Consider the following 72,089-nt stretch of genomic DNA (forward strand, 5'->3'; position numbering starts at 1 on the left):
CTCTTACAGCCTACCGGGAACATCTCTTACAAAGGCCTGTGAAACGAAGTTTCTTTGCAGGTCTGATCTAGCTGAAGTAGAACTTCGGCTCTGGGTGTGCTACATTGCCCTAGAGCTGCAAGCCACAAAGTGCTGCCTTCTTTCCAAAGGGTGAGAAGTGCCCCAAAGCATCTTGCTTCCAGCACTTTGGGAAGCTAAGAAACAAGTCGCTCTGCACAGTGCTCTAAAAGCCTACCGGGAACATCTCTTACAAAGGCCTGTGAAACGAAGTTTCTTTGCAGGTCTGATCTAGCTGAAGTAGAACTTCGGCTCTGGGTGTGCTACATTGCCCTAGAGCTGCAAGCCACAAAGTGCTGCCTTCTTTCCAAAGCGTGAGAAGTGCTCCAAAGCATCTTGCTTCCAGCACTTTGGGAAGCTAAGAAACAAGTCGCTCTGCACAGTGCTCTAAAAGCCTACCGGGAACATCTCTTACAAAGGCCTGTGAAACGAAGTTTCTTTGCAGGTCTGATCTGGCTGCAGTAGAACTTCTGCTCTGGGTGTGCTACATTGCCCTAGAGCTGCAAGGCACAAAGTGCTGCCTTCTTTCCAAAGGGTGAGAAGGGCCCCAAAGCATCTTGCTTCCAGCTCTTTGGGAAGCTAGGACACAACTCGCTGTGCACAGTGCTCTAACAGCCTACCGGGAACATCTCTTACAAAGACCTGTGAAACGCAGTTTCTTTGCAGGCCTGATCTGGCTGAAGTAGAACTTCTGCTCTGGGTGTGCTACATTGCCCCAGAGCTGCAAGCCACAAAGTGCTGCCTTCTTTCCAAAGGGTGAGAAGGGCCACAAAGCATCTTGCTTCCAGCACTTTGGGAAGCTAAGAAACAACTCGCTCTGCACAGTGCTCTAACAGCCTACCGGGAACATCTCTTACAAGGGCCTGTGAAACGAAGTTTCTTTGCAGGCCTGACCTGGCAGAAGTAGAACAACTGCTCTGGGTGTGCTACATTGCCCTAGAGCTGCAAGGCACAAAGTGCTGCCTTCTTTCCTTAAGGGCAGATGGCCCCTAAAGCATCTTGCTTCCAGCTCCTTGGGAAGCTAAGAAACAACTCGCTCTGCACAGTGCTCTAACAGCCTACAGGGAACATCTCTTACAAAGGCCTGTGAAACGAAGTTTCTTTGCAGGTCTGATCTGGCTGCAGTAGAACTTCTGCTCTGGGTGTGCTACATTGCCCTAGAGCTGCAAGGCACAAAGTGCTGCCTTCTTTCCAAAGGGTGAGAAGGGCCCCAAAGCATTTTGCTTCCAGCTCTTTGGGAAGCTAGGACACAACTCGCTCTGCACAGTGCTCTAACAGCCTACCGGGAACATCTCTTACAAAGAACTGTGAAACGCAGTTTCTTTGCAGGCCTGATCTGGCTGAAGTAGAACTTCTGCTCTGGGTGTGCTACATTGCCCTAGAGCTGCAAGCCACAAAGTGCTGCCTTCTTTCCAAAGGGTGAGAAGGGCCCCAAAGCATCTTGCTTCCGGCTGTTTGGGAAGCTGAGAAACAACTCGCTCTGCACAGTGCTCTAACAGCCTACCGGGAACATCTCTTACAAGGGCCTGTGAAACGAAGTTTCTTTGCAGGCCTGAACTGGCAGAAGTAGAACATCTGCTCTGGGTGTGCTACGTTGCCCTAGAGCTGCAAGGCACAAAGTGCTGCCTTCTTTCCAAAGGGTGAGAAGGGCCCCAAAGCATCTTGCTTCCAGCTCTTTGGGAAGCTAGGACACAACTCGCTCTGCACAGTGCTCTAACAGCCTACCGGGAACATCTCTTACAAAGAACTGTGAAACGCAGTTTCTTTGCAGGCCTGATCTGGCTGAAGTAGAACTTCTGCTCTGGGTGTGCTACATTGCCCTAGAGCTGCAAGCCACAAAGTGCTGCCTTCTTTCCAAAGGGTGAGAAGGGCCCCAAAGCATCTTGCTTCCGGCTGTTTGGGAAGCTGAGAAACAACTCGCTCTGCACAGTGCTCTAACAGCCTACCGGGAACATCTCTTACAAGGGCCTGTGAAACGAAGTTTCTTTGCAGGCCTGACCTGGCAGAAGTAGAACATCTGCTCTGGGTGTGCTACGTTGCCCTAGAGCTGCAAGGCACAAAGTGCTGCCTTCTTTCCTTAAGGGCAGATGGCCCCTAAAGCATCTTGCTTCCAGCTCGTTGGGAAGCTAAGAAACAACTCACTCTGCACAGTGCTCTAACAGCCTACCCGGAACATCTCTTACAAAGGCCTGTGAAACGCAGTTTCTTTGCGGGCCTGATCTGGCTGAAGTAGAACTTCTGCTGTGGGTGTGCTACATTGCCCTAGAGCTGCAAGGTACAAAGGGCTGCCTTCTTTCCAAAGGGTGAGAAGGGCCCCAAAGCATCTTGCTTCCGGCTCTTTGGGAAGCTGAGAAACAACTCGCTCTCCACAGTGCTCTAACAGCCTACCGGGAACATCTCTTACAAATGCCTGTGAAACGCAGTTTCTTTGCGGGCCTGATCTGGCTGAAGTAGAACTTCTGCTCTGGGTGTGCTACATTGCCCTAGAGCTGCAAGGCACAAAGTGCTGCGTTCTTTCCATAGGGGCAGATGGGCCCCAAAGCATCTTTTTTTTTTTTGTTGTTTATTAATGTTATGATGGATTACAAGCTTGTGAAATTTCAGTTGTACATTTTTGTTAGTCATGTTGTGGGAACACCACTTCCCTCTCCGTGCCCTCCCCCCACCCCCCCTTTTCCCTGGTAACCACCGATCAGATCTCCTTCTCAATATACTAATTTCCACCTATGAGTGGAGTCATATAGAGTTCGTCTTTCTCTGACTGACTTATTTCGCTTAACATAATGCCCTCGAGGTCCATCCACATTGTTGTGAAGGGGCCAATGTCGTCTTTTTTTATCTCTGAGTAGTATTCCATTGTGTATATATACCACATCTTCTTTATCCAATCATCAGTTTCTGGGCATGTAGGCTGGTTCCACGTCTTGGCTATTGTAAATAATGCTGCGATGAACATAGGGGTGCAACGGACTCTTGAGATATCTGATATCAGGTTCTTAGGATAGATACCCAGTAATGGGATGGCTGGGTCATAGGGTATTTCTATTTTTAACTTTTTGAGAAATCTCCATACTGTTTTCCATAGTGGCTGTACCAGTTTGCATTCCCACCAACAGTGTATGAGGGTTCCTCTTTCTCCACAACCTCTGCAACATTTGTCGTTCTTGGTTTTGGATGTTTTTGCCAATCTAACGGGGGTAAGGTGATATCTTAGTGTAGTTTTGATTTGCATTTCCCTGATGATTAGCGATGATGAACATCTTTTCATGTGTCTATTGGCCATGTTCATATCTTCTTTTGAGAAATGTCTGTTCATGTCCTCTGCCCATTTTTTGATCGGGTTGTTTGTTTTTTTGTTGTTAAGCAGTGTGAGTTCTTTGTACCTATTCTCCTCAAACTGTTCCAGAAAATTGAGAAAGATGGAGAACTCCCTAACACATTCTATGAAGCCAACATCACTCTGATCCCCAAACCTGACAAGGACAACACAAAGAAGGAGAACTACAGGCCGATATCACTGATGAACATAGATGCAAAAATCCTCAACAAAATTTTGGCAAACCGATTACAGCAATACATCAAAAAGATTATACACCATGATCAAGTGAGATTTATACCAGGGACACAGGGATGGTTCAACACCCGCAAGTCAATCAACGTGATACACTACATCAACAAAATGAAAAACAAAAACCACATGATCATCTCAATAGACGCAGAGAAAGCATTCGACAAGATCCAACACCCATTTATGATAAAAACCCTCAGTAAAACGGGTATAGAAGGAAAGTACCTCAACATAATAAAGGCCATATATGATAGACCCACAGCCAACAGCATACTCAATGGACAAAAGCTGAAAGCCATCCCTCTGAGGACAGGAACAAGACAAGGGTGCCCACTTTCACCACTCCTATTCAACATAGTACTGGAGGTGCTGGCCAGAGCAATTCGGCAGGAAAAAAAAATGAAAGGAATCCAAATAGGTAACGAAGAAGTAAAACGCGCGTTGTTTGCAGACGACATGATCTTATACATAGAAAACCCCAAAGAATCCACAGAAAAACTATTAGAAATAATCAACAACTACAGCAAAGTAGCAGGGTATAAAATTAACGGGCCCCAAAGCATCTTGCTTCCAGCTCTCTGGGAAGCTAAGAAACAACTCGCTCTGCACAGTGCTCTAACAGCCTACCGGGAACATCTCTTACAAAGGCCTGTGCAACGCAGTTTCTTTGCATGCCAGATCTGGCTGAAGTAGAACTTCTGCTCGGGGTGTGCTACATTGCCCTAGAGCTGCAAGGCACAAAGTGCTGACTTCTTTCCAAAGGGTGAGAAGGGCCCCAAAGCATCTTGCTTCCAGCTCTTTGGGAAGCTAAGAAACAAGTCGCTCTGCACAGTGCTCTTACAGCCTACCGGGAACATCTCTTACAAGGGCCTGTGAAACGAAGTTTCTTTGCAGGCCTGACCTGGCAGAAGTAGAACATCTGCTCTGGGTGTGCTACATTGCCTTAGAAATGCAAGGCACAAAGTGCTGCCTTCTTTCCTTAAGGGCAGATGGCCCCTAAAGCATCTTGCTTCCAGCTCTTTGGGAATCTAAGAAACAACGCGCTCTGCACAGTGCTCTAACAGCCTACAGGGAACATCTCTTACAAAGGCCTGTGAAACACAGTTTCTTTGCGGGCCTGATCTGGCTGAAGTAGAACTTCTGCTCTGGGTGTGCTACATTGCCCTAGAGCTGCAAGGCACAAAGTGCTGCCTTCTTTCCAAAGGGTGAGAAGGGCCCCAAAGCATCTTGCTTCCAGCTCTCTGGGAAGCTAAGAAACAAGTCGCTCTGCACAGTGCTCTTACAGCCTACCGGGAACATCTCTTACAAAGGCCTGTGAAACGAAGTTTCTTTGCAGGCCTGACCTGGGAGAAGTAGAACATCTGCTCTGGGTGTGCTACATTGCCCTAGAGCTGCAAGGCACAAAGTGCTGCCTTCTTTCCTTAAGGGCAGATGGCCCCTAAAGCATCTTGCTTCCAGCTCATTGGGAAGCTAAGAAACAACTCGCTCTGCACAGTGCTCTAACAGCCTACCGGGAACATCTCTTACAAAGGCCTGTGAAACGCAGTTTCTTTGCAGGCCTGATCTGGCTGAAGTAGAACTTCTGCTCTGGGTGTGCTACATTGCCCTAGAGCTGCAAGGCACAAAGTGCTGCCTTCTTTCCAAAGGGTGAGAAGGGCCCCAAAGCATCTTGCTTCCAGATCTTTGGGAAGCTAGGACACAACTCGCTCTGCACAGTGCTCTAACAGCCTACCGGGAACATCTCTTACAAAGACCTGTGAAACGAAGTTTCTTTGCAGGCCTGACCTGGGAGAAGTAGAACATCTGCTCTGGGTGTGCTACGTTGCCCTAGAGCTGCAAGGCACAAAGTGCTGCCTTCTTTCCTTAAGGGCAGATGGCCCCTAAAGCATCTTGCTTCCAGCTCGTTGGGAAGCTAAGAAACAACTCGCTCTGCACAGTGCTCTAACAGCCTACCGGGAACATCTCTTACAAAGGCCTGTGAAACGCAGTTTCTTTGCGGGCCTGATCTGGCTGAAGTAGAACTTCTGCTCTGGGTGTGCTACATTGCCCTAGAGCTGCAAGGCACAAAGTGCTGCGTTCTTTCCATAGGGGCAGATGGGCCCCAAAGCATCTTTTTTTTTTTGTTTGTTTATTAATGTTATGATGGATTACAAGCTTGTGAAATTTCAGTTGTACATTTTTGTTAGTCATGTTGTGGGAACACCACTTCCCTCTCCGTGCCCTCCCCCCACCCCCCCTTTTCCCTGGTAACCACCGATCAGATCTCCTTCTCAATATACTAATTTCCACCTATGAGTGGAGTCATATAGAGTTCGTCTTTCTCTGACTGACTTATTTCGCTTAACATAATGCCCTCGAGGTCCATCCACATTGTTGTGAATGGGCCAATGTCGTCTTTTTTTATGGCTGAGTAGTATTCCATTGTGTATATATACCACATCTTCTTTATCCAATCATCAGTTTCTGGGCATGTAGGCTGGTTCCACGTCTTGGCTATTGTAAATAATGCTGCGATGAACATAGGGGTGCAACGGACTCTTGAGATATCTGATATCAGGTTCTTAGGATAGATACCCAGTAATGGGATGGCTGGGTCATAGGGTATTTCTATTTTTAACTTTTTGAGAAATCTCCATACTGTTTTCCATAGTGGCTGTACCAGTTTGCATTCCCACCAACAGTGTATGAGGGTTCCTCTTTCTCCACAACCTCTGCAACATTTGTCGTTCTTGGTTTTGGATGTTTTTGCCAATCTAACGGGGGTAAGGTGATATCTTAGTGTAGTTTTGATTTGCATTTCCCTGATGATTAGCGATGATGAACATCTTTTCATGTGTCTATTGGCCATGTTCATATCTTCTTTTGAGAAATGTCTGTTCATGTCCTCTGCCCATTTTTTGATCGGGTTGTTTGTTTTTTTGTTGTTAAGCAGTGTGAGTTCTTTGTACCTATTCTCCTCAAACTGTTCCAGAAAATTGAGAAAGATGGAGAACTCCCTAACACATTCTATGAAGCCAACATCACTCTGATCCCCAAACCTGACAAGGACAACACAAAGAAGGAGAACTACAGGCCGATATCACTGATGAACATAGATGCAAAAATCCTCAACAAAATTTTGGCAAACCGATTACAGCAATACATCAAAAAGATTATACACCATGATCAAGTGAGATTTATACCAGGGACACAGGGATGGTTCAACACCCGCAAGTCAATCAACGTGATACACTACATCAACAAAATGAAAAACAAAAACCACATGATCATCTCAATAGACGCAGAGAAAGCATTCGACAAGATCCAACACCCATTTATGATAAAAACCCTCAGTAAAACGGGTATAGAAGGAAAGTACCTCAACATAATAAAGGCCATATATGATAGACCCACAGCCAACAGCATACTCAATGGACAAAAGCTGAAAGCCATCCCTCTGAGGACAGGAACAAGACAAGGGTGCCCACTTTCACAACTCCTATTCAACATAGTACTGGAGGTGCTGGCCAGAGCAATTCGGCAGGAAAAAAAAATGAAAGGAATCCAAATAGGTAACGAAGAAGTAAAACGCGCGTTGTTTGCAGACGACATGATCTTATACATAGAAAACCCCAAAGAATCCACAGAAAAACTATTAGAAATAATCAACAACTACAGCAAAGTAGCAGGGTATAAAATTAACGGGCCCCAAAGCATCTTGCTTCCAGCTCTCTGGGAAGCTAAGAAACAACTCGCTCTGCACAGTGCTCTAACAGCCTACCGGGAACATCTCTTACAAAGGCCTGTGCAACGCAGTTTCTTTGCATGCCAGATCTGGCTGAAGTAGAACTTCTGCTCGGGGTGTGCTACATTGCCCTAGAGCTGCAAGGCACAAAGTGCTGCCTTCTTTCCAAAGGGTGAGAAGGGCCCCAAAGCATCTTGCTTCCAGCTCTTTGGGAAGCTAAGAAACAACTCGCTCTGCACAGTGCTCTTACAGCCTACCGGGAACATCTCTTACAAGGGCCTGTGAAACGAAGTTTCTTTGCAGGCCTGACCTGGCAGAAGTAGAACATCTGCTCTGGGTGTGCTACATTGCCTTAGAAATGCAAGGCACAAAGTGCTGCCTTCTTTCCTTAAGGGCAGATGGCCCCTAAAGCATCTTGCTTCCAGCTCTTTGGGAATCTAAGAAACAACGCGCTCTGCACAGTGCTCTAACAGCCTACAGGGAACATCTCTTACAAAGGCCTGTGAAACACAGTTTCTTTGCGGGCCTGATCTGGCTGAAGTAGAACTTCTGCTCTGGGTGTGCTACATTGCCCTAGAGCTGCAAGGCACAAAGTGCTGCCTTCTTTCCAAAGGGTGAGAAGGGCCCCAAAGCATCTTGCTTCCAGATCTTTGGGAAGCTAGGACACAACTCGCTCTGCACAGTGCTCTAACAGCCTACCGGGAACATCTGTTACAAAGACCTGTGAAACGAAGTTTCTTTGCAGGCCTGACCTGGGAGAAGTAGAACATCTGCTCTGGGTGTGCTACGTTGCCCTAGAACTGCAAGGAACAAAGTGCTGCCTTCTTTCCTTAAGGGCAGATGGCCCCTAAAGCATCTTGCTTCCAGCTCGTTGGGAAGCTGAGAAACAACTCGCTCTGCACAGTGCTCTAACAGCCTACAGGGAACATCTCTTACAAAGGCCTGTGAAACGCAGTTTCTTTGCAGGCCTGATCTCCCTGAAGTAGAACTTCTGCTCTGGGTGTGCTACATTGCCCTAGAGCTGCAAGGCACAAAGTGCTGCCTTCTTTCCAAAGGGTGAGAAGGGCCCCAAAGCATCTTGCTTCCAGCTCTCTGGGAAGCTAACAAACAAGTCGCTCTGCACAGTGCTCTTACAGCCTACCGGGAACATCTCTTACAAAGGCCTGTGAAACGAAGTTTCTTTGCAGGCCTGACCTGGGAGAAGTAGAACATCTGCTCTGGGTGTGCTACGTTGCCCTAGAGCTGCAAGGCACAAAGTGCTGCCTTCTTTCCTTAAGGGCAGATGGCCCCTAAAGCATCTTGCTTTCAGCTCTTTGGGAAGCTAAGAAACAACTCGCTCTGCACAGTGCTCTAACAGCCTACCGGGAACATCTCTTACAAAGGCCTGTGAAACGCAGTTTCTTTGCGGGCCAGATCTGGCTGAAGTACAACTTCTGCTCTGGGTGTGCTACATTGCCCTAGAGCTGCAAGGCACAAAGTGCTGCCTTCTTTCCAAAAGGTGAGAAGGGCCCCAAAGCATCTTGCTTCCAGCTCTTTGGGAAGCTAAGAAACAACTCGCTCTGCACAGTGCTCTAACAGCCTACCGGGAACATCTCTTACAAAGGCCTGTGCAACGCAGTTTCTTTGCATGCCAGATCTGGCTGAAGTAGAACTTCTGCTCGGGGTGTGCTACATTGCCCTAGAGCTGCAAGGCACAAAGTGCTGCCTTCTTTCCAAAGGGTGAGAAGGGCCCCAAAGCATCTTGCTTCCAGCTCTTTGGGAAGCTAAGAAACAAGTCGCTCTGCACAGTGCTCTTACAGCCTACCGGGAACATCTCTTACAAGGGCCTGTGAAACGAAGTTTCTTTGCAGGCCTGACCTGGCAGAAGTAGAACATCTGCTCTGGGTGTGCTACATTGCCTTAGAAATGCAAGGCACAAAGTGCTGCCTTCTTTCCTTAAGGGCAGATGGCCCCTAAAGCATCTTGCTTCCAGCTCGATGGGAAGCTAAGAAACAACTCGCTCTGCACAGTGCTCTAACAGCCTACCGGGAACATCTCTTACAAAGGCCTGTGAAACACAGTTTCTTTGCGGGCCTGATCTGGCTGAAGTAGAACTTCTGCTCTGGGTGTGCTACATTGCCCTAGAGCTGCAAGGCACAAAGTGCTGCCTTCTTTCCAAAGGGTGAGAAGGGCCCCAAAGCATCTTGCTTCCAGCTCTCTGGGAAGCTAAGAAACAAGTCGCTCTGCACAGTGCTCTTACAGCCTACCGGGAACATCTCTTACAAAGGCCTGTGAAACGAAGTTTCTTTGCAGGCCTGACCTGGGAGAAGTAGAACATCTGCTCTGGGTGTGCTACATTGCCCTAGAGCTGCAAGGCACAAAGTGCTGCCTTCTTTCCAAAGGGTGAGAAGGGCCCCAAAGCATCTTGCTTCCAGATCTTTGGGAAGCTAGGACACAACTCGCTCTGTACAGTGCTCTAACAGCCTACCGGGAACATCTCTTACAAAGACCTGTGAAACGAAGTTTCTTTGCAGGCCTGACCTGGGAGAAGTAGAACATCTGCTCTGGGTGTGCTACGTTGCCCTAGAGCTGCAAGGCACAAAGTGCTGCCTTCTTTCCTTAAGGGCAGATGGCCCCTAAAGCATCTTGCTTTCAGCTCTTTGGGAAGCTAAGAAACAACTCGCTCTGCACAGTGCTCTAACAGCCTACCGGGAACATCTCTTACAAAGGCCTGTGAAAAGCAGTTTCTTTGCGGGCCAGATCTTGCTGAAGTACAACTTCTGCTCTGGGTGTGCTACATTGCCCTAGAGCTGCAAGGCACAAAGTGCTGCCTTCTTTCCAAAAGGTGAGAAGGGCCCCAAAGCATCTTGCTTCCAGCTCTTTGGGAAGCTAAGAAACAACTCGCTCTGCACAGTGCTCTAACAGCCTACCGGGAACATCTCTTACAAAGGCCTGTGCAACGCAGTTTCTTTGCATGCCAGATCTGGCTGAAGTAGAACTTCTGCTCGGGGTGTGCTACATTGCCCTAGAGCTGCAAGGCACAAAGTGCTGCCTTCTTTCCAAAGGGTGAGAAGGGCCCCAAAGCATCTTGCTTCCAGCTCTTTGGGAAGCTAAGAAACAAGTCGCTCTGCACAGTGCTCTTACAGCCTACCGGGAACATCTCTTACAAGGGCCTGTGAAACGAAGTTTCTTTGCAGGCCTGACCTGGCAGAAGTAGAACATCTGCTCTGGGTGTGCTACATTGCCTTAGAAATGCAAGGCACAAAGTGCTGCCTTCTTTCCTTAAGGGCAGATGGCCCCTAAAGCATCTTGCTTCCAGCTCTTTGGGAATCTAAGAAACAACTCGCTCTGCACAGTGCTCTAACAGCCTACAGGGAACATCTCTTACAAAGGCCTGTGAAACACAGTTTCTTTGCGGGCCTGATCTGGCTGAAGTAGAACTTCTGCTCTGGGTGTGCTACATTGCCCTAGAGCTGCAAGGCTCAAAGTGCTGCCTTCTTTCCAAAGGGTGAGAAGGGCCCCAAAGCATCTTGCTTCCAGCTCTCTGGGAAGCTAAGAAACAATTCGCTCTGCACAGTGCTCTTACAGCCTACCGGGAACATCTCTTACAAAGGCCTGTGAAACGAAGTTTCTTTGCAGGCCTGACCTGGGAGAAGTAGAACATCTGCTCTGGGTGTGCTACATTGCCCTAGAGCTGCAAGGCACAAAGTGCTGCCTTCTTTCCTTAAGGGCAGATGGCCCCTAAAGCATCTTGCTTCCAGCTCATTGGGAAGCTAAGAAACAACTCGCTCTGCACAGTGCTCTAACAGCCTACCGGGAACATCTCTTACAAAGGCCTGTGAAACGCAGTTTCTTTGCAGGCCTGATCTGGCTGAAGTAGAACTTCTGCTCTGGGTGTGCTACATTGCCCTAGAGCTGCAAGGCACAAAGTGCTGCCTTCTTTCCAAAGGGTGAGAAGGGCCCCAAAGCATCTTGCTTCCAGATTTTTGGGAAGCTAGGACACAACTCGCTCTGCACAGTGCTCTAACAGCCTACCGGGAACATCTCTTACAAAGACCTGTGAAACGAAGTTTCTTTGCAGGCCTGACCTGGGAGAAGTAGAACATCTGCTCTGGGTGTGCTACGTTGCCCTAGAGCTGCAAGGCACAAAGTGCTGCCTTCTTTCCTTAAGGGCAGATGGCCCCTAAAGCATCTTGCTTCCAGCTCGTTGGGAAGCTAAGAAACAACTCGCTCTGCACAGTGCTCTAACAGCCTACCGGGAACATCTCTTACAAAGGCCTGTGAAACGCAGTTTCTTTGCGGGCCTGATCTGGCTGAAGTAGAACTTCTGCTCTGGGTGTGCTACATTGCCCTAGAGCTGCAAGGCACAAAGTGCTGCGTTCTTTCCATAGGGGCAGATGGGCCCCAAAGCATCTTTTTTTTTTGTTTGTTTATTAATGTTATGATGGATTACAAGCTTGTGAAATTTCAGTTGTACATTTTTGTTAGTCATGTTGTGGGAACACCACTTCCCTCTCCGTGCCCTCCCCCCACCCCCCCTTTTCCCTGGTAACCACCGATCAGATCTCCTTCTCAATATACTAATTTCCACCTATGAGTGGAGTCATATAGAGTTCGTCTTTCTCTGACTGACTTATTTCGCTTAACATAATGCCCTCGAGGTCCATCCACATTGTTGTGAATGGGCCAATGTCGTCTTTTTTTATGGCTGAGTAGTATTCCATTGTGTATATATACCACATCTTCTTTATCCAATCATCAGTTTCTGGGCATGTAGGCTGGTTCCACGTCTTGGCTATTGTAAATAATGCTGCGATGAACATAGGGGTGCAACGGACTCTTGAGATATCTGATATCAGGTTCTTAGGATAGATACCCAGTAATGGGATGGCTGGGTCATAGGGTATTTCTATTTTTAACTTTTTGAGAAATCTCCATACTGTTTTCCATAGTGGCTTTACCAGTTTGCATTCCCACCAACAGTGTATGAGGGTTCCTCTTTCTCCACAACCTCTGCAACATTTGTCGTTCTTGGTTTTGGATGTTTTTGCCAATCTAACGGGGGTAAGGTGATATCTTAGTGTAGTTTTGATTTGAATTTCCCTGATGATTAGCGATGATGAACATCTTTTCATGTGTCTATTGGCCATGTTCATATCTTCTTTTGAGAAATGTCTGTTCATGTCCTCTGCCCATTTTTTGATCGGGTTGTTTGTTTTTTTGTTGTTAAGCAGTGTGAGTTCTTTGTACCTATTCTCCTCAAACTGTTCCAGAAAATTGAGAAAGATGGAGAACTCCCTAACACATTCTATGAAGCCAACATCACTCTGATCCCCAAACCTGACAAGGACAACACAAAGAAGGAGAACTACAGGCCGATATCACTGATGAACATAGATGCAAAAATCCTCAACAAAATTTTGGCAAACCGATTACAGCAATACATCAAAAAGATTATACACCATGATCAAGTGAGATTTATACCAGGGACACAGGGATGGTTCAACACCCGCAAGTCAATCAACGTGATACACTACATCAACAAAATGAAAAACAAAAACCACATGATCATCTCAATAGACGCAGAGAAAGCATTCGACAAGATCCAACACCCATTTATGATAAAAACCCTCAGTAAAACGGGTATAGAAGGAAAGTACCTCAACATAATAAAGGCCATATATGATAGACCCACAGCCAACAGCATACTCAATGGACAAAAGCTGAAAGCCATCCCTCTGAGGACAGGAACAAGACAAGGGTGCCCACTTTCACCACTCCTATTCAACATAGTACTGGAGGTGCTGGCCAGAGCAATTCGGCAGGAAAAAAAAATGAAAGGAATCCAAATAGGTAACGAAGAAGTAAAACGCGCGTTGTTTGCAGACGACATGATCTTATACATAGAAAACCCCAAAGAATCCACAGAAAAACTATTAGAAATAATCAACAACTACAGCAAAGTAGCAGGGTATAAAATTAACGGGCCCCAAAGCATCTTGCTTCCAGCTCTCTGGGAAGCTAAGAAACAACTCGCTCTGCACAGTGCTCTAACAGCCTACCATGAACATCTCTTACAAAGGCCTGTGAAACGCAGTTTCTTTGCATGCCAGATCTGGCTGAAGTAGAACTTCTGCTCGGGGTGTGCTACATTGCCCTAGAGCTGCAAGGCACAAAGTGCTGCCTTCTTTCCAAAGGGTGAGAAGGGCCCCAAAGCATCTTGCTTCCAGCTCTTTGGGAAGCTAAGAAACAAGTCGCTCTGCACAGTGCTCTTACAGCCTACCGGGAACATCTCTTACAAGGGCCTGTGAAACGAAGTTTCTTTGCAGGCCTGACCTGGCAGAAGTAGAACATCTGCTCTGGGTGTGCTACATTGCCTTAGAAATGCAAGGCACAAAGTGCTGCCTTCTTTCCTTAAGGGCAGATGGCCCCTAAAGCATCTTGCTTCCAGCTCTTTGGGAATCTAAGAAACAACTCGCTCTGCACAGTGCTCTAACAGCCTACAGGGAACACCTCTTACAAAGGCCTGTGAAACACAGTTTCTTTGCGGGCCTGATCTGGCTGAAGTAGAACTTCTGCTCTGGGTGTGCTACATTGCCCTAGAGCTGCAAGGCACAAAGTGCTGCCTTCTTTCCAAAGGGTGAGAAGGGCCCCAAAGCATCTTGCTTCCAGCTCTCTGGGAAGCTAAGAAACAAGTCGCTCTGCACAGTGCTCTTACAGCCTACCGGGAACATCTCTTACAAAGGCCTGTGAAACGAAGTTTCTTTGCAGGCCTGACCTGGGAGAAGTAGAACATCTGCTCTGGGTGTGCTACATTGCCCTAGAGCTGCAAGGCACAAAGTGCTGCCTTCTTTCCTTAAGGGCAGATGGCCCCTAAAGCATCTTGCTTCCAGCTCATTGGGAAGCTAAGAAACAACTCGCTCTGCACAGTGCTCTAACAGCCTACCGGGAACATCTCTTACAAAGGCCTGTGAAACGCAGTTTCTTTGCAGGCCTGATCTGGCTGAAGTAGAACTTCTGCTCTGGGTGTGCTACATTGCCCTAGAGCTGCAAGGCACAAAGTGCTGCCTTCTTTCCAAAGGGTGAGAAGGGCCCCAAAGCATCTTGCTTCCAGATCTTTGGGAAGCTAGGACACAACTCGCTCTGCACAGTGCTCTAACAGCCTACCGGGAACATCTCTTACAAAGACCTGTGAAACGAAGTTTCTTTGCAGGCCTGACCTGGGAGAAGTAGAACATCTGCTCTGGGTGTGCTACGTTGCCCTAGAGCTGCAAGGCACAAAGTGCTGCCTTCTTTCCTTAAGGGCAGATGGCCCCTAAAGCATCTTGCTTCCAGCTCGTTGGGAAGCTAAGAAACAACTCGCTCTGCACAGTGCTCTAACAGCCTACCGGGAACATCTCTTACAAAGGCCTGTGAAACGCAGTTTCTTTGCGGGCCTGATCTGGCTGAAGTAGAACTTCTGCTCTGGGTGTGCTACATTGCCCTAGAGCTGCAAGGCACAAAGTGCTGCGTTCTTTCCATAGGGGCAGATGGGCCCCAAAGCATCTTTTTTTTTTTGTTTGTTTATTAATGTTATGATGGATTACAAGCTTGTGAAATTTCAGTTGTACATTTTTGTTAGTCATGTTGTGGGAACACCACTTCCCTCTCCGTGCCCTCCCCCCACCCCCCCTTTTCCCTGGTAACCACCGATCAGATCTCCTTCTCAATATACTAATTTCCACCTATGAGTGGAGTCATATAGAGTTCGTCTTTCTCTGACTGACTTATTTCGCTTAACATAATGCCCTCGAGGTCCATCCACATTGTTGTGAATGGGCCAATGTCGTCTTTTTTTATGGCTGAGTAGTATTCCATTGTGTATATATACCACATCTTCTTTATCCAATCATCAGTTTCTGGGCATGTAGGCTGGTTCCACGTCTTGGCTATTGTAAATAATGCTGCGATGAACATAGGGGTGCAACGGACTCTTGAGATATCTGATATCAGGTTCTTAGGATAGATACCCAGTAATGGGATGGCTGGGTCATAGGGTATTTCTATTTTTAACTTTTTGAGAAATCTCCATACTGTTTTCCATAGTGGCTGTACCAGTTTGCATTCCCACCAACAGTGTATGAGGGTTCCTCTTTCTCCACAACCTCTGCAACATTTGTCGTTCTTGGTTTTGGATGTTTTTGCCAATCTAACGGGGGTAAGGTGATATCTTAGTGTAGTTTTGATTTGCATTTCCCTGATGATTAGCGATGATGAACATCTTTTCATGTGTCTATTGGCCATGTTCATATCTTCTTTTGAGAAATGTCTGTTCATGTCCTCTGCCCATTTTTTGATCGGGTTGTTTGTTTTTTGTTGTTAAGCAGTGTGAGTTCTTTGTACCTATTCTCCTCAAACTGTTCCAGAAAATTGAGAAAGATGGAGAACTCCCTAACACATTCTATGAAGCCAACATCACTCTGATCCCCAAACCTGACAAGGACAACACAAAGAAGGAGAACTACAGGCCGATATCACTGATGAACATAGATGCAAAAATCCTCAACCAAATTTTGGCAAACCGATTACAGCAATACATCAAAAAGATTATACACCATGATCAAGTGAGATTTATACCAGGGACACAGGGATGGTTCAACACCCGCAAGTCAATCAACGTGATACACTACATCAACAAAATGAAAAACAAAAACCACATGATCATCTCAATAGACGCAGAGAAAGCATTCGACAAGATCCAACACCCATTTATGATAAAAACCCTCAGTAAAACGGGTATAGAAGGAAAGTACCTCAACATAATAAAGGCCATATATGATAGACCCACAGCCAACAGCATACTCAATGGACAAAAGCTGAAAGCCATCCCTCTGAGGACAGGAACAAGACAAGGGTGCCCACTTTCACCACTCCTATTCAACATAGTACTGGAGGTGCTGGCCAGAGCAATTCGGCAGGAAAAAAAAATGAAAGGAATCCAAATAGGTAACGAAGAAGTAAAACGCGCGTTGTTTGCAGACGACATGATCTTATACATAGAAAACCCCAAAGAATCCACAGAAAAACTATTAGAAATAATCAACAACTACAGCAAAGTAGCAGGGTATAAAATTAACGGGCCCCAAAGCATCTTGCTTCCAGCTCTCTGGGAAGCTAAGAAACAACTCGCTCTGCACAGTGCTCTAACAGCCTACCGGGAACATCTCTTACAAAGGCCTGTGCAACGCAGTTTCTTTGCATGCCAGATCTGGCTGAAGTAGAACTTCTGCTCGGGGTGTGCTACATTGCCCTAGAGCTGCAAGGCACAAAGTGCTGCCTTCTTTCCAAAGGGTGAGAAGGGCCCCAAAGCATCTTGCTTCCAGCTCTTTGGGAAGCTAAGAAACAACTCGCTCTGCACAGTGCTCTTACAGCCTACCGGGAACATCTCTTACAAGGGCCTGTGAAACGAAGTTTCTTTGCAGGCCTGACCTGGCAGAAGTAGAACATCTGCTCTGGGTGTGCTACATTGCCTTAGAAATGCAAGGCACAAAGTGCTGCCTTCTTTCCTTAAGGGCAGATGGCCCCTAAAGCATCTTGCTTCCAGCTCTTTGGGAATCTAAGAAACAACTCGCTCTGCACAGTGCTCTAACAGCCTACAGGGAACATCTCTTACAAAGGCCTGTGAAACACAGTTTCTTTGCGGGCCTGATCTGGCTGAAGTAGAACTTCTGCTCTGGGTGTGCTACATTGCCCTAGAGCTGCAAGGCACAAAGTGCTGCCTTCTTTCCAAAGGGTGAGAAGGGCCCCAAAGCATCTTGCTTCCAGATCTTTGGGAAGCTAGGACACAACTCGCTCTGCACAGTGCTCTAACAGCCTACCGGGAACATCTCTTACAAAGACCTGTGAAACGAAGTTTCTTTGCAGGCCTGACCTGGGAGAAGTAGAACATCTGCTCTGGGTGTGCTACGTTGCCCTAGAGCTGCAAGGAACAAAGTGCTGCCTTCTTTCCTTAAGGGCAGATGGCCCCTAAAGCATCTTGCTTCCAGCTCGTTGGGAAGCTAAGAAACAACTCGCTCTGCACAGTGCTCTAACAGCCTACCGGGAACATCTCTTACAAAGGCCTGTCAAACGCAGTTTCTTTGCGGGCCTGATCTGGCTGAAGTAGAACTTCTGCTGGGGGTGTGCTACATTGCCCTAGAGCTGCAAGGCACAAAGTGCTGCCTTCTTTCCAAAGGGTGAGAAGGGCCCCAAAGCATCTTGCTTCCGGCTGTTTGGGAAGCTGAGAAACAACTCGCTCTGCACAGTGCTCTAACAGCCTACCGGGAACATCTCTTACAAGGGCCTGTGAAACGAAGTTTCTTTGCAGGCCTGACCTGGCAGAAGTAGAACATCTGCTCTGGGTGTGCTACATTGTCCTAGAGCTGCAAGGCACAAAGTGCTGCGTTCTTTCCATAGGGGCAGATGGGCACCAAAGCATCTTTTTTTTTTTTTTTGTTTATTAATGTTATGATGGATTACAAGCTTGTGAAATTTCAGTTGTACATTTTTGTTAGTCATGTTGTGGGAACACCACTTCCCCCTCCGTGCCCTCCCCCCACCCCCCCTTTTCCTTGGTAACCACCGATCAGATCTCCTTCTCAATATACTAATTTCCACCTATGAGTGGAGTCATATAGAGTTCGTCTTTCTCTGACTGACTTATTTCGCTTAACATAATGCCCTCGAGGTCCATCCACATTGTTGTGAATGGGCCAATGTCGTCTTTTTTTATGGCTGAGTAGTATTCCATTGTGTATATATACCACATCTTCTTTATCCAATCATCAGTTTCTGGGCATGTAGGCTGGTTCCACGTCTTGGCTATTGTAAATAATGCTGCGATGAACATAGGGGTGCAACGGACTCTTGAGATATCTGATATCAGGTTCTTAGGATAGATACCCAGTAATGGGATGGCTGGGTCATAGGGTATTTCCATTTTTAACTTTTTGAGAAATCTCCATACTGTTTTCCATAGTGGCTGTACCAGTTTGCATTCCCACCAACAGTGTATGAGGGTTCCTCTTTCTCCACAACCTCTGCAACATTTGTCGTTCTTGGTTTTGGATGTTTTTGCCAATCTAACGGGGGTAAGGTGATATCTTAGTGTAGTTTTGATTTGCATTTCCCTGATGATTAGCGATGATGAACATCTTTTCATGTGTCCATTGGCCATGTCCATATCTTCTTTTGAGAAATGTCTGTTCATGTCCTCTGCCCATTTTTTGATCGGGTTGTTTGTTTTTTTGTTGTTAAGCAGTGTGAGTTCTTTGTACCTATTCTCCTCAAACTGTTCCAGAAAATTGAGAAAGATGGAGAACTCCCTAACACATTCTATGAAGCCAACATCACTCTGATCCCCAAACCTGACAAGGACAACACAAAGAAGGAGAACTACAGGCCGATATCACTGATGAAAATAGATGCAAAAATCCTCAACAAAATTTTGGCAAACCGATTACAGCAATACATCAAAAAGATTATACACCATGATCAAGTGGGATTTATACCAGGGACACAGGGATGGTTCAACACCCGCAAGTCAATCAACGTGATACACTACATCAACAAAATGAAAAACAAAAACCACATGATCATCTCAATAGACGCAGAGAAAGCATTCGACAAGATCCAACACCCATTTATGATAAAAACCCTCAGTAAAACGGGTATAGAAGGAAAGTACCTCAACATAATAAAGTCCATATATGATAGACCCACAGCCAACATCATACTCAATGGACAAAAGCTGAAAGCCATCCCTCTGAGGACAGGAACAAGACAAGGGTGCCCACTTTCACCACTCCTATTCAACATAGTAATGGAGGTGCTGACCAGAGCAATTCGGCAGGAAAAAAAAATGAAAGGAATCCAAATAGGTAACGAAGAAGTAAAACTCGCGTTGTTTGCAGACGACATGATCTTATACATAGAAAACCCCAAAGAAATCACAGAAAAACTATTAGAAATAATCAACAACTACAGCAAAGTAGCAGGGGATACAATTAACGGGCCCCAAAGCATCTTGCTTCCAGCTCTCTGGGAAGCTAAGAAACAACTCGCTCTGCACAGTGCTCTAACAGCCTACCGGGAACATCTCTTACAAAGGCCTGTGAAACGCAGTTTCTTTGCATGCCAGATCTGGCTGAAGTAGAACTTCTGCTCGGGGTGTGCTACATTGCCCTAGAGCTGCTAGACACAAAGTGCTGCCTTCTTTCCAAAGGGTGAGAAGGGCCCCAAAGCATCTTGCTTCCAGCTCTTTGGGAAGCTAAGAAACAAGTCGCTCTGCACAGTGCTCTAACAGCCTACCGGGAACATCTCTTACAAGGGCCTGTGAAACGAAGTTTCTTTGCAGGCCTGACCTGGCAGAAGTAGAACATCTGCTCTGGGTGTGCTACATTGCCCTAGAGATGCAAGGCACAAAGTGCTGCCTTCTTTCCTTAAGGGCAGATGGCCCCTAAAGCATCTTGCTTCCAGCTCTTTGGGAAGCTAAGAAACAACTCGCTCTTCACAGTGCTCTAACAGCCTACAGGGAACATCTCTTACAAAGGCCTGTGAAACGCAGTTTCTTTGCAGGCCTGATCTCCCTGAAGTAGAACTTCTGCTCTGGGTGTGCTACATTGCCCTAGAGCTGCAAGGCACAAAGTGCTGCCTTCTTTCCAAAGGGTGAGAAGGGCCCCAAAGCATCTTGCTTCCAGCTCTCTGGGAAGCTAACAAACAAGTCGCTCTGCACAGTGCTCTTACAGCCTACCGGGAACATCTCTTACAAAGGCCTGTGAAACGAAGTTTCTTTGCAGGCCTGACCTGGGAGAAGTAGAACATCTGCTCTGGGTGTGCTACGTTGCCCTAGAGCTGCAAGGCACAAAGTGCTGCCTTCTTTCCTTAAGGGCAGATGGCCCCTAAAGCATCTTGCTTCCAGCTCTTTGGGAAGCTAAGAAACAACTCGCTCTGCACAGTGCTCTAACAGCCTACCGGGAACATCTCTTACAAAGGCCTGTGAAACGCAGTTTCTTTGCGGGCCAGATCTGGCTGAAGTACAACTTCTGCTCTGGGTGTGCTACATTGCCCTAGAGCTGCAAGGCACAAAGTGCTGCCTTCTTTCCAAAAGGTGAGAAGGGCCCCAAAGCATCTTGCTTCCAGCTCTTTGGGAAGCTAAGAAACAACTCGCTCTGCACAGTGCTCTAACAGCCTACCGGGAACATCTCTTACAAAGGCCTGTGAAACGCAGTTTCTTTGCATGCCAGATCTGGCTGAAGTAGAACTTCTGCTCGGGGTGTGCTACATTGCCCTAGAGCTGCAAGGCACAAAGTGCTGCCTTCTTTCCAAAGGGTGAGAAGGGCCCCAAAGCATCTTGCTTCCAGCTCTTTGGGAAGCTAAGAAACAAGTCGCTCTGCACAGTGCTCTTACAGCCTACCGGGAACATCTCTTACAAGGGCCTGTGAAACGAAGTTTCTTTGCAGGCCTGACCTGGCAGAAGTAGAACATCTGCTCTGGGTGTGCTACATTGCCTTAGAAATGCAAGGCACAAAGTGCTGCCTTCTTTCCTTAAGGGCAGATGGCCCCTAAAGCATCTTGCTTCCAGCTCGTTGGGAAGCTAAGAAACAACTCGCTCTGCACAGTGCTCTAACAGCCTACCGGGAACATCTCTTACAAAGGCCTGTGAAACACAGTTTCTTTGCGGGCCTGATCTGGCTGAAGTAGAACTTCTGCTCTGGGTGTGCTACATTGCCCTAGAGCTGCAAGGCACAAAGTGCTGCCTTCATTCCAAAGGGTGAGAAGGGCCCCAAAGCATCTTGCTTCCAGCTCTCAGGGAAGCTAAGAAACAAGTCGCTCTGCACAGTGCTCTTACAGCCTACCGGGAACATCTCTTACAAAGGCCTGTGAAACGAAGTTTCTTTGCAGGCCTGACCTGGGAGAAGTAGAACATCTGCTCTGGGTGTGCTTCATTGCCCTAGAGCTGCAAGGCACAAAGTGCTGCCTTCTTTCCTTAAGGGCAGATGGCCCCTAAAGCATCTTGCTTCCAGCTCATTGGGAAGCTAAGAAACAACTCGCTCTGCACAGTGCTCTAACAGCCTACCGGGAACATCTCTTACAAAGGCCTGTGAAACGCAGTTTCTTTGCAGGCCTGATCTGGCTGAAGTAGAACTTCTGCTCTGGGTGTGCTACATTGCCCTAGAGCTGCAAGGCACAAAGTGCTGCCTTCTTTCCAAAGGGTGAGAAGGGCCCCAAAGCATCTTGCTTCCGGCTGTTTGGGAAGCTGAGAAACAACTCGCTCTGCACAGTGCTCTAACAGCCTACCGGGAACATCTCTTACAAGGGCCTGTGAAACGAAGTTTCTTTGCAGAGCTGACCTGGCAGAAGTAGAACTTCTGCTCTGGGTGTGCTACATTGCCCTAGAGCTGCAAGGCACAAAGTGCTGCGTTCTTTCCATAGGGGCAGATGGGCCCCAAAGCATCTTTTTTTTTTTTTTTTGTTTATTAATGTTATGATGGATTACAAGCTTGTGAAATTTCAGTTGTACATTTTTGTTAGTCATGTTGTGGGAACACCACTTCCCCCTCCGTGCCCTCCCCCCACCCCCCCTTTTCCCTGGTAACCACCGATCAGATCTCCTTCTCAATATACTAATTTCCACCTATGAGTGGAGTCATATAGAGTTCGTCTTTCTCTGACTGACTTATTTCGCTTAACATAATGCCCTCGAGGTCCATCCACATTGTTGTGAAGGGGCCAATGTCGTCTTTTTTTATGGCTGAGTAGTATTCCATTGTGTATATATACCACATCTTCTTTATCCAATCATCAGTTTCTGGGCATGTAGGCTGGTTCCACGTCTTGGCTATTGTAAATAATGCTGCGATGAACATAGGGGTGCAACGGACTCTTGAGATATCTGATATCAGGTTCTTAGGATAGATACCCAGTAGTGGGATGGCTGGGTCATAGGGTATTTCTATTTTTAACTTTTTGAGAAATCTCCATACTGTTTTCCATAGTGGCTGTACCAGTTTGCATTCCCACCAACAGTGTATGAGGGTTCCTCTTTCTCCACAACCTCTGCAACATTTGTCGTTCTTGGTTTTGGATGTTTTTGCCAATCTAACGGGGGTAAGGTGATATCTTAGTGTAGTTTTGATTTGCATTTCCCTGATGATTAGCGATGATGAACATCTTTTCATGTGTCTATTGGCCATGTTCATATCTTCTTTTGAGAAATGTCTGTTCATGTCCTCTGCCCATTTTTTGATCGGGTTGTTTGTTTTTTTGTTGTTAAGCAGTGTGAGTTCTTTGTACCTATTCTCCTCAAACTGTTCCAGAAAATTGAGAAAGATGGAGAACTCCCTAACACATTCTATGAAGCCAACATCACTCTGATCCCCCAACCTGACAAGGACAACACAAAGAAGGAGAACTACAGGCCGATATCACTGATGAGCATAGATGCAAAAATCCTCAACAAAATTTTGGCAAACCGATTACAGCAATACATCAAAAAGATTATACACCATGATCAAGTGGGATTTATACCAGGGACACAGGGATGGTTCAACACCCGCAAGTCAATCAACGTGATACACTACATCAACAAAATGAAAAACAAAAACCACATGATCATCTCAATAGACGCAGAGAAAGCATTCGACAAGATCCAACACCCATTTATGATAAAAACCCTCAGTAAAACGGGTATAGAAGGAAAGTACCTCAACATAATAAAGGCCATATATGATAGACCCACAGCCAACATCATACTCAATGGACAAAAGCTGAAAGCCATCCCTCTGAGGACAGGAACAAGACAAGGGTGCCCACTTTCACCACTCCTATTCAACATAGTAATGGAGGTGCTGACCAGAGCAATTCGGCAGGAAAAAAAAATGAAAGGAATCCAAATAGGTAACGAAGAAGTAAAACTCGCGTTGTTTGCAGACGACATGATCTTATACATAGAAAACCCCAAAGAAATCACAGAAAAACTATTAGAAATAATCAACAACTACAGCAAAGTAGCAGAGGATACAATTAACGGGCCCCAAAGCATCTTGCTTCCAGCTCTCTGGGAAGCTAAGAAACAACTCGCTTTGCACAGTGCTCTAACAGCCTACCGGGAACATCTCTTACAATGGCCTGTGAAACGCAGTTTCTTTGCATGCCAGATCTGGCTGAAGTAGAACTTCTGCTCGGGGTGTGCTACATTGCCCTAGAGCTGCTAGACACAAAGTGCTGCCTTCTTTCCAAAGGGTGAGAAGGGCCCCAAAGCATCTTGCTTCCAGCTCTTTGGGAAGCTAAGAAACAAGTCGCTCTGCACAGTGCTCTAACAGCCTACCAGGAACATCTCTTACAAGGGCCTGTGAAACGAAGTTTCTTTGCAGGCCTGACCTGGCAGAAGTAGAACATCTGCTCTGGGTGTGCTACATTGCCCTAGAGATGCAAGGCACAAAGTGCTGCCTTCTTTCCTTAAGGGCAGATGGCCCCTAAAGCATCTTGCTTCCAGCTCTTTGGGAAGCTAAGAAACAACTCGCTCTTCACAGTGCTCTAACAGCCTACAGGGAACATCTCTTACAAAGGCCTGTGAAACGCAGTTTCTTTGCGGGCCAGATCTGGCTGAAGTACAACTTCTGCTCTGGGTGTGCTACATTGCCCTAGAGCTGCAAGGCACAAAGTGCTGCCTTCTTTCCAAAAGGTGAGAAGGGCCCCAAAGCATCTTGCTTCCAGCTCTTTGGGAAGCTAAGAAACAACTCGCTCTGCACAGTGCTCTAACAGCCTACCGGGAACATCTCTTACAAAGGCCTGTGAAACGCAGTTTCTTTGCAGGCCTGATCTGGCTGAAGTAGAACTTCTGCTCTGGGTGTGCTACATTGCCCTAGAGCTGCAAGGCAGAAAGTGCTGCGTTCTTTCCATAGGGGCAGATGGGCCCCAAAGCATCTTTTTTTTTTTTGTTTTTGTTTATTAATGTTATGATGGATTACAAGCTTGTGAAATTTCAGTTGTACATTTTTGTTAGTCATGTTGTGGGAACACCACTTCCCCCTCCGTGCCCTCCCCCCACCCCCCCTTTTCCCTGGTAACCAACGATCAGATCTCCTTCTCAATATACTAATTTCCACCTATGAGTGGAGTCATATAGAGTTCGTCTTTCTCTGACTGACTTATTTCGCTTAACATAATGCCGTCGAGGTCCATCCACATTGTTGTGAATGGGCCAATGTCGTCTTTTTTTATGGCTGAGTAGTATTCCATTGTGTATATATACCACATCTTCTTTATCCAATCATCAGTTTCTGGGCATGTAGGCTGGTTCCACGTCTTGGCTATTGTAAATAATGCTGCGATGAACATAGGGGTGCAACGGACTCTTGAGATATCTGATATCAGGTTCTTAGGATAGATACCCAGTAATGGGAAGGCTGGGTCATAGGGTATTTCTATTTTTAACTTTTTGAGAAATCTCCATACTGTTTTCCATAGTGGCTGTACCAGTTTGCATTCCCACCAACAGTGTATGAGGGTTCCTCTTTCTCCACAACCTCTGCAACATTTGTCGTTCTTGGTTTTGGATGTTTTTGCCAATCTAACGGGGGTAAGGTGATATCTTAGTGTAGTTTTGATTTGCATTTCCCTGATGATTAGCGATGATGAACATCTTTTCATGTGTCTATTGGCCATATTCATATCTTCTTTTGAGAAATGTCTGTTCATGTCCTCTGCCCATTTTTTGATCGGGTTGTTTGTTTTTTTGTTGTTAAGCAGTGTGAGTTCTTTGTACCTATTCTCCTCAAACTGTTCCAGAAAATTGAGAAAGATGGAGAACTCCCTAACACATTCTATGAAGCCAACATCAATCTGATCCCCAAACCTGACAAGGACAACACAAAGAAGGAGAACTACAGGCCGATATCACTGATGAACATAGATGCAAAAATCCTCAACAAAATTTTGGCAAACCGATTACAGCAATACATCAAAAAGATTATACACCATGATCAAGTGGGATTTATACCAGGGACACAGGGATGGTTCAACACCCGCAAGTCAATCAACGTGATACACTACATCAACAAAATGAAAAACAAAAACCACATGATCATCTCAATAGACGCAGAGAAAGCATTCGACAAGATCCAACACCCATTTATGATAACAACCCTCAGTAAAATGGGTATAGAAGGAAAGTACCTCAACATAATAAAGGCCATATATGATAGACCCACAGCCAACATCAGACTCAATGGACAAAAGCTGAAAGCCATCCCTCTGAGGACAGGAACAAGACAAGGGTGCCCACTTTCACCACTCCTATTCAACATAGTACTGGAGGTGCTGGCCAGAGCAATTCGGCAGGAAAAAAAAATGAAAGGAATCCAAATAGGTAACGAAGAAGTAAAACTCGCGTTGTTTGCAGACGACATGATCTTATACATAGAAAACCCCAAAGAATCCACAGAAAAACTATTAGAAATAATCAACAACTACAGCAAAGTAGCAGGGTATAAAATTAACGGGCCCCAAAGCATCTTGCTTCCAGCTCTCTGGGAAGCTAAGAAACAACTAGCTCTGCACAGTGCTCTAACAGCCTACCGGGAACATCTCTTACAAAGGCCTGTGAAACGCAGTTTCTTTGCGGGCCTGATCTGGCTGAAGTAGAACTTCTGCTCGGGGTGTGCTACATTGCCCTAGAGCTGCAAGGCACAAAGTGCTGCCTTCTTTCCAAAGGGTGAGAAGGGCCCCAAAGCATCTTGCTTCCAGCTCCTTGGGAAGCTAAGAAACAAGTTGCTCTGCACAGTGCTCTAACAGCCTACCGGGAACATCTCTTACAAGGGCCTGAGAAACGAAGTTTCTTTGCAGGCCTGACCTGGCAGAAGTAGAACATCTGCTCTGGGTGTGCTACATTGCCCTAGAGATGCAAGGCACAAAGTGCTGCCTTCTTTCCTTAAGGGCAGATGGCCCCTAAAGCATCTTGCTTCCAGCTCTTTGGGAAGCTAAGAAACAACTCGCTCTGCACAGTGCTCTAACAGCCTACCGGGAACATCTCTTACAAAGGCCTGTGAAACGCAGTTTCTTTGCAGGTCTGATCTGGCTGAAGTACAACTTCTGCTCTGGGTGTGCTACATTGCCCTAGAGCTGCAAGGCACAAAGTGCTGCCTTCTTTCCAAAGGGTGAGAAGGGCCCCAAAGCATCTTGCTTCCAGCTCTTTGTGAAGCTAAGAAACAACTCGCTCTGCACAGTGCTCTAACAGCCTACCGGGAACATCTCTTACAAAGGCCTGTGAAACGCAGTTTCTTTGTGGGCCTGATCTGGCTGAAGTAGAACTTCTGCTCTGGGTGTGCTACATTGCCCTAGAGCTGCAAGGCAGAAAGTGCTGCGTTCTTTCCATAGGGGCAGATGGGCCCCAAAGCATCTTTTTTTTTTTTGTTGTTGTTTATTAATCTTATGACGGATTACAAGCTTGTGAAATTTCAGTTGTACATTTTTGTTAGTCATGTTGTGGGAACACCACTTCCCCCTCCGTGCCCTCCCCCCACCCCCCCTTTTCCCTGGTAACCACCGATCAGATCTCCTTCTCAATATACTAATTTCCACCTATGAGTGGAGTCATATAGAGTTCGTCTTACTCTGACTGACTTATTTCGCTTTACATAATGCCCTCGAGGTCCATCCACATTGTTGTGAATGGGCCAATGTCGTCTTTTTTTATGGCTGAGTAGTATTCCATTGTGTATATATACCACATCTTCTTTATCCAATCATCAGTTTCTGGGCATGTAGGCTGGTTCCACGTCTTGGCTATTGTAAATAATGCTGCGATGAACATAGGGGTGCAACGGACTCTTGAGATATCTGATATCAGATTCTTTTGATAGATACCCAGTAATGGGATGGCTGGGTCATAGGGTATTTCTATTTTTAACTTTTTGAGAAATCTGCATACTGTTTTCCATAGTGGCTGTACCAGTTTGCATTCCCACCAACAGTGTATGAGGGTTCCTCTTTCTCCACAACCTCTGCAACATTCGTCGTTCTTGGTTTTGGATGTTTTTGCCAATCTAACGGGGGTAAGGTGATATCTTAGTGTAGTTTTGATTTGCATTTCCCTGATGATTAGCGATGATGAACATCTTTTCATGTGTCTATTGGCCATATTCATATCTTCTTTTGAGAAATGTCTGTTCATGTCCTCTGCCCATTTTTTGATCGGGTTGTTTGTTTTTTTGTTGTTAAGCAGTGTGAGTTCTTTGTACCTATTCTCCTCAAACTGTTCCAGAAAATTGAGAAAGATGGAGAACTCCCTAACACATTCTATGAAGCCAACATCACTCTGATCCCCAAACCTGACAAGGACAACACAAAGAAGGAGAACTACAGGCCGATATCACTGATGAACATAGATGCAAAAATCCTCAACAAAATTTTGGCAAACCGATTACAGCAATACATCAAAAAGATTATACACCATGATCAAGTGGGATTTATACCAGGGACACAGGGATGGTTCAACACCCGCAAGTCAATCAACGTGATACACTACATCAACAAAATGAAAAACAAAAACCACATGATCATCTCAATAGACGCAGAGAAAGCATTCGACAAGATCCAACACCCATTTATGATAACAACCCTCAGTAAAATGGGTATAGAAGGAAAGTACCTCAACATAATAAAGGCCATATATGATAGACCCACAGCCAACATCAGACTCAATGGACAAAAGCTGAAAGCCATCCCTCTGAGGACAGGAACAAGACAAGGGTGCCCACTTTCACCACTCCTATTCAACATAGTACTGGAGGTGCTGGCCAGAGCAATTCGGCAGGAAAAAAAAATGAAAGGAATCCAAATAGGTAACGAAGAAGTAAAACTCGCGTTGTTTGCAGACGACATGATCTTATACATAGAAAACCCCAAAGAATCCACAGAAAAACTATTAGAAATAATCAACAACTACAGCAAAGTAGCAGGGTATAAAATTAACAGGCCCCAAAGCATCTTGCTTCCAGCTCTCTGGGAAGCTAAGAAACAACTAGCTCTGCACAGTGCTCTAACAGCCTACCGGGAACATCTCTTACAAAGGCCTGTGAAACGCAGTTTCTTTGCGGGCCTGATCTGGCTGAAGTAGAACTTCTGCTCGGGGTGTGCTACATTGCCCTAGAGCTGCAAGGCACAAAGTGCTGCCTTCTTTCCAAAGGGTGAGAAGGGCCCCAAAGCATCTTGCTTCCAACTCTTTGGGAAGCTAAGAAACAAGTTGCTCTGCACAGTGCTCTAACAGCCTACCGGGAACATCTCTTACAAAGGCCTGTGAAACGCAGCTTCTTTGCGGGCCTGATCTGGCTGAAGTAGAACTTCTGCTCTGGGTGTGCTACATTGCCCTAGAGCTGCAAGGCACAAAGTGCTGCCTTCTTTCCAAAAGGTGAGAAGGGCCCCAAAGCATCTTGCTTCCAGCTCTTTGGGAAGCTAAGAAACAACTCGCTCTGCACAGTGCTCTAACAGCCTACCGGGAACATCTCTTACAAAGGCATGTGAAACGCAGTTTCTTTGCGGGCCTGATCTGGCTGAAGTAGAACTTCTGCTCTGGGTGTGCTACATTGCCCTAGAGCTGCAAGGCACAAAGTGCTGCGTTCTTTCCATACAGGCAGATGGGCCCCAAAGCATCTTTTTTTTCTTTTTGTTTATTAATGTTATGATGGATTACAAGCTTGTGAAATTTCAGTTGTACATGCTTGTTAGTCATGTTGTGGGAACACCACTTCCCCCTCCGTGCCCTCCCCCCATCCCCCCTTTTCCCTGGTAACCACCGATCAGATCTCCTTCTCAATATACTAATTTCCACCTATGAGTGGAGTCATATAGAGTTCGTCTTTCTCTGACTGACTTATTTCGCTTAACATAATGCCCTCGAGGTCCATCCACATTGTTGTGAAGGGGCCTATGTCGTCTTTTTTTATGGCTGAGTAGTATTCCATTGTGTATATATACCACATCTTCTTTATCCAATCATCAGTTTCTGGGCATGTAGGCTGGTTCCACGTCTTGGCTATTGTAAATAATGCTGCGATGAACATAGGGGTGCAACGGACTCTTGAGATATCTGATATCAGGTTCTTAGGATAGATACCCAGTAATGGGATGGCTGGGTCATAGGTTATTTCTATTTTTAACTTTTTGAGAAATCTCCATACAGTTTTCCATAGTGGCTGTACCAGTTTGCATTCCCACCAACAGTGTATGAGGGTTCCTCTTTCTCCACAACCTCTCCAACATTTGTCGTTCTTGGTTTTGGATGTTTTTGCCAATCTAACGGGGGTAAGGTGATATCTTAGTGTAGTTTTGATTTGCATTTCCCTGATGATTAGCGATGATGAACATCTTTTCATGTGTCTATTGGCCATATTCATATCTTCTTTGGAGAAATGTCTGTTCATGTCCTCTGCCCATTTTTTGATCGGGTTGTTTGTTTTTTTGTTGTTAAGCAGTGTGAGTTCTTTGTACCTATTCTCCTCAAACTGTTCCAGAAAATTGAGAAAGATGGAGAACTCCCTAACACATTCTATGAAGCCAACATCACTCTGATCCCCAAACCTGACAAGGACAACACAAAGAAGGAGAACTACAGGCCGATATCACTGATGAACATAGATGCAAAAATCCTCAACAAAATTTTGGCAAACCGATTACAGCAATACATCAAAAAGATTATACACCATGATCAAGTGGGATTTATACCAGGGACACAGGGATGGTTCAACACCCGCAAGTCAATCAACGTGATACACTACATCAACAAAATGAAAAACAAAAACCACATGATCATCTCAATAGACGCAGAGAAAGCATTCGACAAGATCCAACACCCATTTATGATAACAACCCTCAGTAAAATGGGTATAGAAGGAAAGTACCTCAACATAATAAAGGCCATATATGATAGACCCACAGCCAACAGCATACTCAATGGACAAAAGCTGAAAGCCATCCCTCTGAGGACAGGAACAAGACAAGGGTGCCCACTTTCACCACTCCTATTCAACATAGTACTGGAGGTGCTGGCCAGAGCAATTCGGCAGGAAAATAAAATAAAAGGAATCCAAATAGGTAACGAAGAAGTAAAACTCGCGTTGTTTGCAGACGACATGATCTTATACATAGAAAACCCCAAAGGATCCACAGAAAAACTATTAGAAATAATCAACAACTACAGCAAAGTAGCAGGGTATAAAATTAACGGGCCCCAAAGCATCTTGCTTGCAGCTCTCTGGGAAGCTAAGAAACAACTCGCTCTGCACGGTGCTCTAACAGCCTACCGGGAAGATCTCTTACAAAGGCCTGTGAAACGCAGTTTCTTTGCAGGCCTGATCTGGCTGAAGTAGAACTTCTGCTCGGGGTGTGCTGCATTGCCCTAGAGCTGCAAGGCACAAAGTGCTGCGTTCTTTCCATAGGGGCAGATGGGCCCCAAAGCATCTTGCTTCCAGCTCTCTGGGAAGCTAAGAAACTAGTCGCTCTGCACAGTGCTCTTACAGCCTACCGGGAACATCTCTTACAAAGGCCTGTGAAACGAAGTTTCTTTGCAGGTCTGATCTAGCTGAAGTAGAACTTCGGCTCTGGGTGTGCTACATTGCCCTAGAGCTGCAAGGCACAAAGTGCTGCCTTCTTTCCAAAGGGTGAGAGGGCCCCAAAGCATCTTGCTTCCAGCTCTTTGGGAAGGTAAGAAACAAGTCGCTCTGCACAGTGCTCTAACAGCCTACCGGGAACATCTCTTACAAAGGCCTGTGAAACGCAGTTTCTTTGCAGGCCTGACCTGGCAGAAGTAGAACAACTGCTCTGGGTGTGCTACATTGCCCTAGAGATGCAAGGCACAAAGTGCTGCCTTCTTTCCTTAAGGGCAGATGGCCCCTAAAGCATCTTGCTTCCAGCTCCTTGGGAAGCTAAGAAACAACTCGCTCTGCACAGTGCTCTAACAGCCTACAGGGAACATCTCTTACAAAGGCCTGTGAAACGCAGTTTCTTTGCAGGTCTGATCTGGCTGAAGTAGAACTTCTGCTTTGGGTGTGCTACATTGCCCTAGAGCTGCAAGGCACAAAGTGCTGCCTTCTTTCCAAAGGGTGAGAAGGGCCCCAAAGCATCTTGCTTCCAGCTCTTTGGGAAGCTAGGAAACAACTCGCTCTGCACAGTGCTCTAACAGCCTACCGGGAACATCTCTTACAAAGGCCTGTGAAACGAAGTTTCTTTGCACGCCTGATCTGGCTGAAGTACAACTTCTGCTCGGGGTGTGCTGCATTGCCCTAGAGCTGCAAGGCACAAAGTGCTGCGTTCTTTCCATAGGGGCAGATGGGCCCCAAAGCATCTTGCTTCCAGCTCTTTGGGAAGCTACGAAACAAGTCGCTCTGCACAGTGCTCTAACAGCCTACCGGGAACATCTCTTACAAAGGCCTGTGAAACGAAGTTTCTTTGCAGGCCTTACCTGGCAGAAGTAGAACAACTGCTCTGGGTGTGCTACATTGCCCTAGAGCTGCAAGGCACAAAGTGCTGCCTTCTTTCCTTAAGGGCAGATGGCCCCTAAAGCATCTTGCTTCCAGCTCCTTGGGAAGCTAAGAAACAACTCGCTCTGCACAGTGCTCCAACAGCCTACAGGGAACATCTCTTACAAAGGCCTGTGAAACGCAGTTTCTTTGCAGGTCTGATCTGGCTGAAGTAGAACTTCTGCTTTGGGTGTGCTACATTGCCCTAGAGCTGCAAGGCACAAAGTGCTGCCTTCTTTCCAAAGGGTGAGAAGGGCCCCAAAGCATCTTGCTGCCGGCTGTTTGGTAAGCTAAGAAACAACTCGCTCTGCACAGTGCTCTAACAGCCTACCGGGAACATCTCTTACAAAGGCCTGTGAAACGCAGTTTCTTTGCAGGCCTGATCTAGCTGAAGTAGAACTTCTGCTCGGGGTGTGCTGCATTGCCCTAGAGCTGCAAGGCACAAAGTGCTGCGTTCTTTCCATAGGGGCAGATGGGCCCCAAAGCATCTTGCTTCCAGCTCTCTGGGAAGCTAAGAAACTAGTCGCTCTGCACAGTGCTCTTACAGCCTACCGGGAACATCTCTTACAAAGGCCTGTGAAACGAAGTTTCTTTGCAGGTCTGATCTAGCTGAAGTAGAACTTCGGCTCTGGGTGTGCTACATTGCCCTAGAGCTGCAAGGCACAAAGTGCTGCCTTCTTTCCAAAGGGTGAGAGGGCCCCAAAGCATCTTGCTTCCAGCTCTTTGGGAAGCTAAGAAACAAGTCGCTCTGCACAGTGCTCTAACAGCCTACCGGGAACATCTCTTACAAAGGCCTGTGAAACGCAGTTTCTTTGCAGGCCTGACCTGGCAGAAGTAGAACAACTGCTCTGGGTGTGCTACATTGCCCTAGAGATGCAAGGCACAAAGTGCTGCCTTCTTTCCTTAAGGGCAGATGGCCCCTAAAGCATCTTGCTTCCAGCTCCTTGGGAAGCTAAGAAACAACTCGCTCTGCACAGTGCTCTAACAGCCTACAGGGAACATCTCTTACAAAGGCCTGTGAAACGCAGTTTCTTTGCAGGTCTGATCTGGCTGAAGTAGAACTTCTGCTTTGGGTGTGCTACATTGCCCTAGAGCTGCAAGGCACAAAGTGCTGCCTTCTTTCCAAAGGGTGAGAAGGGCCCCAAAGCATCTTGCTTCCAGCTCTTTGGGAAGCTAGGAAACAACTCGCTCTGCACAGTGCTCTAACAGCCTACCGGGAACATCTCTTACAAAGGCCTGTGAAACGCAGTTTCTTTGCAGGCCTCATCTGGCTGAAGTACAACTTCTGCTCTGGGTGTGCTACATTGCCCTAGAGCTGCAAGGCACAAAGTGCTGACTTCTTTCCAAAGGGTGAGAAGGGCCCCAAAGCATCTTGCTGCCGGCTGTTTGGTAAGCTAAGAATCAACTCGCTCTGCACAGTGCTCTAACAGCCTACCGGGAACATCTCTTACAAAGGCCTGTGAAACGCAGTTTCTTTCCAGGCCTGATCTAGCTGAAGTAGAACTTCTGCTCTGGGTGTGCTACATTGCCCTAGAGCTGCAAGGCACAAAGTGCTGCGTTCTTTCCATAGGGGCAGATGGGCCCCAAAGCATCTTTTTTTTGTTTGTTTGTTTATTAATCTTATGATGGATTACAAGCTTGTGAAATTTCAGTTGTACATTTTTGTTAGTCATGTTGTGGGAACACCACTTCCCCCTCCGTGCCCTCCCCCACCCCCCCTTTTCCCTGGTAACCACCGATCAGATCTCCTTCTCAATATACTAATTTCCACCTATGAGTGGAGTCATATAGAGTTCGTCTTTCTCTGACTGACTTATTTCGCTTAACATAATGCCCTCGAGGTCCATCCACATTGTTGTGAAGGGGCCAATGTCGTCTTTTTTTATGGCTGAGTAGTATTCCATTGTGTATACATACCACATCTTCTTTATCCAATCATCAGTTTCTGGGCATGTAGGCTGGTTCCACGTCTTGGCTATTGTAAATAATGCTGCGATGAACATAGGGGTGCAACGGACTCTTGAGATATCTGATATCAGGTTCTTAGGATAGATACCCAGTAATGGGATGGCTGGGTCATAGGGTATTTCCATTTTTAACTTTTTGAGAAATCTCCATACTGTTTTCCATAGTGGCTGTACCAGTTTGCATTCCCACCAACAGTGTATGAGGGTTCCTCTTTCTCCACAACCTCTCCAACATTCGTCGTTCTTGGTTTTGGATGTTTTTGCCAATCTAACGGGGGTAAGGTGATATCTTAGTGTAGTTTTGATTTGCATTTCCCTGATGATTAGCGATGATGAACATCTTTTCATGTGTCTATTGGCCATATTCATATCTTCTTTTGAGAAATGTCTGTTCATGTCCTCTGCCCATTTTTTGATCGGGTTGTTTGTTTTTTTGTTGTTAAGCAGTGTGAGTTCTTTGTACCTATTCTCCTCAAACTGTTCCAGAAAATTGAGAAAGATGGAGATCTCCCTAACACATTCTATGAAGCCAACATCACTCTGATCCCCAAACCTGACAAGGACAACACAAAGAAGGAGAACTACAGGCCGATATCACTGATGAACATAGATGCAAAAATCCTCAACAAAATTTTGGCAAACCGATTACAGCAATACATCAAAAAGATTATACACCATGATCAAGTGGGATTTATACCAGCGACACAGGGATGGTTCAACACCCGCAAGTCAATCAACGTGATACACTACATCAACAAAATGAAAAACAAAAACCACATGATCATCTCAATAGACGCAGAGAAAGCATTCGACAAGACCCAACACCCATTTATGATAACAACCCTCAGTAAAATGGGTATAGAAGGAAAGTACCTCAACATAATAAAGGCCATATATGATAGACCCACAGCCAACATCAGACTCAATGGACAAAAGCTGAAAGACATCCCTCTGAGGACAGGAATAAGACAAGGGTGCCCACTCTCACCACTACTATTCAACATAGTACTGGAGGTGCTGGCCAGAGCAATACGGCAGGAAAAAAAAATAAAAGGAATCCAAATAGGTAACGAAGAAGTAAAACTCGCGTTGTTTGCAGACGACATGATCTTATACATAGAAAACCCCAAAGGATCCACAGAAAAACTATTAGAAATAATCAACAACTACAGCAAAGTAGCAGGGTATAAAATTAACGGGCCCCAAAGCATCTTGCTTCCAGCTCTCTGGGAAGCTAAGAAACAACTCGCTCTGCACAGTGCTCTAACATCCTACTGGGAACATCTCTTACAAAGGCCTGTGAAACGCAGTTTCTTTGCAGGCCTGATCTGGCTGAAGTAGAACTTCTGCTCGGGTTGTGCTGTATTGCCCAAGAGCTGAAAGGCACAAAGTGCTGCCTTCTTTACTTAACGGCAGATGGCCCCCAAAGCATCTTGCTTCCAGGTCTTTGGGAAGCTAAGAAAGAACTCGCTCTGCACAGTGCTCTAACAGCCTACAGGGAACATCTCTTACAAAGGCCTGTGAAACGCAGTTTCTTTGCAGGCCTGATCTGGCTGAAGTACAACTTCTGCTCTGGGTGTGCTACATTGCCCTAGAGCTGCAAGGCACAAAGTGCTGACTTCTTTCCAAAGGGTGAGAAGGGCCCCAAAGCATCTTGCTTCTGGCTGTTTGGGAAGCTAAGAAACAACTCGCTCTGCACAGTGCTCTAACAGCCTACGGGGAAAATCTCTTACAAAGGCCTGTGAAACGCAGTTTCTTTGCGGGCCTGATCTGGCTGAAGTAGAACTTCTGCTCGGGGTGTGCTGCATTGCCCTAGAGCTGCAAGGTACAAAGTGCTGTGTTCTTTCGATAGGGGCAGATGGGCCCCAAAGCATCTTGCTTCCAGCTCTCTGGGAAGCTAAGAAACTAGTCGCTCTGCACAGTGCTCTTACAGCCTACCAGGAACATCTCTTACAAAGGCCTGTGAAACGCAGTTTCTTTGCAGGCCTGATCTGGCTGAAGAAGAACTTCTGCTCTGGGTGTGCTACTTTGCCCTAGAGCTGTAAGGCACAAAGTGCTGCCTTCTTTCCAAAGGGTGAGAAGGGCCCCAAAGCATCTTGCTTCCAGCTCTTTGCGAAGCTAAGAAACAACTCGCTCTGCACAGTGCTCTAACAGCCTACCAGGAACATCTCTTACAAAGGCCTGTGAAACGGAGTTTCTTTGCAGGCCTGATCTGGATGAAGTAGAACTTCTGCTCTGGGTGTGCTACATTGCCCTACAGCTGCAAGGCACAAAGTGCTGCGTTCTTTCCATAGGGGCAGATGGGCCCCAAATCATCTTTATTTTTTTTTTATTTTTTTTTTGTTTATTAATGTTATGATGGATTACAAGCTTGTGAAATTTCAGTTGTACATTTTTGTTAGTCATGTTGTGGGAACACCACTTCCCCCTCCGTGCCCTCCCCCCACCCCCCCTTTTCCCTGGTAACCACCGATCAGATCTCCTTCTCAATATACTAATTTCCACCTATGAGTGGAGTCATATAGAGTTCGTCTTTCTCTGACTGACTTATTTCGCTTAAAATAATGCCCTCGAGGTCCATCCACATTGTTGTGAAGGGGCCAATTTCGTCTTTTTTTATGGCTGAGTAGTATTCCATTGTGTATATATACCACATCTTCTATATCCAATCATCAGTTTCTGGGCATGTAGGCTGGTTCCACGTCTTGGCTATTGTAAATAATGCTGCGATGAACATAGGGGTGCAACGGACTCTTGAGATATCTGATATCAGGTTCTTAGGATAGATACCCAGTAATGGGATGGCTGGGTCATAGGGTATTTCTATTTTTAACTTTTTGAGAAATCTCCATACTGTTTTCCATAGTGGCTGTACCAGTTTGCATTCCCACCAACAGTGTATGAGGCTTCCTCTTTCTCCACAACCTCTCCAACATTTGTCGTTCTTGGTTTTGGATGTTTTTGCCAATCTAACGGGGGTAAGGTGATATCTTAGTGTAGTTTTGATTTGCATTTCCCTGATGATTAGCGATGATGAACATCTTTTCATGTGTCTATTGGCCATATTCATATCTTCTTTTGAGAAATGTCTGTTCATGTCCTCTGCCCATTTTTTATCGGGTTGTATGTTTTTTTGTTGTTAAGCAGTGTGAGTTCTTTGTACCTATTCTCCTCAAACTGTTCCAGAAAATTGAGAAAGATGGAGAACTCCCTAACACATTCTATGAAGCCAACATCACTCTGATCCCCAAACCTGACAAGGACAACACAAAGAAGGAGAACTACAGGCCGATATCACTGATGAACATAGATGCAAAAATCCTCAACCAAATTTTGGCAAACCGATTACAGCAATACATCAAAAAGATTATACACCATGATCAAGTGGGATTTCTACCAGGGACACAGGGATGGTTCAACACCCGCAAGTCAATCAACGTGATACACTACATCAACAAAATGAAAAACAAAAACCACATGATCATCTCAATAGACGCAGAGAAAGCATTCGACAAGATCCAACACCCATTTATGATAAAAACCCACAGTAAAATGGGTGTAGAAGGAAAGTACCTCAACATAATAAAGGCCATATATGATAGACCCACAGCCAACATCGTACTCAATGGACAAAAGCTGAAAGCCATCCCTCTGAGGACAGGAACAAGACAAGGGTGCCCACTTTCACCACTCCTATTCAACATAGTACTGGAGGTGCTGGCCAGAGGAATTCGGCAGGAAAAAAAATAAAAGGAATCCAAATAGGTAACGAAGAAGTAAAACTCGCGTTGTTTGCAGACGACATGATCTTATACATAGAAAACCCCAAAGAATCCACAGAAAAACTATTAGAAATAATCAACAACTACAGCAAAGTAGCAGGGTATAAAATTAACGGCCCCAAAGCATCTTGCTTCCAGCTCTCTGGGAAGCTAAGAAACAACTCGCTCTGCACAGTGCTCTAACAGCCTACCGGGAACATCTCTTACAAAGGCCTGTGAAACGCAGTTTCTTTGCAGGCCTGATCTGGCTGAAGTAGAACTTCTGCTCTGGGTGTGCTGCATTGCCCTAGAGCTGCAAGGCACAAAGTGCTGCGTTCTTTCCATAGGGGCAGAGGGGCCCCAAAGCATCTTGCTTCCAGCTCTCTGGGAAGCTAAGAAACTAGTCGCTCTGCACAGTGCTCTTACAGCCTACCGGGAACATCTCTTACAAAGGCCTGTGAAACGAAGTTTCTTTGCAGGTCTGATCTAGCTGAAGTAGAACTTAGGCTCTGGGTGTGCTACATTGCCCTAGAGCTGCAAGGCACAAAGTGCTGCCTTCTTTCCAAAGGGTGAGTAGGGCCCCAAAGCATCTTGCTTCCAGCTGTTGGGAAGCTAAGAAACAAGTCGCTCTGCACAGTGCTCTAACAGCCTACCCGGAACATCTCTTACAAAGGCCTGTGAAACGCAGTTTCTTTGCAGGCCTGACCTGGCAGAAGTAGAACATCTGCTCTGGGTGTGCTACATTGCCCTAGAGATGCAAGGCACCAAGTGCTGCCTTCTTTCCTTAAGGGCAGATGGCCCCTAAATCATCTTACTTCCAGCTCTTTGGGAAGCTAAGAAACAACTCGCTCTGCACAGTGCTCTAACAGCCTACCGGGAACAACTCTTACAAAGACCTGTGAAACGCAGTTTCTTTGCAGGCCTGACCTTGCAGAAGTAGAACAACTGCTCTGGGTGTGCTACATTGCCCTAGAGCTGCAAGGCACAAAGTGCTGCCTTCTTTCCTTAGGGGCAGATGGCCCCCAAAGCATCTTGCTTCCAGGTCTTTGGGAAGCTAAGAAACAACTCGCTCTGCACAGTGCTCTAACAGCCTACCGGGAACATCTCTTACAAAGGCCTGTGAAACGCAGTTTCTTTGCAGGCCTGATCTGGCTGAAGTACAACTTCTGCTCTGGGTGTGCTACATTGCCCTAGAGCTGCAAGGCACAAAGTGCTGCCTTCTTTCCAAAGGGTGAGTAGGGCACCAAAGCATCTTGCTTCCAGCTGTTTGGGAAGCTAAGAAACAACTCGCTCTGCACAGTGCTCTAACAGCCTACCGGGAACATCTCTTACAAAGGCCTGTGAAATGCAGTTTCTTTGCGGGCCTGATCTGGCTGAAGTAGAACTTCTGCTCTGGGTGTGCTACATTGCCCTAGAGCTGCAAGGCACAAACTGCTGCCTTCTTTTCAAAGGGGCAGATGAGCCCCAAAGCATCTTGCTTCCAACTCTTTTGGAAGCTGAGAAAGAACTCGTTCTGCACCGTGCTCTAACAGCCTACCGCGATCATCTCTTACAAAGGCCTGTGAAACGCAGTTTCTTTGCAGCCCTGATCTGGCTGAAGTAGAACTTCTGCTCTGCGTGTGCTACATTGCCCTAGAGCTGCAAGGCACAAAGTGCTGCCTTCTTGCCAAAGGGTGAGAAGGGCCCCAAAGCATCTTGCTTCCAGCTCTTTGGGAAGCTAAGAAACAACTCGCTCTGCACAGTGCTCTAACAGCCTACCGCGAACATCTCTTACAAAGGCCTGTGAAACGCAGTTTCTTTGCAGGCCTGATCTGGGTGAAGTAGAACTTCTGCTCTGCGTGTGCTACATTGCCCTAGAGCTGCAATTCACAAAGTGCTGCCTTCTTGCCAAAGGGTGAGAAGGGACCCAAAGCATCTTGCTTCCAGCTCTTTGGGAAGCTAAGAAAGAACTCGCTCTGCACAGTGCTCTAACAGCCTACCGGGAACATCTCTTACAAAGGCCTGTGAAACGCAGTTTCTTTGCAGGCCTGATCTGGATGAAGTAGAACTTCTGCTCTGGGTGTGCTACATTGCCCTACAGCTGCAAGGCACAAAGTGCTGCGTTCTTTCCATAGGGGCAGATGGGCCCCAAATCATCTTTATTTTTTTTTTATTTTTTTTTTGTTTATTAATGTTATGATGGATTACAAGCTTGTGAAATTTCAGTTGTACATTTTTGTTAGTCATGTTGTGGGAACACCACTTCCCCCTCCGTGCCCTCCCCCCACCCCCCCTTTTCCCTGGTAACCACCGATCAGATCTCCTTCTCAATATACTAATTTCCACCTATGAGTGGAGTCATATAGAGTTCGTCTTTCTCTGACTGACTTATTTCGCTTAACATAATGCCCTCGAGGTCCATCCACATTGTTGTGAATGGGCCAATGTCGTCTTTTTTTATGGGTGAGTAGTATTCCATTGTGTATATATACCACATCTTCTTTATCCAATCATCAGTTTCTGGGCATGTAGGCTGGTTCCACGTCTTGGCTATTGTAAATAATGCTGCGATGAACATAGGGGTGCAACGGACTCTTGAGATATCTGATATCAGGTTCTTAGGATAGATACCCAGTAATGGGATGGCTGGGTCATAGGGTATTTCTATTTTTAACTTTTTGAGAAATCTCCATACTGTTTTCCATAGTGGCTGTACCAGTTTGCATTCCCACCAACAGTGTATGAGGGTTCCTCTTTCTCCACAACCTCTCCAACATTTGTCGTTCTTGGTTTTGGATGTTTTTGCCAATCTAACGGGGGTAAGGTGATATCTTAGTGTAGTTTTGATTTGCATTTCCCTGATGATTAGCGATGATGAACATCTTTTCATGTGTCTATTGGCCATGTTCATATCTTCTTTTGAGAAATGTCTGTTCATGTCCTCTGCCCATTTTTTATCGGGTTGTATGTTTTTTTGTTGTTAAGCAGTGTGAGTTCTTTGTACCTATTCTCCTCAAACTGTTCCAGAAAATTGAGAAAGATGGAGAACTCCCTAACACATTCTATGAAGCCAACATCACTCTGATCCCCAAACCTGACAAGGACAACACAAAGAAGGAGAACTACAGGCCCATATCACTGATGAACATAGATGCAAAAATCCTCAACCAAATTTTGGCAAACCGATTACAGCAATACATCAAAAAGATTATACACCATGATCAAGTGGGATTTATACCAGGGACACAGGGATGGTTCAACACCCGCAAGTCAATCAACGTGATACACTACATCAACAAAATGAAAAACAAAAACCACATGATCATCTCAATAGACGCAGAGAAAGCATTCGACAAGATCCAACACCCATTTATGATAAAAACCCTCAGTAAAATGGGTGTAGAAGGAAAGTACCTCAACATAATAAAGGCCATATATGATAGACCCACAGCCAACATCATACTCAATGGACAAAAGCTGAAAGCCATCCCTCTGAGGACAGGAACAAGACAAGGGTGCCCACTTTCACCACTCCTATTCAACATAGTACTGGAGGTGCTGGCCAGAGGAATTCGGCAGGAAAAAAAATAAAAGGAATCCAAATAGGTAACGAAGAAGTAAAACTCGCGTTGTTTGCAGACGACATGATCTTATACATAGAAAACCCCAAAGAATCCACAGAAAAACTATTAGAAATAATCAACAACTACAGCAAAGTAGCAGTGTATAAAATTAACGGGCCCCAAAGCATCTTGCTTCCAGCTCTCTGGGAAGCTAAGAAACAACTCGCTCTGCACAGTGCTCTAACAGCCTACCGGGAACATCTCTTACAAAGGCCTGTGAAACGCAGTTTCTTTGCAGGCCTGATCTGGCTGAAGTAGAACTTCTGCTCTGGGTGTGCTGCATTGCCCTAGAGCTGCAAGGCACAAAGTGCTGCGTTCTTTCCATAGGGGCAGAGGGGCCCCAAAGCATCTTGCTTCCAGCTCTCTGGGAAGCTAAGAAACTAGTCGCTCTGCACAGTGCTCTTACAGCCTACCGGGAACATCTCTTACAAAGGCCTGTGAAACGAAGTTTCTTTGCAGGTCTGATCTAGCTGAAGTAGAACTTCGGCTCTGGGTGTGCTACATTGCCCTAGAGCTGCAAGGCACAAAGTGCTGCCTTCTTTCCAAAGGGTGAGTAGGGCCCCAAAGCATCTTGCTTCCAGCTGTTTGGGAAGCTAAGAAACAAGTCGCTCTGCACAGTGCTCTAACAGCCTACCCGGAACATCTCTTACAAAGGCCTGTGAAACGCAGTTTCTTTGCAGGCCTGACCTGGCAGAAGTGGAACAACTGCTCTGGGTGTGCTACATTGCCCTAGAGATGCAAGGCACAAAGTGCTGCCTTCTTTCATTAAGGGCAGATGGCCCCTAAATCATCTTGCTTCCAGCTCTTTGGGAAGCTAGGAAACAACTCGCTCTGCACAGTGCTCTAACAGCCTACCGGGGACATCTCTTACAAAGGCCTGTGAAACGCAGTTTCCTTGCAGGCCTGATCTGGCTGAAGTACAACTTCTGTTCAGGGTGTGCTACATTGCCCTAGAGCTGCAAGGCACAAAGTGCTGCCTTCTTTCCAAAGGGTGAGAAGGGCCCCAAAGCATCTTGCTTCCGGCTCTTTGGGAAGCTAAGAAGCAAGTCGCTCTGCACAGTGCTATAACAGCCTACCGGGAACATCTCTTACAAAGGCCTGTGAAACGAAGTTTCTTTGCATGCCTGACCTGGCAGAAGTAGAACGTCTGCTCTGGGTGTGCTACATTGCCCTAGAGCTGCAAGGCACAAAGTGCTGCCTTCTTTACTTAAGGGCAGATGGCCCCCAAGGCATCTTGCTTCCGGCTGTTTGGGAAGCTAAGAAACAACTCGCTCTGCACAGTGCTCTAACAGCCTACCGGGAACATCTGTTACAAAGGCCTGTGAAACGCAGTTTCTTTGCAGGCCTGACCTTGCTAAAAGTAGAACATCTGCTCTGGGTGTGCTACATTGCCGTAGAGCTGCAAGGCACAAAGTGCTGCCTTCTTTCCTTAAGGGCAGATGGCCCCCAAAGCATCTTGCTTCCAGGTCTTTGGGAAGCTAAGAAAGAACTCGCTCTGCACAGTGCTCTAACAGCTTACGGGGAACATCTCTTACAAAGGCCTGTCAAACGCAGCTTCTTTGCAGGCCTGATCTGGCTGAAGTACAACTTCTGCTCTGGGTGTGCTACATTGCCCTAGAGCTGCTATTCACCAAGTGCTGCCTTCTATCCAAAGGGTGAGAAGGGCCCCAAAGCATCTTGCTTCCAGCTCTTTGGGAAGCTAGGAAACAACTCGCTCTGCACAGTGCTCTAACAGCCTACCGGGAACATCTCTTACAAAGGCCTGTGAAACGCCGTTTACTTGCAGGCCTGAACTGGCTGAAGTACAACTTCTGCTCTGGGTGTGCTACATTGCCCTAGAGCTGCAAGGCACAAAGTGCTGCCTTCTTTCCAAAGGGCGAGAAGGGCCCCAAAGCATCTTGCTTCCGGCTCTTTGGGAAGCTAAGAAGCAAGTCGCTCTGCACAGTGCTGTAACAGCCTACCGGGAACATCTCTTACAAATGCCTGTGAAACGAAGTTTCTTTGCATGCCTGACCTGGCAGAAGTAGAACATCTGCTCTGTGTGTGCTACATTGCCCTAGAGCTGCAAGGCACAAAGTGCTGCCTTCTTTACTTAAGGGCAGATGGACCCCAAAGCATCTTGCTTCCGGCTGTTTGGGAAGCTAAGAAACAACTCGCTCTGCACAGTGCTCTAACAGCCTACCGGGAACATCTCTTACAAACGCCTGTGAAACGCAGTTTCTTTGCAGGCCTGACCTGGCAGAAGCAGAACATCTGCTCTGGGTGTGCTACATTGCCCTAGAGCTGCAAGGCACAAAGTGCTGCCTTCTTTCCTTAAGGGCAGATGGCCCCCAAAGCATCTTGTTCCAGGTCTTTGGGAAGCTAAGAAAGAACTCGCTCTGCACAGTGCTCTAACAGCCTACGGGGAACATCTCTTACAAAGGCCTGTGAAATGCAGTTTCTTTGCGGGCCTGATCTGGCTGAAGTAGAACTTCTGCTCTGAGTGTGCTACATTGCCCTAGAGCTGCAAGGCACAAACTGCTGCCTTCTTTCCAAAGGGGCAGATGAGCCCCAAAGCATCTTGCTTCCAACTCTTTTGGAAGCTGAGAAACAACTCGCTCTGCACAGTGCTCTAACAGCCTACCGCGAACATCTCTTACAAAGGCCTGTGAAACGCAGTTTCTTTGCAGGCCTGATCTGGCTGAAGTAGAACTTCTGCTCTGGGTGTGCTGCATTGCCCTAGAGCTGCAAGGCACAAAGTGCTGCGTTCTTTCCATAGGGGCAGAGGGGCCCCAAAGCATCTTGCTTCCAGCTCTCTGGGAAGCTAAGAAACTAGTCGCTCTGCACAGTGCTCTTACAGCCTACCGGGAACATCTCTTACAAAGGCCTGTGAAACGCAGTTTCTTTGCAGGCCTGATCTGGCTGAAGTACAACTTCTGCTCTGGGTGTGCTACATTGCCCTAGAGCTGCAAGGCACAAAGTGCTGTCTTCTTTCCAAAGGGTGAGTAGGGCACCAAAGCATCTTGCCTCCAGCTGTTTGGGAAGCTAAGAAACAACTCGCTCTGCACAGTGCTCTAACAGCCTACCGGGAACATCTCTTACAAAGGCCTGTGAAATGCAGTTTCTTTGCGGGCCTGATCTGGCTGAAGTAGAACTTCTGCTCTGGGTGTGCTACATTGTCCTAGAGCTGCAAGGCACAAAGTGCTGCCTTCTTTTCGAAGGGGCAGATGAGCCCCAAAGCATCTTGCTTCCAACTCTTTTGGAAGATGAGAAACAACTCGCTCTGCACAGTGCTCTAACAGCCTACCGCGATCATCTCTTACAAAGGCCTGTGAAACGCAGTTTCTTTGCAGGCCTGATCTGGCTGAAGTAGAACTTCTGCTCTGCGTGTGCTACATTGCCCTAGAGCTGCAAGGCACAAAGTGCTGTCTTCTTGCCAAAGGGTGAGAAGGGCCCCAAAGCATCTTGCTTCCAGCTCTTTGGGAAGCTAAGAAACAACTCGCTCTGCACAGTGCTCTATCAGCCTACCGGGAACATCTCTTACAAAGGCCTGTGAAACGGAGTTTCTTTGCAGGCCTGACCTGGCAGAAGTAGAACAACTGCTCTGGGTGTGCTACATTGCCCTAGAGCTGCAAGGCACCAAGTGCTGCCTTCTTTCCAAAGGGTGAGAAGGGCCCCAAAGCATCTTGCTTCCAGCTCTTTGGGAAGCTAGGAAACAACTCGCTCTGCACAGTGCTCTAACAGCCTACCGGGAACATCTCTTACAAAGGCCTGTGAAACGCAGTTTCCTTGCAGGCCTGATCTGGCTGAAGTACAACTTCTGCTCAGGGTGTGCTACATTGCCCTAGAGCTGCAAGGCACAAAGTGCTGCCTTCTTTCCAAAGGGTGAGAAGGGCCCCAAAGCATCTTGCTTCCGGCTCTTTGGGAAGCTAAGAAGCAAGTCGCTCTGCACAGTGCTCTAACAGCCTACTGGGAACATCTCTTACAAAGGCCTGTGAAACGAAGTTTCTTTGCATGCCTGACCTGGCAGAAGTAGAACGTCTGCTCTGGGTGTGCTACATTGCCCTAGAGCTGCAAGGCACAAAGTGCTGCCTTCTTTACTTAAGGGCAGATGGCCCCCATGGCATCTTGCTTCCGGCTGTTTGGGAAGCTAAGAAACAACTCGCTCTGCACAGTGCTCTAACAGCCTACCGGGAACATCTGTTACAAAGGCCTGTGAAACGCAGTTTCTTTGCAGGCCTGACCTGGCAAAAGTAGAACATCTGCTCTGGGTGTGCTACATTGCCGTAGAGCTGCAAGGCACAAAGTGCTGCCTTCTTTCCTTAAGGGCAGATGGCCCCCAAAGCATCTTGCTTCCAGGTCTTTGGGAAGCTAAGAAAGAACTCGCTCTGCACAGTGCTCTAACAGCTTACGGGGAACATCTCTTACAAAGGCCTGTCAAACGCAGCTTCTTTGCAGGCCTGATCTGGCTGAAGTACAACTTCTGCTCTGGGTGTGCTACATTGCCCTAGAGCTGCTATTCACCAAGTGCTGCCTTCTATCCAAAGGGTGAGAAGGGCCCCAAAGCATCTTGCTTCCAGCTCTTTGGGAAGCTAGGAAACAACTCGCTCTGCACAGTGCTCTAACAGCCTACCGGGAACATCTCTTACAAAGGCCTGTGAAACGCCGTTTACTTGCAGGCCTGAACTGGCTGAAGTACAACTTCTGCTCTGGGTGTGCTACATTGCCCTAGAGCTGCAAGGCACAAAGTGCTGCCTTCTTTCCAAAGGGTGAGAAGGGCCCCAAAGCATCTTGCTTCCGGCTCTTTGGGAAGCTAAGAAGCAAGTCGCTCTGCACAGTGCTGTAACAGCCTACCGGGAACATCTCTTACAAATGCCTGTGAAACGAAGTTTCTTTGCATGCCTGACCTGGCAGAAGTAGAACATCTGCTCTGTGTGTGCTACATTGCCCTAGAGCTGCAAGGCACAAAGTGCTGCCTTCTTTACTTAAGGGCAGATGGCCCCCAAAGCATCTTGCTTCCGGCTGTTTGGGAAGCTAAGAAACAACTCGCTCTGCACAGTGCTCTAACAGCCTACCGGGAACATCTCTTACAAACGCCTGTGAAACGCAGTTTCTTTGCAGGCCTGACCTGGCAGAAGCAGAACATCTGCTCTGGGTGTGCTACATTGCCCTAGAGCTGCAAGGCACAAAGTGCTGCCTTCTTTCCTTAAGGGCAGATGGCCCCCAAAGCATCTTGTTCCAGGTCTTTGGGAAGCTAAGAAAGAACTCGCTCTGCACAGTGCTCTAACAGCCTACGGGGAACATCTCTTACAAAGGCCTGTCAAACGTAGTTTCTTGGCAGGCCTGATCTGGCTGAAGTACAACTTCTGCTCTGGGTGTGCTACATTGCCCTAGAGCTGCAAGGCACAAAGTGCTGCCTTCTTTCCAAAGGCTCAGTAGGGCACCAAAGCATCTTGCTTCCAGCTCTTTGGGAAGCTAAGAAACAACTCGCTCTGCACAGTGCTCTAACAGCCTACCGGGAACATCTCTTACAAAGGCCTGTGAAATGCAGTTTCTTTGCGGGCCTGATCTGGCTGAAGTAGAACTTCTGCTCTGAGTGTGCTACATTGCCCTAGAGCTGCAAGGCACAAACTGCTGCCTTCTTTCCAAAGGGGCAGATGAGCCCCAAAGCATCTTGCTTCCAACTCTTTTGGAAGCTGAGAAACAACTCGCTCTGCACAGTGCTCTAACAGCCGACCGCGAACATCTCTTACAAAGGCCTGTGAAACGCAGTTTCTTTGCAGGCCTGATCTGGCTGAAGTAGAACTTCTGCTCTGGGTGTGCTACATTGCCCTAGAGCTGCAAGGCACAAAGTGCTGCCTTCTTGCCAAAGGGTGAGAAGGGCCCCAAAGCATCTTGCTTCCAGCTCTTTGGGAAGCTAAGAAACAACTCGCTCTGCACATTGCGCTAACAGCCTACCGGGAACATCTCTTACAAAGGCCTGTGAAATGCAGTTTCTTTGCGATCCTGATCTGGCTGAAGTAGAACTTCTGCTCTGGGTGTGCTACATTGCCCTAGAGCTTCAAGGCAAAAAGTGCTGCGTTCTTTCCATAGGGGCAGATGGGCCCCAAAGCATCTTTTTTTTTTTTTTTTTTTTGGTTATTAATGTTATGATGGATTACAAGCTTGTGAAATTTCAGTTGTACATTTTTGTTAGTCCTGTTGTGGGAACACCACTTCCCCCTCCGTGCCCTCCCCCCACCCCCCCTTTTCCCTGGTCACCACCGATCAGATCTCCTTCTCAATATACTAATTTCCACCTATGAGTGGTGTCATATAGAGTTCGTCTTTCTCTGACTGACTTATTTCGCTTAACATAATGCCCTCGAGGTCCATCCACATTGTTGTGACTGGGCCAATGTCGTCTTTTTTTATGGGTGAGTAGTATTCCATTGTGTATATATACCACATCTTCTTTATCCAATCATCAGTTTCTGGGCATGTAGGCTGGTTCCACGTCTTGGCTATTGTAAATAATGCTGCGATGAACATAGGGGTGCAACGGACTCTTGAGATATCTGATATCAGGTTCTTAGGATAGATACCCTGTAATGGGATGGCTGGGTCATAGGGTATTTCTATTTTTAACTTTTTGAGAAATCTCCATACTGTTTTCCATAGTGGCTGTACCAGTTTGCATTCCCACCAACAGTGTATGAGGGTTCCTCTTTCTCCACAACCTCTCCAACATTTGTCGTTCTTGGTTTTGGATGTTTTTGCCAATCTAACGGGGGTAAGGTGATATCTTAGTGTAGTTTTGATTTGCATTTCCCTGATGATTAGCGATGATGAACATCTTTTCATGTGTCTATTGGCCATATTCATATCTTCTTTGGAGAAATGTCTGTTCATGTCCTCTGCCCATTTTTTGATCGGGTTGTTTGTTTTTTTGTTGTTAAGCAGTGTGAGTTCTTTGTACCTATTCTCCTCAAACTGTTCCAGAAAATTGAGAAAGATGGAGAACTCCCTAACACATTCTATGAAGCCAACATCACTCTGATCCCCCAACCTGACAAGGACAACACAAAGAAGGAGAACTACAGGCCGATATCACTGATGAACATAGATGTAAAAATCCTCAACAAAATTTTGGCAAACCGATTACAGCAATACATCAAAAAGATTATACACCATGATCAAGTGGGATTTATACCAGGGACACAGGGATGGTTCAACACCCGCAAGTCAATCAACGTGATACACTACATCAACAAAATGAAAAACAAAAACCACATGATCATCTCAATAGACGCAGAGAAAGCATTCGACAAGATCCAACAACCATTTATGGTAAAAACCCTCAGTAAAATGGGTGTAGAAGGAAAGTACCTCAACATAATAATGGCCATATATGATAGACCCACAGCCAACAGCATACTCAATGGACAAAAGCTGAAAGCCATCCCTCTGAGGACAGGAACAAGACAAGGGTGCCCACTTTCACCACTCCTATTCAACATAGTACTGGAGGTGCTGGCCAGAGCAATTCGGCAGGAAAAAAAAATGAAAGGAATCCAAATAGGTAACGAAGAAGTAAAACTCGCGTTGTTTGCAGACGACATGATCTTATACATAGAAAACCCCAAAGAATCCACAGAAAAACTATTAGAAATAATCAACAACTACAGCAAAGTAGCAGGGTATAAAATTAACGGGCCCCAAAGCATCTTGCTTCCAGCTCTCTTTGAAGCTAAGAAACAACTCGCTCTGCACAGTGCTCTAACAGCCTACCAGGAACATCTCTTACAAAGGCCTGTGAAACGCAGTTTCTTTGCAGGCCTGATCTGGCTGAAGTAGAACTTCTGCTCTGGGTGTGCTGCATTGCCCTAGAGCTGCAAGGCACAAAGTGCTGCGTTCTTTCCATAAGGGTAGAGGGGCCCCAAAGCATCTTGCTTCCAGCTCTCTGGGAAGCTAAGAAACTAGTCGCTCTGCACAGTGCTCTTACAGCCTACCGGGAACATCTCTTACAAAGGCCTGTGAAGCGAAGTTTCTTTGCAGGTCTGATCTAGCTGAAGTAGAACTTCGGCTCTGGGTGTGCTACATTGCCCTAGAGCTGCAAGGCACAAAGTGCTGCCTTCTTTCCAAAGGGTGAGTAGGGCCCCAAAGCATCTTGCTTCCAGCTGTTTGGGAAGCTAAGAAACAAGTCGCTGTGCACAGTGCTCTAACAGCCTACCCGGAACATCTCTTACAAAGGCCTGTGAAACGCAGTTTCTTTGCAGGCCTGACCTGGCAGAAGTAGAACAACTGCTCTGGGTGTGCTACATTGCCCTAGAGATGCAAGGCACAAAGTGCTGCCTTCTTTCCAAAGGGTGAGAAGGGCCCCAAAGCATCTTGCTTCCGGCTGTTTGGGAAGCTAAGAAACAACTCGCTCTGCACAGTGCTCTAACAGCCTACCGGGAACATCTCTTGCAAAGGCCTGTGAAACGCAGTTTCTTTGCAGGCCTGATCTGGCTGAAGTAGAACATGTGCTCTGGGTGTGATACATTGCCCTAGAGCTGAAAGGCACAAAGTGCTGCCTTCTTTACTTAACGGCAGATGGCCCCCAAAGCATCTTGCTTTCAGGACCTTGGGAAGCTAAGAAAGAACTCGCTCTGCACAGTGCTCTAACAGCCTACAGGGAACATCTCTTACAAAGGCCGGTGAAACGCAGTTTCTTTGCAGGCCTGATCTGGCTGAAGTACAACTTCTGCTCTGCGTGTGCTACATTGCCCTAGAGCTGTAAGGCACAAAGTGCTGCCTTCTTTCCTTAAGAGCAGATGGCCCCTAAAGCATCTTGCTTCCAGCTCCTTGGGAAGCTAAGAAACAACTCGCTCTGCACAGTGCTCCAACAGCCTACAGGGAACATCTCTTACAAAGGCCTGTGAAACGGAGTTTCTTTGCAGGTCTGATCTGGCTGAAGTAGAACTTCTGCTCTGGGTGTGCTACATTGACCTAGAGCTGCAAGGCACAAAGTGCTGCGTTCTTTCCATAGGGGCAGATGGGCCCCAAAGCATCTTTTTTTTTTGTTTGTTTGTTTATTGATGTTATGATGGATTACAAGCTTGTGAAATTTCAGTTGTACATTTTTGTTAGTCATGTTGTGGGAACACCACTTCCCCCTCCGTGCCCTCCCCCCACCCCCCCTTTTCCCTGGTAACCACCGATCAGATCTCCTTCTCAATATACTAATTTCCACCTATGAGTGGAGTCATATAGAGTTCGTCTTTCTCTGACTGACTTATTTCGCTTAACATAATGCCCTCGAGGTCCATCCACATTGTTGTGAAGGGGCCAATGTCGTCTTTTTTTATGGCTGAGTAGTATTCCATTGTGTATATATACCACATCTTCTTTATCCAATCATCAGTTTCTGGGCATGTAGGCTGGTTCCACGTCTTGGCTATTGTAAATAATGCTGCGATGAACATAGGGGTGCAACGGACTCTTGAGATATCTGATATCAGGTTCTTAGGATAGATACCCAGTAATGGGATGGCTGGGTCGTAGGGTATTTCTATTTTTAACTTTTTGAGAAATCTCCATACTGTTTTCCATAGTGGCTGTACCAGTTTGCATTCCCACCAACAGTGTATGAGGGTTCCTCTTTCTCCACAACCTCTCCAACATTTGTCGTTCTTGGTTTTGGATGTTTTTGACAATCTAACGGGGGTAAGGTGATATCTTAGTGTAGTTTTGATTTGCATTTCCCTGATGATTAGCGATGATGAACATCTTTTCATGTGTCTATTGGCCATATTCATATCTACTTTGGAGAAATGTCTGTTCATGTCCTCTGCCCATTTTTTGATCGGGTTGTTTGTTTTTTTGTTGTTAAGCAGTGTGAGTTCTTTGTACCTATTCTCCTCAAACTGTTCCAGAAAATTGAGAAAGATGGAGAACTCCCTAATACATTCTATGAAGCCAACATCACTCTGATCCCCCAACCTGACAAGGACAACACAAAGAAGGAGAACTACAGGCCGATATCACTGATGAACATAGATGCAAAAATCCTCAACAAAATTTTGGCAAACCGATTACAGCAATACATCAAAAAGATTATACACCATGATCAAGTGGGATTTATACCAGGGACACAGGGATGGTTCAACACCCGCAAGTCAATCAACGTGATACACTACATCAACAAAATGAAAAACAAAAACCACATGATCATCTCAATAGACGCAGAGAAAGCATTCGACAAGATCCAACACCCATTTATGATAAAAACCCTCAGTAAAATGGGTATAGAAGGAAAGTACCTCAACATAATAAAGGCCATATAGGATAGACCCACAGCCAACAGCATACTCAATGGACAAAAGCTGAAAGCCATCCCTCTGAGGACAGGAACAAGACAAGGGTGCCCACTTTCACCACTCCTATTCAACATAGTACTGGAGGTGCTGGCCAGAGCAATTCGGCAGGAAAAAAAAATAAAAGGAATCCAAATAGGTAACGAAGAAGTAAAACTCGCGTTGTTTGGAGACGACATGATCTTATACATAGAAAACCCCAAAGAATCCACAGAAAAACTATTAGAAATAATCAACAACTACAGCAAAGTAGCAGGGTATAAAATTAACGGACCCAAAGCATCTTGCTTCCAGCTCTCTGGGAAGCTAAGAAACAACTCGCTCTGCACAGTGCTCTAACAGCCTACCGGGAACATCTCTTACAAAGGCCTGTGAAACGAAGTTTCTTTGCAGGTCTGATCTAGCTGAAGTAGAACTTCGGCTCTGGGTGTGCTACATTGCCCTAGAGCTGCAAGGCACAAAGTGCTGCCTTCTTTCCAAAGGGTGAGAAGGGCCCCAAAGCATCTTGCTTCCAGCTCCTTGGGAAGCTAAGAAACAACTAGCTCTGCACAGTTCTCTAACAGCCTACCGGGAACATCTCTTACAAAGGTCTGTGAAACGCAGTTTCTTTGCAGGCCTGACCTGGCAGAAGTAGAACAACTGCTCTGGGTGTGCTACATTGCCCTAGAGCTGCAATGCAGAAGGGCTGCCTTCTTTCCTTAAGGGCAGATGGCCCCTAAAGCATCTTGATTGCAGCTCGTTGGGAAGCTAAGAAACAACTCGCTCTGCACAGTGCTCTAACAGCCTACCGGGAACATCTCTTACAAAGGCCTGTGAAACGCAGTTTCTTTGCGGGCCTGATCTGGCTGAAGTAGAACTTCTGCTCTGGGTGTGCTACATTGCGCTAGAGCTGCAAGGCACAAAGTGCTGCATTCTTTCCATTGGGGCAGATGGGCCCCAAAGCATCTTTTTTTTTTTTTTTTTTGTTTATTAATGTTATGATGGATTACAAGCTTGTGAAATTTCAGTTGTACATTTTTGTTAGTCATGTTGTGGGAACAACACTTCCCCCTCCGTGCCCTCCCACCACCCCCCCTTTTCCCTTGTAACCACCGATCAGATCTCCTTCTCAATATACTAATTTCCACCTATGAGTGGAGTCATATAGAGTTCGTCTTTCTCTGACTGACTTATTTCGCTTAACATAATGCCCTCGAGGTCCATCCACATTGTTGTGAAGGGGCCAATGTCGTCTTTTTTTATGGCTGCGTAGTATTCCATTGTGTATATATACCACATCTTCTTTATCCAATCATCAGTTTCTGGGCATGTAGGCTGGTTCCACGTCTTGGCTATTGTAAATAATGCTGCGATGAACATAGGGGTGCAACGGACTCTTGAGATATCTGATATCAGGTTCTTAGGATAGATACCCAGTAATGGGATGGCTGGGTCATAGGGTATTTCTATTTTTAACTTTTTGAGAAATCTCCATACTGTTTTCCATAGTGGCTGTACCAGTTTGCATTCCCACCAACAGTGTATGAGGGTTCCTCTTTCTCCACAACCTCTCCAACATTCGTCGTTCTTGGTTTTGGATGTTTTTGCCAATCTAACGGGGGTAAGGTGATATCTTAGTGTAGTTTTGATTTGCATTTCCCTGATGATTAGCGATGATGAACATCTTTTCATGTGTCTATTGGCCATATTCATATCTTCTTTTGAGAAATGTCTGTTCATGTCCTCTGCCCATTTTTTGATAGGGTTGTTTGTTTTTTTGTTGTTAAGCAGTGTGAGTTCTTTGTACCTATTGTCCTCAAACTGTTCCAGAAAATTGAGAAAGATGGAGAACTCCCTAACACATTCTATGAAGCCAACATCACTCTGATCCCCCAACCTGACAAGGACAACACAAAGAAGGAGAACTACAGGCCGATATCACTGATGAACATAGATGCAAAAATCCTCAACCAAATTTTGGCAAACCGATTACAGCAATACATCAAAAAGATTATACACCATGATCAAGTGGGATTTATACCAGGGACACAGGGATGGTTCAACACCCGCAAGTCAATCAACGTGATACACTACATCAACAAAATGAAAAACAAAAACCACATGATCATCTCAATAGACGCAGAGAAAGCATTCGACAAGATCCAACACCCATTTATGATAAAAACCCTCAGTAAAACGGGTATAGAAGGAACGTACCTCAACATAATAAAGGCCATATATGATAGACCCACAGCCAACATCATACTCAATGGACAAAAGCTGAAAGCAATCCCTCTGAGGACAGGAACAAGACAAGGGTGTCCACTTTCACCACTCCTATTCAACATAGTACTGGAGGTGCTGGCCAGAGCAATTCGGCAGGAAAAAAAAATGAAAGGAATCCAAATAGTTAACGAAGAAGTAAAACTCGCGTTGTTTGCAGACGACATGATCTTATACATAGAAAACCCCAAAGAATCCACAGAAAAACTATTAGAAATAATCAACAACTACAGCAAAGTAGCAGGGGATACAATTAACGGGCCCCAAAGCATCTTGCTTCCAGCTCTCTGGGAAGCTAAGAAACAACTCGCTCTGCACAGTGCTCTAACAGCCTACCGGGAACATCTCTTACAAAGGCCTGTGAAATGCAGTTTCTTTGCAGGCCTGATCTGGCTGAAGTACAACTTCTGCTCTGGGTGTGCTACATTGCCCTAGAGCTGCAAGGCACAAAGTGCTGCCTTCATTTCAAAGGGGCAGATAAGCCCCAAAGCATCTTGCTTCCAACTCTTTTGGAAGCTGAGAAACAACTCGCTCTGCACAGTGCTCTAACAGCCTACCGCGAACATCTCTTACAAAGGCCTGTGAAACGCAGTTTCTTTGCATGCCTGATCTGGCTGAAGTAGAACTTCTGCTCTGGGTGTGCTACATTGCCTTAGAGCTGCAAGGCACAAAGTGCTGCCTTCTTGCCAAAGGGTGAGAAGGGCCCCAAAGCATCTTGCTTCCAGCTCTTTGGGAAGCTAAGAAACAACTCGCTCTGCACAGTGCTCTAACAGCCTACCGGGAACATCTCTTACAAAGGCCTGTGAAACGCAGTTTCTTTGCGGGCCTGATCTGGCTGAAGTAGAACTTCTGCTCTGGGTGTGCTACATTGCCCTAGAGCTGCAAGGCACAAAGTGCTGCGCTCTTTCCATAGGGGCAGATGGGCCCCAAAGCATCTTTTTTTTCTTTTTGTTTATTAATGTTATGATGGATTACAAGCTTGTGAAATTTCAGTTGTACATTTTTGTTAGTCATGTTGTGGGAACACCACTTCCCACTCCGTGCCCTCCCCCCACCCCCCCTTTTCCCTGGTAACCACCGATCAGATCTCCTTCTCAATATACTAATTTCCACCTATGAGTGGAGTCATATACAGTTCGTCTTTCTCTGACTGACTTATTTCGCTTAACATAATGCCCTCGAGGTCCATCCACATTGTTGTGAAGGGGCCAATGTCGTCTTTTTTTATGGCTGAGTAGTATTCCATTGTGTATATATACCACATCTTCTTTATCCAATCATCAGTTTCTGGGCATGTAGGCTGGTTCCACGTCTTGGCTATTGTAAATAATGCTGCGATGAACATAGGGGTGCAACGGACTCTTGAGATATCTGATATCAGGTTCTTAGGATAGATACCCTGTAATGGGATGGCTGGGTCATAGGGTATTTCTATTTTTAACTTTTTGAGAAATCTCCATACTATTTTCCAAAGTGGCTGTACCAGTTTGCATTCCCACCAACAGTGTATGAGGGTTCCTCTTTCTCCACAACCTCTCCATTTGTCGTTCTTGGTTTTGGATGTTTTTGCCAATCTAACGGGGGTAAGGTGATATCTTAGTGTAGTTTTGATTTGCATTTCCCTGATGATTAGCGATGATGAACATCTTTTCATGTGTCTATTGGCCATATTCCTATCTTCTTTTGAGAAATGTCTGTTCATGTCCTCTGCCCATTTTTTGATCGGGTTGTTTGTTTTTTTGTTGTTAAGCAGTGTGAGTTCTTTGTACCTATTCTCCTCAAACTGTTCCAGAAAATTGAGAAAGATGGAGAACTCCCTAACACATTCTATGAAGCCAACATCACTCTGATCCCCCAACCTGACAAGGACAACACAAAGAAGGAGAACTACAGGCCGATATCACTGATGAACATAGATGCAAAAATCCTCAACAAAATTTTGGCAAACCGATTACAGCAATACATCAAAAAGATTATACACCATGATCAAGTGGGATTTATACCAGGGACACAGGGATGGTTCAACACCCGCAAGTCAATCAACGTGATACACTACATCAACAAAATGAAAAACAAAAACCACATGATCATCTCAATAGACGCAGAGAAAGCATTCGACAAGATCCAACACCCATTTATGATAAAAACCCTCAGTCAAATGGGTATAGAAGGAAAGTACCTCAACATAATAAAGGCCATATATGATAGACCCACAGCCAACATCATACTCAATGGACAAAAGCTGAAAGCCATCCCTCTGAGGACAGGAACAAGACAAGGGTGTCCACTTTCACCACTCCTATTCAACATAGTACTGGAGGTGCTGGCCAGAGCAATTCGGCAGGAAAAAAAAATAAAAGGAATCCAAATAGTTAACGAAGAAGTAAAACTCGCGTTGTTTGCAGACGACATGATCTTATACATAGAAAACCCCAAAGAATCCACAGAAAAACTATTAGAAATAATCAACAACTACAGCAAAGTAGCAGGGGATACAATTAACGGGCCCCAAAGCATCTTGCTTCCAGCTCTCTGGGAAGCTAAGAAACAACTCGCTCTGCACAGTGCTCTAACAGCCTACCGGGAACATCTCTTACAAAGGCCTGTGAAATGCAGTTTCTTTGCAGGCCTGATCTGGCTGAAGTAGAACTTCTGCTCTGGGTGTGCTACATTGCCCTAGAGCTGCAAGGCACAAAGTGCTGCCTTCATTTCAAAGGGGCAGATAAGCCCCAAAGCATCTTGCTTCCAACTCTTTTGGAAGCTGAGAAACAACTCGCTCTGCACAGTGCTCTAACAGCCTACCGCGAACATCTCTTACAAAGGCCTGTGAAACGCAGTTTCTTTGCATGCCTGATCTGGCTGAAGTAGAACTTCTGCTCTGGGTGTGCTACATTGCCTTAGAGCTGCAAGGCACAAAGTGCTGCCTTCTTGCCAAAGGGTGAGAAGGGCCCCAAAGCATCTTGCTTCCAGCTCTTTGGGAAGCTAAGAAACAACTCGCTCTGCACAGTGCTCTAACAGCCTACCGGGAACATCTCTTACAAAGGCCTGTGAAACGCAGTTTCTTTGCGGGCCTGATCTGGCTGAAGTAGAACTTCTGCTCTGGGTGTGCTACATTGCCCTAGAGCTGCAAGGCACAAAGTGCTGCGCTCTTTCCATAGGGGCAGATGGGCCCCAAAGCATCTTTTTTTTCTTTTTGTTTATTAATGTTATGATGGATTACAAGCTTGTGAAATTTCAGTTGTACATTTTTGTTAGTCATGTTGTGGGAACACCACTTCCCACTCCGTGCCCTCCCCCCACCCCCCCTTTTCCCTGGTAACCACCGATCAGATCTCCTTCTCAATATACTAATTTCCACCTATGAGTGGAGTCATATAGAGTTCGTCTTTCTCTGACTGACTTATTTCGCTTAACATAATGCCCTCGAGGTCCATCCACATTGTTGTGAAGGGGCCAATGTCGTCTTTTTTTATGGCTGAGTAGTATTCCATTGTGTATATATACCACATCTTCTTTATCCAATCATCAGTTTCTGGGCATGTAGGCTGGTTCCACGTCTTGGCTATTGTAAATAATGCTGCGATGAACATAGGGGTGCAACGGACTCTTGAGATATCTGATATCAGGTTCTTAGGATAGATACCCTGTAATGGGATGGCTGGGTCATAGGGTATTTCTATTTTTAACTTTTTGAGAAATCTCCATACTATTTTCCAAAGTGGCTGTACCAGTTTGCATTCCCACCAACAGTGTATGAGGGTTCCTCTTTCTCCACAACCTCTCCATTTGTCGTTCTTGGTTTTGGATGTTTTTGCCAATCTAACGGTGGTAAGGTGATATCTTAGTGTAGTTTTGATTTGCATTTCCCTGATGATTAGCGATGATGAACATCTTTTCATGTGTCTATTGGCCATATTCCTATCTTCTTTTGAGAAATGTCTGTTCATGTCCTCTGCCCATTTTTTGATCGGGTTGTTTGTTTTTTTGTTGTTAAGCAGTGTGAGTTCTTTGTACCTATTCTCCTCAAACTGTTCCAGAAAATTGAGAAAGATGGAGAACTCCCTAACACATTCTATGAAGCCAACATCACTCTGATCCCCCAACCTGACAAGGACAACACAAAGAAGGAGAACTACAGGCCGATATCACTGATGAACATAGATGCAAAAATCCTCAACAAAATTTTGGCAAACCGATTACAGCAATACATCAAAAAGATTATACACCATGATCAAGTGGGATTTATACCAGGGACACAGGGATGGTTCAACACCCGCAAGTCAATCAACGTGATACACTACATCAACAAAATGAAAAACAAAAACCACATGATCATCTCAATAGACGCAGAGAAAGCATTCGACAAGATCCAACACCCATTTATGATAAAAACCCTCAGTCAAATGGGTATAGAAGGAAAGTACCTCAACATAATAAAGGCCATATATGATAGACCCACAGCCAACATCATACTCAATGGACAAAAGCTGAAAGCCATCCCTCTGAGGACAGGAACAAGACAAGGGTGTCCACTTTCACCACTCCTATTCAACATAGTACTGGAGGTGCTGGCCAGAGCAATTCGGCAGGAAAAAAAAATAAAAGGAATCCAAATAGTTAACGAAGAAGTAAAACTCGCGTTGTTTGCAGACGACATGATCTTATACATAGAAAACCCCAAAGAATCCACAGAAAAACTATTAGAAATAATCAACAACTACAGCAAAGTAGCAGGGGATACAATTAACGGGCCCCAAAGCATCTTGCTTCCAGCTCTCTGGGAAGCTAAGAAACAACTCGCTCTGCACAGTGCTCTAACAGCCTACCGGGAACATCTCTTACAAAGGCCTGTGAAATGCAGTTTCTTTGCAGGCCTGATCTGGCTGAAGTACAACTTCTGCTCTGGGTGTGCTACATTGCCCTAGAGCTGCAAGGCACAAAGTGCTGCCTTCATTTCAAAGGGGCAGATAAGCCCCAAAGCATCTTGCTTCCAACTCTTTTGGAAGCTGAGAAACAACTCGCTCTGCACAGTGCTCTAACAGCCTACCGCGAACATCTCTTACAAAGGCCTGTGAAACGCAGTTTCTTTGCATGCCTGATCTGGCTGAAGTAGAACATCTGCTCTGGGTGTGCTACATTGCCTTAGAGCTGCAAGGCACAAAGTGCTGCCTTCTTGCCAAAGGGTGAGAAGGGCCCCAAAGCATCTTGCTTCCAGCTCTTTGGGAAGCTAAGAAACAACTCGCTCTGCACAGTGCTCTAACAGCCTACCGGGAACATCTCTTACAAAGGCCTGTGAAACGCAGTTTCTTTGCGGGCCTGATCTGGCTGAAGTAGAACTTCTGCTCTGGGTGTGCTACATTGCCCTAGAGCTGCAAGGCACAAAGTGCTGCGTTCTTTCCATAGGGGCAGATGGGCCCCAAAGCATCTTTTTTTTCTTTTTGTTTATTAATGTTATGATGGATTACAAGCTTGTGAAATTTCAGTTGTACATTTTTGTTAGTCATGTTGTGGGAACACCACTTCCCACTCCGTGCCCTCCCCCCACCCCCCCTTTTCCCTGGTAACCACCGATCAGATCTCCTTCTCAATATACTAATTTCCACCTATGAGTGGAGTCATATAGAGTTCGTCTTTCTCTGACTGACTTATTTCGCTTAACATAATGCCCTCGAGGTCCATCCACATTGTTGTGAAGGGGCCAATGTCGTCTTTTTTTATGGCTGAGTAGTATTCCATTGTGTATATATACCACATCTTCTTTATCCAATCATCAGTTTCTGGGCATGTAGGCTGGTTCCACGTCTTGGCTATTGTAAATAATGCTGCGATGAACATAGGGGTGCAACGGACTCTTGAGATATCTGATATCAGGTTCTTAGGATAGATACCCTGTAATGGGATGGCTGGGTCATAGGGTATTTCTATTTTTAACTTTTTGAGAAATCTCCATACTATTTTCCAAAGTGGCTGTACCAGTTTGCATTCCCACCAACAGTGTATGAGGGTTCCTCTTTCTCCACAACCTCTCCATTTGTCGTTCTTGGTTTTGGATGTTTTTGCCAATCTAACGGGGGTAAGGTGATATCTTAGTGTAGTTTTGATTTGCATTTCCCTGATGATTAGCGATGATGAACATCTTTTCATGTGTCTATTGGCCATATTCCTATCTTCTTTTGAGAAATGTCTGTTCATGTCCTCTGCCCATTTTTTGATCGGGTTGTTTGTTTTTTTGTTGTTAAGCAGTGTGAGTTCTTTGTACCTATTCTCCTCAAACTGTTCCAGAAAATTGAGAAAGATGGAGAACTCCCTAACACATTCTATGAAGCCAACATCACTCTGATCCCCCAACCTGACAAGGACAACACAAAGAAGGAGAACTACAGGCCGATATCACTGATGAACATAGATGCAAAAATCCTCAACAAAATTTTGGCAAACCGATTACAGCAATACATCAAAAAGATTATACACCATGATCAAGTGGGATTTATACCAGGGACACAGGGATGGTTCAACACCCGCAAGTCAATCAACGTGATACACTACATCAACAAAATGAAAAACAAAAACCACATGATCATCTCAATAGACGCAGAGAAAGCATTCGACAAGATCCAACACCCATTTATGATAAAAACCCTCAGTCAAATGGGTATAGAAGGAAAGTACCTCAACATAATAAAGGCCATATATGATAGACCCACAGCCAACATCATACTCAATGGACAAAAGCTGAAAGCCATCCCTCTGAGGACAGGAACAAGACAAGGGTGTCCACTTTCACCACTCCTATTCAACATAGTACTGGAGGTGCTGGCCAGAGCAATTCGGCAGGAAAAAAAAATAAAAGGAATCCAAATAGTTAACGAAGAAGTAAAACTCGCGTTGTTTGCAGACGACATGATCTTATACATAGAAAACCCCAAAGAATCCACAGAAAAACTATTAGAAATAATCAACAACTACAGCAAAGTAGCAGGGGATACAATTAACGGGCCCCAAAGCATCTTGCTTCCAGCTCTCTGGGAAGCTAAGAAACAACTCGCTCTGCACAGTGCTCTAACAGCCTACTGGGAACATCTCTTACAAAGGCCTGTGAAATGCAGTTTCTTTGCAGGCCTGATCTGGCTGAAGTAGAACTTCTGCTCTGGGTGTGCTACATTGCCCTAGAGCTGCAAGGCACAAAGTGCTGCCTTCATTTCAAAGGGGCAGATAAGCCCCAAAGCATCTTGCTTCCAACTCTTTTGGAAGCTGAGAAACAACTCGCTCTGCACAGTGCTCTAACAGCCTACCGCGAACATCTCTTACAAAGGCCTGTGAAACGCAGTTTCTTTGCATGCCTGATCTGGCTGAAGTAGAACTTCTGCTCTGGGTGTGCTACATTGCCTTAGAGCTGCAAGGCACAAAGTGCTGCCTTCTTGCCAAAGGGTGAGAAGGGCCCCAAAGCATCTTGCTTCCAGCTCTTTGGGAAGCTAAGAAACAACTCGCTCTGCACAGTGCTCTAACAGCCTACCGGGAACATCTCTTACAAAGGCCTGTGAAACGCAGTTTCTTTGCGGGCCTGATCTGGCTGAAGTAGAACTTCTGCTCTGGGTGTGCTACATTGCCCTAGAGCTTCAAGGCACAAAGTGCTGCGCTCTTTCCATAGGGGCAGATGGGCCCCAAAGCATCTTTTTTTTCTTTTTGTTTATTAATGTTATGATGGATTACAAGCTTGTGAAATTTCAGTTGTACATTTTTGTTAGTCATGTTGTGGGAACACCACTTCCCACTCCGTGCCCTCCCCCCACCCCCCCTTTTCCCTGGTAACCACCGATCAGATCTCCTTCTCAATATACTAATTTCCACCTATGAGTGGAGTCATATAGAGTTCGTCTTTCTCTGACTGACTTATTTCGCTTAACATAATGCCCTCGAGGTCCATCCACATTGTTGTGAAGGGGCCAATGTCGTCTTTTTTTATGGCTGAGTAGTATTCCATTGTGTATATATACCACATCTTCTTTATCCAATCATCAGTTTCTGGGCATGTAGGCTGGTTCCACGTCTTGGCTATTGTAAATAATGCTGCGATGAACATAGGGGTGCAACGGACTCTTGAGATATCTGATATCAGGTTCTTAGGATAGATACCCTGTAATGGGATGGCTGGGTCATAGGGTATTTCTATTTTTAACTTTTTGAGAAATCTCCATACTATTTTCCAAAGTGGCTGTACCAGTTTGCATTCCCACCAACAGTGTATGAGGGTTCCTCTTTCTCCACAACCTCTCCATTTGTCGTTCTTGGTTTTGGATGTTTTTGCCAATCTAACGGGGGTAAGGTGATATCTTAGTGTAGTTTTGATTTGCATTTCCCTGATGATTAGCGATGATGAACATCTTTTCATGTGTCTATTGGCCATATTCCTATCTTCTTTTGAGAAATGTCTGTTCATGTCCTCTGCCCATTTTTTGATCGGGTTGTTTGTTTTTTTGTTGTTAAGCAGTGTGAGTTCTTTGTACCTATTCTCCTCAAACTGTTCCAGAAAATTGAGAAAGATGGAGAACTCCCTAACACATTCTATGAAGCCAACATCACTCTGATCCCCCAACCTGACAAGGACAACACAAAGAAGGAGAACTACAGGCCGATATCACTGATGAACATAGATGCAAAAATCCTCAACAAAATTTTGGCAAACCGATTACAGCAATACATCAAAAAGATTATACACCATGATCAAGTGGGATTTATACCAGGGACACAGGGATGGTTCAACACCCGCAAGTCAATCAACGTGATACACTACATCAACAAAATGAAAAACAAAAACCACATGATCATCTCAATAGACGCAGAGAAAGCATTCGACAAGATCCAACACCCATTTATGATAAAAACCCTCAGTCAAATGGGTATAGAAGGAAAGTACCTCAACATAATAAAGGCCATATATGATAGACCCACAGCCAACATCATACTCAATGGACAAAAGCTGAAAGCCATCCCTCTGAGGACAGGAACAAGACAAGGGTGTCCACTTTCACCACTCCTATTCAACATAGTACTGGAGGTGCTGGCCAGAGCAATTCGGCAGGAAAAAAAAATAAAAGGAATCCAAATAGTTAACGAAGAAGTAAAACTCGCGTTGTTTGCAGACGACATGATCTTATACATAGAAAACCCCAAAGAATCCACAGAAAAACTATTAGAAATAATCAACAACTACAGCAAAGTAGCAGGGGATACAATTAACGGGCCCCAAAGCATCTTGCTTCCAGCTCTCTGGGAAGCTAAGAAACAACTCGCTCTGCACAGTGCTCTAACAGCCTACCGGGAACATCTCTTACAAAGGCCTGTGAAATGCAGTTTCTTTGCAGGCCTGATCTGGCTGAAGTACAACTTCTGCTCTGGGTGTGCTACATTGCCCTAGAGCTGCAAGGCACAAAGTGCTGCCTTCATTTCAAAGGGGCAGATAAGCCCCAAAGCATCTTGCTTCCAACTCTTTTGGAAGCTGAGAAACAACTCGCTCTGCACAGTGCTCTAACAGCCTACCGCGAACATCTCTTACAAAGGCCTGTGAAACGCAGTTTCTTTGCATGCCTGATCTGGCTGAAGTAGAACATCTGCTCTGGGTGTGCTACATTGCCTTAGAGCTGCAAGGCACAAAGTGCTGCCTTCTTGCCAAAGGGTGAGAAGGGCCCCAAAGCATCTTGCTTCCAGCTCTTTGGGAAGCTAAGAAACAACTCGCTCTGCACAGTGCTCTAACAGCCTACCGGGAACATCTCTTACAAAGGCCTGTGAAACGCAGTTTCTTTGCGGGCCTGATCTGGCTGAAGTAGAACTTCTGCTCTGGGTGTGCTACATTGCCCTAGAGCTGCAAGGCACAAAGTGCTGCGTTCTTTCCATAGGGGCAGATGGGCCCCAAAGCATCTTTTTTTTCTTTTTGTTTATTAATGTTATGATGGATTACAAGCTTGTGAAATTTCAGTTGTACATTTTTGTTAGTCATGTTGTGGGAACACCACTTCCCACTCCGTGCCCTCCCCCCACCCCCCCTTTTCCCTGGTAACCACCGATCAGATCTCCTTCTCAATATACTAATTTCCACCTATGAGTGGAGTCATATAGAGTTCGTCTTTCTCTGACTGACTTATTTCGCTTAACATAATGCCCTCGAGGTCCATCCACATTGTTGTGAAGGGGCCAATGTCGTCTTTTTTTATGGCTGAGTAGTATTCCATTGTGTATATATACCACATCTTCTTTATCCAATCATCAGTTTCTGGGCATGTAGGCTGGTTCCACGTCTTGGCTATTGTAAATAATGCTGCGATGAACATAGGGGTGCAACGGACTCTTGAGATATCTGATATCAGGTTCTTAGGATAGATACCCTGTAATGGGATGGCTGGGTCATAGGGTATTTCTATTTTTAACTTTTTGAGAAATCTCCATACTATTTTCCAAAGTGGCTGTACCAGTTTGCATTCCCACCAACAGTGTATGAGGGTTCCTCTTTCTCCACAACCTCTCCATTTGTCGTTCTTGGTTTTGGATGTTTTTGCCAATCAAACGGTGGTAAGGTGATATCTTAGTGTAGTTTTGATTTGCATTTCCCTGATGATTAGCGATGATGAACATCTTTTCATGTGTCTATTGGCCATATTCCTATCTTCTTTTGAGAAATGTCTGTTCATGTCCTCTGCCCATTTTTTGATCGGGTTGTTTTTTTTTTGTTGTTAAGCAGTGTGAGTTCTTTGTACCTATTGTCCTCAAACTGTTCCAGAAAATTGAGAAAGATGGAGAACTCCCTAACACATTCTATGAAGCCAACATCACTCTGATCCCCCAAGCTGACAAGGACAACACAAAGAAGGAGAACTACAGGCCGATATCACTGATGAACATAGATGCAAAAATCCTCAACCAAATTTTGGCAAACCGATTACAGCAATACATCAAAAAGATTATACACCATGATCAAGTGGGATTTATACCAGGGACACAGGGATGGTCCAACACCCGCAAGTCAATCAACGTGATACACTACATCAACAAAATGAAAAACAAAAACCACATGATCATCTCAATAGACGCAGAGAAAGCATTCGACAAGATCCAACACCCATTTATGATAAAAACCCTCAGTAAAATGGGTATAGAAGGAAAGTACCTCAACATAATAAAGGCCATATATGATAGACCCACAGCCAACATCATACTCAATGGACAAAAGCTGAAAGCCATCCCTCTGAGGACAGGAACAAGACAAGGGTGTCCACTTTCACCACTCCTATTCAACATAGTACTGGAGGTGCTGGCCAGAGCAATTCGGCAGGAAAAAAATATGAAAGGAATCCAAATAGGTAACGAAGAAGTAAAACTCGCGTTGTTTGCAGACGACATGATCTTATACATAGAAAACCCCAAAGAATCCACAGAAAATCTATTAGAAATAATCAACAACTACAGCAAAGTAGCAGGGGATACAATTAACGGGCCCCAAAGCATCTTGCTTCCAGCTCTCTGGGAAGCTAAGAAACAACTCGCTCTGCACAGTGCTCTAACAGCCTACCGGGAACATCTCTTACAAAGGCCTGTGAAACGCAGTTTCTTTGCGGGCCTGATCTGGCTGAAGTAGAACTTCTGCTCGGGGTGTGCTACATTGCCCTAGAGCTGCAAGGCACAAAGTGCTGCCTTCTTTCCAAAGGGTGAGAAGGGCCCAAAAGCATCTTGCTTCCAGCTCTTTGGGAAGCTAAGAAACAAGTCGCTCTGCACAGTGCTCTAACAGCCTACCGGGAACGTCTCTTACAAGGGCCTGTGAAACGAAGTTTCTTTGCAGGCCTGACCTGGCAGAAGTAGAACATATGCTCTGGGTGTGCTACATTGCCCTAGAGATGCAAGGCACAAAGTGCTGCCTTCTTTCCAAAGGGTGAGAAGGGCCCCAAAGCATCTTGCTTCCAGCTCTCTGGGAAGCTAAGAAACAAGTCGCTCTGCGCAGTGCTCTTACAGCCTACCGGGAACATCTCTTACAAAGGCCTGTGAAACGAAGTTTCTTTGCAGGCCTGACCTGGGAGAAGTAGAACATCTGCTCTGGGTGTGCTACATTGCCCTAGAGCTGCAAGGCACAAAGTGCTGCCTTCTTTCCTTAAGGGCAGATGGCCCCTAAAGCATCTTGCTTCCAGCTCGTTGGGAAGCTAAGAAACAACACGCTCTGCACAGTGCTCTAACAGCCTACCGGGAACATCTCTTACAAAGGCCTGTGAAACGCAGTTTCTTTGCGGGCCTGATCTGGCTGAAGTAGAACTTCTGCTGTGGGTGTGCTACATTGCCCTAGAGCTGCAAGGCAGAAAGTGCTGCGTTCTTTCCATAGGGGCAGATGGGCCCCAAAGCATCTTTTTTGTTGTTGTTGTGGTTTATTAATGTTATGATGGATTACAAGCTTGTGAAATTTCAGTTGTACATTTTTGTTAGTCATGTTGTGGGAACACCACTTCCCCCTCCGTGCCCTCCCCCCACCCCCCCTTTTCCCTGGTAACCACCCATCAGATCTCCTTCTCAATATACTAATTTCCACCTATGAGTGGAGTCATATAGAGTTCGTCTTTCTCTGACTGACTTATTTCGCTTAACATAATGCCCTCGAGGTCCATCCACATTGTTGTGAAGGGGCCAATGTCGTCTTTTTTTATGGCTGAGTAGTATTCCATTGTGTATATATACCACATCTTCTTTATCCAATCATCAGTTTCTGGGCATGTAGGCTGGTTCCACGTCTTGGCTATTGTAAATAATGCTGCGATGAACATAGGGGTGCAACGGACTCTTGAGATATCTGATATCAGGTTCTTAGGATAGATACCCAGTAATGGGATGGATGGGTCATAGGGTATTTCTATTTTTAACTTTTTGAGAAATCTCCATACTGTTTTCCATAGTGGCTGTACCAGTTTGCATTCCCACCAACAGTGTATGAGGGTTCCTCTTTCTCCACAACCTCTCCCACATTTGTCGTTCTTGGTTTTGGATGTTTTTGCCAATCTAACGGGGGTAAGGTGATATCTTAGTGTAGTTTTGATTTGCATTTCCCTGATGATTAGCGATGATGAACATCTTTTCATGTGTCTATTGGCCATGTTCATATCTTCTTTTGAGAAATGTCTGTTCATGTCCTCTGCCCATTTTTTGATCGGGTTGTTTGTTTTTTTGTTGTTAAGCAGTGTGAGTTCTTTGTACCTATTCTCCTCAAACTGTTCCAGAAAATTGAGAAAGATGGAGAACTCCCTAACACATTCTATGAAGCCAACATCACTCTGATCCCCAAACCTGACAAGGACAACACAAAGAAGGAGAACTACAGGCCGATATCACTGATGAACATAGATGCAAAAATCCTCAACCAAATTTTGGCAAACCGATTACAGCAATACATCAAAAAGATTATACACCATGATCAAGTGGGATTTATACCAGGGACACAGGGATGGTTCAACACCCGCAAGTCAATCAACGTGATACACTACATCAACAAAATGAAAAACAAAAACCACATGATCATCTCAATAGACGCAGAGAAAGCATTCGACAAGATCCAACACCCATTTATGATAAAAACCCTCAGTAAAATGGGTATAGAAGGAAAGTACCTCAACATAATAAAGGCCATATATGATAGACCCACAGCCAACAGCATACTCAATGGACAAAAGCTGAAAGCCATCCCTCTGAGGACAGGAACAAGACAAGGGTGCCCACTTTCACCACTCCTATTCAACATAGTACTGGAGGTGCTGGCCAGAGCAATTCGGCAGGAAAAAAATATGAAAGGAATCCAAATAGGTAACGAAGAAGTAAAACTCGCATTGTTTGCAGACGACATGATCTTATACATAGAAAACCCCAAAGAATCCACAGAAAAACTATTAGAAATAATCAACAACTACAGCAAAGTAGCAGGGTATAAAATTAACGGGCCCCAAAGCATCTTGCTTCCAGCTCTCTGGGAAGCTAAGAAACAACTCGCTCTGCACAGTGCTCTAACAGCCTACCGGGAACATCTCTTACAAAGGCCTGTGAAACGCAGTTTCTTTGCGGGCCTGATCTGGCTGAAGTAGAACTTCTGCTCGGGGTGTGCTACATTGCCCTAGAGCTGCAAGGCACAAAGTGCTGCCTTCTTTCCAAAGGGTGAGAAGGGCCCAAAAGCATCTTGCTTCCAGCTCTTTGGGAAGCTAAGAAACAAGTCGCTCTGCACAGTGCTCTAACAGCCTACCGGGAACGTCTCTTACAAGGGCCTGTGAAACGAAGTTTCTTTGCAGGCCTGACCTGGCAGAAGTAGAACATATGCTCTGGGTGTGCTACATTGCCCTAGAGATGCAAGGCACAAAGTGCTGCCTTCTTTCCAAAGGGTGAGAAGGGCCCCAAAGCATCTTGCTTCCAGCTCTCTGGGAAGCTAAGAAACAAGTCGCTCTGCGCAGTGCTCTTACAGCCTACCGAGAACATCTCTTACAAAGGCCTGTGAAACGAAGTTTCTTTGCAGGCCTGACCTGGGAGAAGTAGAACATCTGCTCTGGGTGTGCTACATTGCCCTAGAGCTGCAAGGCACAAAGTGCTGCCTTCTTTCCTTAAGGGCAGATGGCCCCTAAAGCATCTTGCTTCCAGCTCGTTGGGAAGCTAAGAAACAACTCGCTCTGCACAGTGCTCTAACAGCCTACGGGGAACATCTCTTACAAAGGCCTGTGAAACGCAGTTTCTTTGCGGGCCTGATCTGGCTGAAGTAGAACTTCTGCTGTGGGTGTGCTACATTGCCCTAGAGCTGCAAGGCAGAAAGTGCTGCGTTCTTTCCATAGGGGCAGATGGGCCCCAAAGCATCTTTTTTGTTGTTGTTGTTGTTTATTAATGTTATGATGGATTACAAGCTTGTGAAATTTCAGTTGTACATTTTTGGTAGTCATGTTGTGGGAACACCACTTCCCCCTCCGTGCCCTCCCCCCACCCCCCCTTTTCCCTGGTAACCACCCATCAGATCTCCTTCTCAATATACTAATTTCCACCTATGAGTGGAGTCATATAGAGTTCGCCTTTCTCTGACTGACTTATTTCGCTTAACATAATGCCCTCGAGGTCCATCCACATTGTTGTGAAGGGGCCAATGTCGTCTTTTTTTATGGCTGAGTAGTATTCCATTGTGTATATATACCACATCTTCTTTATCCAATCATCAGTTTCTGGGCATGTAGGCTGGTTCCACGTCATGGCTATTGTAAATAATGCTGCGATGAACATAGGGGTGCAACGGACTCTTGAGATATCTGATATCAGGTTCTTAGGATAGATACCCAGTAATGGGATGGCTGGCTCATAGGGTATTTCTATTTTTAACTTTTTGAGAAATCTCCATACTGTTTTCCATAGTGACTGTACCAGTTTGCATTCCCACCAACAGTGTATGATTGTTCCTCTTTCTCCACAACCTCTCCCACATTTGTCGTTCTTGGTTTTGGATGTTTTTGCCAATCTAACGGGGGTAAGGTGATATCTTAGTGTAGTTTTGATTTGCATTTCCCTGATGATTAGCGATGATGAACATCTTTTCATGTGTCTATTGACCATGTTCATATCTTCTTTTGAGAAATGTCTGTTCATGTCCTCTGCCCATTTTTTGATCGGGTTGTTTGTTTTTTTGTTGTTAAGCAGTGTGAGTTCTTTGTACCTATTCTCCTCAAACTGTTCCAGAAAATTGAGAAAGATGGAGAACTCCCTAACACATTCTATGAAGCCAACATCACTCTGATCCCCAAACCTGACAAGGACAACACAAAGAAGGAGAACTACAGGCCGATATCACTGATGAACATAGATGCAAAAATCCTCAACCAAATTTTGGCAAACCGATTACAGCAATACATCAAAAAGATTATACACCATGATCAAGTGGGATTTATACCAGGGACACAGGGATGGTTCAACACCCGCAAGTCAATCAACGTGATACACTACATCAACAAAATGAAAAACAAAAACCACATGATCATCTCAATAGACGCAGAGAAAGCATTCGACAAGATCCAACACCCATTTATGATAACAACCCTCAGTAAAATGGGTATAGAAGGAAAGTACCTCAACATAATAAAGGCCATATATGATAGACCCACAGCCAACAGCATACTCAATGGACAAAAGCTGAAAGCCATCCCTCTGAGGACAGGAACAAGACAAGGGTGCCCACTTTCACCACTCCTATTCAACATAGTACTGGAGGTGCTGGCCAGAGCAATTCGGCAGGAAAAAAAAATGAAAGGAATCCAAATAGGTAACGAAGAAGTAAAACTCGCGTTGTTTGCAGACGACATGATCTTATACATAGAAAACCCCAAAGAATCCACAGAAAAACTATTAGAAATAATCAACAACTACAGCAAAGTAGCACGGTATAAAATTAACGGGCCCCAAAGCATCTTGCTTCCAGCTCTCTGGGAAGCTAAGAAACAACTCGCTCTGCACAGTGCTCTAACAGCCTACCGGGAACATCTCTTACAACGGCCTGTGAAACGCAGTTTCTTTGCATGCCAGATCTGGCTGAAGTAGAACTTCCGCTCGGGGTGTGCTACATTGCCCTAGAGCTGCAAGGCACAAAGTGCTGCCTTCTTTCCAAAGGGTGAGAAGGGCCCCAAAGCATCTTGCTTCCAGCTCTTTGGTAAGCTAAGAAACAAGTCGCTCTGCACAGTGCTCTAACAGCCTACCAGGAACATCTCTTATAAGGGCCTGTGAAACGAAGTTTCTTTGCAGGCCTGAACTGGGAGAAGTAGAACATCTGCTCTGGGTGTGTTACATTGCCCTAGAGATGCAAGGCACAAAGTGCTGCCTTCTTTCCTTAAGGGCAGATGGCCCCTAAAGCATCTTGCTTCCAGCTCTTTGGGAAGCTAAGAAACAACTCGCTCTGCACAGTGCTCTAACAGCCTACAGGGAACATCTCTTACAAAGGCCTGTGAAACGCAGTTTCTTTGCAGGCCTGACCGGGGAGAAGTAGAACATCTGCTCTGGGTGTGCTACATTGCCCTAGAGCTGCAAGGCACAAAGTGCTGCCTTCTTTCCAACGGGTGAGAAGGGCCCCAAAGCATCTTGCTTCCGGCTGTTTGGGAAGCTAAGAAACTAGTCGCTCTGCACAGTGCTCTTACAGCCTACCGGGAACATCTCCTACAAGGGCCTGTGAAACGAAGTTTCTTTGCAGGCCTGACCTGGCAGAAGTAGAACATCTGCTCTGGGTGTGCTACATTGCCCTAGAGATGCAAGGCACAAAATGCTGCCTTCTTTCCTTAAGGGCAGATGGACCCTAAAGCATCTTGCTTCCAGCTCGTTGTGAAGCTAAGAAACAACTCGCTCTGCACAGTGCTCTAACAGACTACAGGGAACATCACTTACAAAGGCCTGTGAAACGCAGTTTCTTTGCAGGTGTGATGTAGCTGAAGTAGAACTTCTGCTCTGGGTGTGCTACATTGCCCTATAGCTGCAAGGCACAAAGTGCTGCCTTCTTTCCAAAGGGTGAGAAGGGCCCCAAAGCATCTTGCTTCCGGCTCTCTGGGAAGCTAAGAAACAAGTCACTCTGCACAGTGCTCTTACAGCCTACCGGGAACATCTCTTACAAAGGCCTGTGAAACGAAGTTTCTTTGCAGGCCTGACCTGGAAGAAGTAGAACATCTGCTCTGGGTGTGCTACATTGCCCTAGAGCTGCAAGGCACAAAGTGCTGCCTTCTTTCCTTAAGGGCAGATGGCCCCTAAAGTATCTTGCTTCCAGCTCTTTGGGAAGCTAAGAAACAACTCGCTCTGCACAGTGCTCTAACAGCCTACCGGGAGCATCTCTTACAAAGGCCTGTGAAACGCAGTTTCTTTGCGGGCCTGATCAGGCTGAAGTAGAACTTCTGCTGTGGGTGTGCTACATTGCCCTAGAGCTGCAAGGCACAAAGTGCTGCCTTCTTTCCAAAGGGTGAGAAGGGCCCAAAAGCATCTTGCTTCCGGCTGTTTGGGAAGCTGAGAAACAACTCGCTCTGCACAGTGCTCTAACAGCCTACCGGGAACATCTCTTACAAAGGCCTGTGAAACGCAGTTTCTTTGCGGGCCTGATCTGGCTGAAGTAGAACTTCTGCTCTGGGTGTGCTACATTGCCCTAGAGCTGCAAGGCAGAAAGTGCTGCGTTCTTTCCATAAGGGCAGATGGGACCCAAAGCATCTTTTTTTTTTGTTTGTTTATTAATGTTATGATGGATTACAAACTTGTGAAATTTCAGTTGTACATTTTTGTTAGTCATGTTGTGGGAACACCACTTCCCCCTCCGTGCC

This window comes from Equus asinus, chromosome 1 (genome assembly GCF_041296235.1).
Source record: "Equus asinus isolate D_3611 breed Donkey chromosome 1, EquAss-T2T_v2, whole genome shotgun sequence".
Lineage (NCBI taxonomy): Eukaryota > Metazoa > Chordata > Mammalia > Perissodactyla > Equidae > Equus > Equus asinus.